General features: G+C 41.8%; 2 protein-coding genes across 2 annotated transcripts; one reads left to right on the forward strand and one right to left on the reverse strand.

The window, feature by feature from the left end:
- Nucleotides 1–15863: 15863 nt before the first annotated feature.
- CUNH14orf39 (chromosome unknown C14orf39 homolog) lies at nt 15864–43629 on the reverse strand. Its single transcript, XM_088538695.1, has 17 exons — nt 43572–43629; nt 43224–43280; nt 39948–40074; nt 35578–35667; nt 31818–32002; nt 31286–31328; nt 30351–30471; nt 29069–29163; nt 24046–24185; nt 23596–23675; nt 21535–21620; nt 21352–21416; nt 20302–20372; nt 19082–19239; nt 18508–18643; nt 17420–17477; nt 15864–16255 (listed from the first exon to the last, which is right to left on the reverse strand). Exons 1-17 carry the CDS (start codon nt 43618–43620, stop codon nt 16053–16055), a joined length of 1764 nt encoding a protein of 587 aa, XP_088394821.1. The 5' UTR covers nt 43621–43629; the 3' UTR covers nt 15864–16052.
- Nucleotides 43630–53417: 9788 nt separating this feature from the next.
- SIX6 (SIX homeobox 6) lies at nt 53418–54889 on the forward strand. The gene is made up of 2 exons (XM_088538703.1): nt 53418–54028; nt 54724–54889. Exons 1-2 carry the CDS (start codon nt 53457–53459, stop codon nt 54887–54889), a joined length of 738 nt encoding a protein of 245 aa, XP_088394829.1. The 5' UTR covers nt 53418–53456.
- The last annotated feature ends 17200 nt before the right edge of the window (nt 54890–72089 follow it).

Below are 72089 nucleotides of genomic sequence, written 5' to 3' on the forward strand. Positions count from 1 at the left end.
TTCCCACGTATTTCTTTTATGAGACTTTTTTTTTCTTAAATTAAATACCTGCATGTATCTCATTTTCAGAGTAAATATGAACGTCATTATACTTTGATTATTGTTTAATAGCACAGGAGATATAATGTTTGGAGGCAGCTCCAATTTTGATTCAAAATGCCAGGTCTCTTTCTGAATAGCTCCTTCAACTGGAGACCTTCCCCATCATCTCTTTCATAAAGAGAAAGAAGACAAATGGGAAGATAAACTAACTAGGAAAGAAAGAGATATTCCTTCCCTTGACCTAGAAGCCTGGCAGGACTCTTTTTCAATGCAGTGTATTATGTAGTGGTTTTCACTATTATGCATATATTTAGCAACTGCCGCTCACCAATCTGCAAAGGGAATAGGGTGGTAAAAGATGGAGTGCAAGGGAGGAAAGAAATGCAGGAAAGGTTTTGTCTCTGCTTTTATTCTGCAAAGACCTCCTGGGAATATAACCAAGAATATATCTCCATTGTAATGTGGGACTCTGGAGCTTTTAATAACTTTGGCATCTCTCCATTAATATGCTTCCTGGTGGCATTTCTTAACAAAAAGGACCTCTTAAAACTGCTGTCAAGACCAATCAAGAAGTGGGTCTAATTAGGAACAAAAGCAACAAGATGCACCACAGTGCAACGAGGAATGCAGGGCCTGCCAGGGAACATAAACCAGAACAGTCTTCATCCTCCAGCTAGAGAATCTCTGCTGAGAAAGTGTCCAGGAGCTGAATTTTGTGCATGCTTTGGGTATGTTATATTGCTGAGTCCCTTCTTTGCAGGGAGCATCTATACCAGCTTGCAGACGACTTGCACCCATAGACTTTGGCAGTGTGAGTGCTCGATGCCTGCTAGTGTTTAGGATACCTGCTTGAAGGACCTGCTAGGGGAAAGTACATATGAACGTTGGTGCATCGCTGCACATTCGGAGCACTCTTTGCTTCCTTGCTTTGGGGGATCATCCATTGCAAATAAATCCCTCCTGCGTCAGGCACGGTGCAAGCAGCACGGATGGAGAGGGTCTAGTGCCGAGTCACAGAAATGCTACTCTGCGCTTTCAGAGGCTGCTCAAGTGTCCTTAGACCTGGAGCCAGCCCCACCAAGCAAATGTGGCACAGAGAGCTGCTAAGTGACTTTGCAGACAGCTGTTTGGCTCGGGTTTAAGGCAGCCCCGGCCTTACTGGGCCCAAGCTGAGTGCAGAGAGCCTCTCAGCATGGTCACATGGGTACATGGACGTGTTGTCCAGTCCTGAACTGCCTCAGTGCATTTTTCCAGAGTAAATAACCCCTTCCAGGACTTTTGAGATGGTCCTAGAGAGCAGTGCCTGGGTTTCTCCGGCTCTGGCAGCAATAGCTCCTGTTGGCCCTCCTGGAGGTTCCTGGGCATGTCCATAGTGGACATTATATTTAATAGCTCTTCAAGATGGTGCTTTCAAAGCAGCAAAGAGAATCTGTTTACTCAGCTGCTAATTTAAAATGTGACAGGCAGGTCAAAACGATAGGAATTGGTGCTAATGGAGGGTGTGAAATGAGGTGTTCTCCTTCAGCCATCGTGTCACTGGGTCCATTTGCACAAAAGAAGACAGAGGGGCTTTGATCACAGAGGAGACCTGCTCTGTGTCTGCTATTGCAGACAACCCCCCATGCAGGAGAGCTGGAGCTGCCTTCTCTAGACACCAAGGGCCTGTTTCAGAGCCAGTGACCAAACAGGGTGCCAGGCCTCAGGCAAACGCTCTCAGAAACCGTGTCAAGGTGGCTCTGGCTAAAGTCAAGTCACTTCAAATGTCAGCTCTCATGGGTGCTCTTCACATCACTCAGCACCACACGTCTCAGTGATAGGTGTCTCAGCATCCATGAGCAGAACAAGCCCAGCGCTTGCAAGGCACCTCCTGTGGACTCGCTCCGTTCCTCCAGCTCTCATCCAGAGATGATCGAACAAGAGCCTTCAGCTGAGCCCATATCTCAGCATCTCCATGTATAATGACACAGCTTCTTCAGGGACACTTTCTGTTCATTTTGCAATGAAAGCCCAGCTCATTTTGTGAGGTGTTTAGTCTCTTCTAGAGGCTTTCAGAAGCAAGGTGTGTGACTCCAGTTATTTCTGTCCTCGGTGCTGCAGTAATCCCATCAAGAAGGATCCTTTTCTAAGTATCCATTGCACATGGGGAGAACTATATTTAATAGGCACTAAAGGGACTGAGAAGTCCTGAGCATCACCTGGAAGATGAAGCCACCAGAGCCCAAATGAGAACTAATCTTTCATCAAAAAAACATATACGTATATCCAAGTTTATTTTTCTTCATCAAAGTGATTATTGATTGGCTTAAGGCAAAGCTGATGCCTAACCATATGGGGATGTCTGTTATACGATTGGATTAGTGTTCGCATCCAACCGCACTCCTCCTCCATCGTGGGGATCAATAGGAGATGAGGGTGATAAAGAATGATTAGCCTTGTAGCTTCATTGTGTGGCGTAATTCTGCAGCCGTATAGAAGGAAAAGATTGAGAAACTAATCAGGAGATTTAGAAAAAAATTGTATCTGTTATCTCTAGAAAAGCCATTCCTTCATTTCCTAAGATGGGGGGATATTCAGCAGTAATCAGCAACACAGTAACAACAAATATACCTTCTTCTATAATCTAACACTTCTGTTTTAGAGGATGCCTCTACTGCTTAGAAGATACAGAATTTTAAATGTTTCAGCTGTGATTTTACTTTGGTTTAACTCTCTGTCAGTTTTATAAGCAATTTCTTTCTTGAAGCATGGCATGAATTATTTTCTCCTGTGAAAATACAAGTTCATGAGAACATTCTCAAGTTTTCCCTATAATTTTTCAAAAATATATTCTCTTTTCTTCATTCTGTTTTTAGACTATGGAGCAGAACTGTTTTTTTTTTCTGTTTTGAAATTAATGTGAAAAATAGATTTTAATATGAAAGATCCCCTAACCTTCCAATGTAAGAAAAGGCTTGGGTTACTAATCCCTATTACCAGGAGCAGATGCCGATTGTCCTATTAATCAAAGTGAATCATTAGGCATTAATTACACTTAGTAACAGAATAATTGCTTGGTTTACCTAAACTGTGGTAGGAATGTTTTTTCCTCCCTGAGCAGGATAAGCTTGTTTAAATTACGTCAGGTGCATACTCACAAAGCATGATGAAAGTAAATCAGGAGATGAATCCCTTCCTTCTGTTGCCTTCACCATAAAAGATCCTTTCAGGCCTTTTGAAACAACTGCCCTTAAAAAGATAAAATGTAGAATCCTATGTAATAAATCCACTCCGAGAAGCTCATCTTTGGCCTCGCAACCCAACAGAGATAGTAGAAAACACTTGTTGACATGAAAAGCTGCCGTCTCCCAGGCTGACTCGCATTTCCCTAGCTGGGAAGAGCAGCCCTCTTGCTAACCATGACCAGAGGACACTACTTCTTTCTTGAAGAGCAAATGTCTTGCAGACATCTCAGCACAAGCTCCATGTTGGGCTGCCCATACATACGTTTCTGCTAATACTGATTCCTGTGAGGATGCTGTCAAACAAGACGTGGAGAGGGCCATCATCACCGGGAATATTTGTATTGACACCGACAGGTTTATCAAACCCAGCTCATGCCACAGATCTTACTTTCCAGATTGCCATTTCAGAGTTTGTGTTTTGTACACTGCAAAGAGATATCACCTGCAAATACTTGAAATAAATGTTTCCATTGACCCCAGACATTTGCAAACCATTTTCCTTGTGAAAAAACTATCTTCCTCAACGTAGAAGAAAGGTACATTTCAAAATGCCACCACTTCTCATAAAAGCTTCTGTCTCCCATGTCGTGTTAGTCCCAAGCTCTGTGTTGCTGCCCTGGATGGTGTTTTCCAGCGCTGGGTTCCTGGGTGTTTGCACCATCCTGATGGCTCCGTGCAGGGAGTGCTGCAGCGCAGCAGCTTCAGCCACGTGGAGAGATGAGGTTTTCAGAGGAGACACAAAAAGATGTGTGCAGAGGCAGTTATAACATCAGTGCCCCATTGCAGTTGCAAGTTTGGCCTCTTTGGAGGAGCAGGAGAAGTTTCATACATGAAAAGAGGGAATGGAAAGAGAGGGAAGCAAAGTCCATGAGACTGGCTAAACACACCAGTTGAGAAGTTGGGAAGTGGCTCATGTGCCTGTTTTGGCCTGAAATCCAAGGCTGAGTCATGCTTATGTATTGCTAATATTATCATTTAGCTTTATTAGATTATACTGCATGTTCAGACAGAGACTATAACCTTCCTGTGCAAGGCACTCAGCTTGAGCCCACCAAGAGCTTCATCGTGCCCTCTTCAGATTGCAATATGAAGGGCCAAAAGACAAGAGGAATGCAGCGTAACAACTGAAGTGAAATCAAAGAAAAGTCAGATTTTTTTCCCCTCTGTTCACTCTAATAAAAATATTATCTCCTCTTAAAGACCTTGTTACTCTTAAAAATAATGATGATGATGATAAGGTCATTATTATTGCTAATTTTTACTCATTGAGAAAGAAGATACAGGTAAACCAGTGACTTGCCCGGAGATGGACAGGAAGCTTGAGGCAGAGCTGAGGGACAAGTCCATCTCCCTAGAGGGACCCTCAGCCTAGCAAAACAAATGTATTGGAGTTTGGCCATCGGTCTCAATAGAACAGCACAAGCTCCAGAAACAGGGATACTACCCTATGGTTGTTCTACTTGCATATTTATACGATGAGGCAAGGACAAGAACATGGGCTTTTTAGCACGTCCACATTAATTCAGCGTTTTTTTTTAATATCTGCACCAGTACCAGACCTTCTTGTATCTACATGTGCCTCGGGCAGCGAGAAGGTGACAGCAAGGTGTGTGTGTAACGGTGAATGTATTGCTGGGTTCGTGTGTTTGCACCCGTTCGGTCTGCGGAGAGAGCTCTTTGCCGAACACGGATGCTTGAGCAGGCAGGTCTGTTAGGCTCAGGAGCGTATGAGTGGTACTTAAACCAGGCTTGAAGTATTGCAAAAGGAGGGGAGCTGAAGCAACATGTGCTTTGCCCTTGCCCGACTTTCCAAGTCTTCATGGAAGTATTAGGGATGCAGCCAGTTAATCCGTTAACATGTGCCCCATTATTAAACAAACTCATATGATAAATATTGCCACTTTCAGAGAGCTCTGTCAATATATTCAGTTGTTAAAATCAGCTGTAATAAGGAGATAAGTGAATTCTGAGTCCAAAAAACTAACTCCATCTAATACAAAAGCACCTGCACTCGGTGACACATATCCCCTTCACAACGATGCTCTGAACGTCCTGGCATTTCTAACGCCGTACCCAAAACCCGGCCAAACGCGAGTCCTCATTTGATAGCGCGCAAGCAGCTGAGGTGCAGGAGTCGGTATTGGCCGAGCCGGCCAGCCTGGAGCAATACCTGGGTGAAGGGCAGCCCGCTTCGAGCCCGCCAGCCTGGAGCGATACCTGGGTGAAGGGCAGCCCGCTTCGAGCCTGCCAGCCTGGAGCGATACCTGGGTGAAGGGCAGCCCGCTTCGAGCCCGCCAGCCTGGAGCAATACCTGGGTGAAGGGCAGCCCGCTTCGAGCCTGCCAGCCTGGAGCGATACCTGGGTGAAGGGCAGCCCGCTTCGCGCGCTCACACAGACTGTTTTGGCCTGCTCAGGTCACAAACGCAGCCCGGAGAGCCCCAGCATTCCCGAGCAGTGAGTCACGCTGCGAGCAAACACAGCGCAAAGGAGCACAGGGAGGGCCTGCCAGGCCTGGCACTTCATACAAAGGGGAAGTTATATAAGCAGGGGCACAGAGAGGCTTTCAAAAGTCTGCACCAGGCTTCCCGAGCTCCCGTTCTTTGCTACTTTCCTTCTTCACAGTTCTTGATCCTGTTCCGCTACCCTGCTATTTTATCTCCACTTTCCTGCTCGTCCTTCCCTGCTTCAAACCTCTGTTTAAACACGCTGTCCTTTCGCTGTGTACGTGCACGTGCATTAACTAACTCACAGCACCCAGCCACCCTACACTGTCAGCGTCTCGAGGGTCTGCCAGTGGTGAGAATGTTGATCTGGGGACAGGTACATAGGTTCAGTTGTCCATGTTTATATTCTCTCACAGTGTAATAATGTACGGGTAGAAAATTGAGGATCAAGGGGCTGAAATAGAGCACAAAACCTGCCGTTTTGTGTGTTCCCCCTGGCTTCAGTCTCTCTGTTGCTGGAGAAGGCACAGGGGCAGCATAAGGCCCCATGTTTTTTTGTAGGCTACGGTGCACATCTGTGTCATGCCGTGTACAGTGTAATACAAACAGAATTGTCAAGGATTAAGGGTTTGTTTCTGCTCTGAACTAAAATAAATGGCAAAATCCCCATTGACTTGGGTGATACGGAATCAGGCCTTAAATGACCCATCATTGACATTTGTAAGAATCTTCCCCAATGTAAGAGGTCTTGGATGCAATTTGCAGAGCCATATGGATGGCCTTTCTTTCACCTCCCACAACAGCTGCCAGAAGCTCTAGTTCTGCCCCTAGTAATGACAATAAAAACAACCCCAATAGAGCTGGTGTTTACTATAAGAAAAATTAGGCCAGGTTCCTAGGCCGTTTACTTGATATAATGCTGCGGACAGCAGTATTCTGACTTACGTATGGGCTGTAGACAAACTATTGTGATATAAAGAATCATGCTAAATGCTCTTATATACATTTATGCTATGGATCTACCTTACTGTGCCTGAATCCAGCTCTGAAAGCACTGGAGTGTGCAGGCACTGACTAATCCTCATGTAATCTTACATATAGTCTGTAGATAACAAGGACAGAGTGTGTCATATCTGCAGCACTAATTGTCAGTCTGTCTTGGATGCAAAAGGTTTTCTCCATGACATTTTTCATCTTGCTATTTGTCTCTCTTTCCCCCATCAGATTTATTCTTTCATCATCTTTCTAGACTGACATACACTTGAAAGGACATTCGACACTTTGAAAGCTGCTGTTTTTCAGGTTTTATAAATTTCTCCCAGCTTAAGTTCTTGATGACAACTCTGCTCAGAGCACAACTTGTCAGTAACATTGATCTAGTGGAAATGGCCCAGTTTGAATTCGGTGCATGACGCATTTCCAAGACATCCTAACAAAATCTGGCCAGGAAAAGGAATTTTGTCTTAATTGCAACTATCACAATTTTCAAACTGCAAATATTTCTTCGAAGGCGTTTTCTTTTTTCCCCTTACAAATGCTATGGAACTAGCAGAGAAAATTATTTATTCTTTTAAAAAATCATTTAGTTACTGCTTTCTTTCTAGTGAGTACACCAAGCTCGATGGAGCAGACTGGCTGGTATTGAGAGGTCCTGTTCAACCTTAGTTGTCACTGGCATCCCTGGAAATCCCCTAATGTAAATCAGAATTGCTACGTAGACCTTCTAGCTGTAGATATAGAGAAATCCACGTGCATTTGCCTTTACTGCTTAAGGGAGAATAGGAAGGATTGATCCCAAATTAATCCTTTGACTCTCCTGTCATAACACCAGCGATATTTTCCCAGCTAGGAATATTTACACCAAGTTTATCCAGTTCTCATATACACTGAATAAGAAAGGCAACCTACTTTTATTTAGGAGTGGTTGACTGAATAAAACTTGGCTTTGGTCCAATATTACAGAGTTCCTGAAGTCTCAGCAATATTATCAAGATATTTAGCAGTGCTTTGTATTTCCTTTGCCAATACTGTCAACTCTGGTTATACTGTGCATGTCCACATAGCTACATTGCAATTACAGTGTAATGCAGTTATGTTTGGGGACCTAATTACCATTTAGCCACATGAGTGGAGAGTTAATTATATTATTTCAGTATTTAAATTTTGCCTTTCTCTGTGTATTTCTTTTAAATCCTGGTTACAATTAAACTATATTCGTGCTAAAAGTCTCAAAGATACAGCTAACCTTCTAGTTAGAAGGATTAGTGTTTCACTTGAAGGAATCAGAGGTACAGTTAAGGGTTAACTGAATGGATCACTGTTATAAAAGTAGGATAGTTTTAGTCACTGAACTGTAATATGCAACAAAACCAGCTCATAGAGGCTCACATTTGTTATCCATTACTGTTCATAAATGACATAAACAACCCACTATTAATTGAAGAGGATTTTTTAAACCTCCAGCTCTTTCAGTTTGTGAGAATTGATAGATTTGCCAAGAAGCGATATGCTAACATTTAATATCTAACATCTTTGTGCAATAAGGTTACCATTAAAAAAAAAATGCTGATCGTTGGTTGGTGAAGTTGGGTAAGATATTTAACATTTCCAAAATGAATGCTTACAGCTAAGTACATACATACATATATACGTACTTCAGCACCAAAATTCAAGGTGTATTTCTTAGAACTGAGTATTAGCTTACTTTGTTAGGTGTCTAAAAATTGATTTTGACGTTTAAAATTAGGAAACTCTGCTGACATTTTTAGCAACACTCTTTCTACTTTGGCTTTGTCTTTTGTAAAATGGAAATACCTTCTTCTGCTCAGGAACTAGTAATAGTTCCTCAGGCAAAAGTAATAACTATTTCCAAATCTCTCAAATAAAGTTTTCAAAACAATTGCTGACAAATACCTTTCCAACTTCCTTGCTTTATTGCTGCGAACGATTGTTTTCTGAAACTCTTTTGCACAACTTAACAAGTCCTAAGAATGTAACCCAGCCTGAATTGTGAGTACATGACAACCGATTGCTGAGCTCCCAAAGCAGGAGAGAGACATTTGCTGATCTAACTTCATTTTGTAATTTGCAAAGACAATATATAAGCACTGACCATCAACTGTCAGTCCTGATATGATGGTAATAACAGATAACTTAACTATTTCTGAAGCTCTGGAAGAAATCACTAACCCAGCAGCACTCCCTTGTCAAAAGCATCACCATAACTGACAATGTAAGCCACAAAAGACAGAAAACAGAAATCCAAATCATTATTTTACTTTATGCCAATAGTTGCAAATGATAAAAGGGCCCTGCCCAGCCTTTGACATCCTACTTTATTCCAGTAGTGTCAGCTCCAATAAAACTCAACAGAGGGGACTGCAGCGTAGATGTAGAATCCACCGCAGCATCTTTGTGGGTTTTTTTCCATTTTTGGTATAAAATGTTCTGTATTAAAATATTGACACTGCACTATGTGAACTTGCTGCTATAAAGCTGCAAAGCGGAGCGTGGTGCTGCCAGCCTTGCACCGCTGTGAGAGAGGGATTTACAGACTGAAAAAGGCTTATGCCCCAACCCTTGGCACTTGCTTTGCATCATGGAGATGACACTCTCTTAAGTGCCAAAATAACATGAAAGCAATTTTGGCAACAGAGGATTTCTTCTGTTTTGGAACAGCTTCTCCAAAATCGCACAGGGACAGGAGCAGAGGATAAATGCAGGAACCTACAACATCCCACCAAACCCTTGTTATTATAATGGCAGGGGCAGTCCAGTAACTTAATGTGAATAAACAAATGTTTTTAGCTGTGAAGGCTGCTGATCTGTATCTGATCATTCCATTGCAATGTTTCTGATTTCTCAAAAAAGACACTTTTATGACCCCTTGATGCTAGCACAAAAAGGTCTTGCCTACCATTAACCTTCTCAAACCTTTTATGTGAATGTGTAACCCTTGGGAACATTACTACTGACAGCCATGCAGATAAATGTCCTTTATAGACTGAACAGAAGACCTAATTCCTGCTTGCTGGAGATTTCCTGCAGGAGTTTCAAAAATCCAGTCCCAAACCCAGTTCCTCATTATGTTGTTTAGGGTTGTGCAATGCTCAATGACTGCAATAGTGTGGCCACATAATCACCTATGGCAGCTCCATAATCTCAGTGTAACACAAGACATGTTATTCAAACGTCCTGTTTATGTGCACCAAGAATGGCCCAGCTTTACTTAAAAGAGCAGCGTGAACAATTAATCTCCCATGTCTATTAAATCATTGGCATTTTTAACCAATTACTTTAAAAAATTCACATGCTAATTTTAATACAGCTATGGATGATGACCCCACATTTTTATCATGTATGACACCAGGCATTTGGTCATTAAAATTTCAATCACTACTGCTCTAATTTGCAGTTGGCGAACTAGAATTACAGGTTTACACAGCAACAACAGCAAAACTTCACAAAATGAAGAGCCACTTTCAAAGCCTTTAGTTATTTGAAGTTAGGTTGAAATAGCAAATCTCTCCAACACAGTTTTTGCAATCAGAATGTTTCCCCTGCGCTAGCAAAAAAAAAAAAAACAAAAAAAAAATCTGCTTATTTTGTGAAACCTGGTAGAGCACAATCCAAAGTAAATTGTGGGAGTATATGTGAAATAATCACCTGTTTCTTAGCATCACTTTCTTTTGAGTGCTTTGTAATAAATGACCAACCTGGATTTAAAAGCACCTCTGAAGTTGAGGGTTGAAGTTTTCAGCGTAATCAATACATTCCTTTTATCAAAACCCTACAGTTCTTTGGCCGCTGATGATGGTGCATGTGAATTCACAGTGGTATAGGAATTGATCTTGCCCTGCACAGAATGACAAATATAACTTTCAGGTGAAATTCTCATTTTCTGGAGCTGGAATAAGCATAAGAAGCCACATTCTACCTCTACCCTCTTACAAAAGAGCAGCAGTGGCAAGCAATGGGGTCTGCAATAAGCATAGGTGGATAGGGCCTTGGCTTAACATTTCCATGTCTAAGATGGCATTTGTAGTAAACTGGAATATTTTTGAGAGCCTCTTCCAGCTGTGAGGGAGAAATAGGCAGCTGCATATGATGACTCCTTCAGTATAAGTATCAATGAGAAACACGACCGGTCAAGTGTTTGCGATTCCCAAGGCAAAAACCACCCTGAAGCAAGGACTGTATCAGGCGACATTTGTCAGCCCGCACGGCACAATCTGAAATCGTGGCGCACATTAGCCCTGCTTTGGGTAACAGCCAGAATGCTCCAAAGGCTGGGAACATCCCTGAAATGGAAATATTACTTAACAGCGATTTTGTAGAAAACTGTAAAAAACATTTTTTAAACCACTTCTGCTGCCCATAGCTGCTGGCCACGAGCAGCTGAGCACAGCACCAGGCATCCCATGGAAACGGGGCAACCGGCCAGAGGTGCCTTGGGAAAGCGCGGAAGCAGCCGGAGCCCCCGTTCGCTCGAGGCAGCCCCGCTCCAGCAGAAGGGAGCGGGGAAGAAGCGCAAGCTCCAACCTGAGATTCCATAGGGATTGTCAACCACCAGGCTTCCCACAAGTAGGAAGCTTGGATTCAAGAAACAACGTGCCAAGAGGCAATTTTCTCAGCAAGATGTTAGCATCAGAACACAAATCTGCTTCCCTACCAGCCAGAACTTTTGTGGCTTAGCCCTAGGCTTCTTGCCCTGATTCTCTGTAAACCTTTTCTCAAAAGTTTATAGGATATAGTATGAAATAGTTTTGTGGACTGTGAAACATGGAAAATTATCTTACTAAAATATTTGATGTGGGCTCTACTAAAGGATCATATCAATCAAATTACTTGCCTGTTGTAAATGTTTAAACATTTTTAACACTGCATCCCATCTTTTGATATTTTATATCCTTTGACTAGCATCGGTAATTGGAAATCAGCAGCATCCGCGATCTGAAATTGTTTCAAGACTGCATATTATTATTAGTGCATACAGCTGATTACCGAAAAGAAGAAAATGTGGGACACAGCAAGGTGGGAGGAAGAACTTACCTTCTCAAAGGTAATGTGTTACAAGTGCTAAAAAGAGCATCATCTTCGCATCAAATCAAGCAAGGTAGAGGATTCAAGAAACAACGTGCCAAGAGGCAATTTTCTCAGCAAGATGTTAGCATCAGAACACAAAGTGATGTGTCTGGAAGCAGAACTGCTGAGCTGCAAACAACCTGGGTGTGAGTCAGAGGATATTAGGACAGTGCCTGTCCACCAGGAATACAGACTTGATTGCATGTGACTTGTGTCAACTCTGGAGACATCAAGAGCTGAACATAAAAGCAAGGCAACAGGGGTATTTCTAAATGAGCCATTCAGCCTCTAAGGCAACGAATCTGGCAACAACTCACGTTCCAAGAGAAAAAGTAAATATTCCAGGTTCGTGATCCATGGTTACAGTTTTCACTCTTTTTTTTTTCTTCAGGAAGATGATCACCAAAACCTCACATTTTAAATTATTAAAAATCAGAATCATCTCCTTTTAGTTCAGCCCATAACTGTGAAACCAGAATCCACTCGCCTGTTCGGGCTCATTAGTGTCTTTGGATCCTAATGACCCACTCAGCTGCAGTAAATGAAAAACTAATCCTTGTTTTATGCCATTGGCTGAAAAGGATTAACCAACTCTTGCTACCCATGCAATCAGCCTCGCGCTGGGGAGATTACTCCCTCTAATACTGTAAGTCTACACATTCCAATCTGTTACAATAAGTAGCACTTAAAGCTTATTTCCTTGAAATGCTTAAGCGTATTAATGCTGTAGGATAAGACTGTTTTCTTATGATGCAATGGTTCTTCTACCATTGCCCCAAAGTTTGCATTTACCCATATAGATTTAGGCTGCCACTTTGCTTTCAACGTGAAGTTTTAATTATGTTCACAATCTTGACATAAGAAGTGAAACAGAGACCCAAGGACCCAAAATTGCCGGGCAACCATGTGCAGAATTTCCATGGATTGTACACAGAAATTTTTCTAGCTGTGTGGAAAAACTGCAACTCAGACTGCAAACACTTGCAGCTGAAACCACAGTTTTAATTAACTGTTGGATTTTTAAAGTGCCACTTTTTTTTTTATCCTACAGTTAATGAGTAGCTAAAAATAGATCCCCTGCTTGTATTCAGTGCTCTCTACTCACCACGGTGCAGTAACTCAGTTTCATAACAGTTGCATCATGGCACTTCTTCCAACCCAGGATTTTACATATATTTTACATTATTTACATGTAACATATATTCGCATATATGTTTTACATATAAAATCAGTGACCAGTCATGTGAGATGAGCATACCTGGTGACCTTATATGGACATTTTTTTTCACATCACTGAAAAACGAATACGGGAGAGAGTCGATTTTAACACTACTGTAAGTGCTGAGCATTTTTTTTTACTGATGTAAAACTGAGGAGCTCTTGTGTTTATATCACACAAAGCATTATTTCTAACAGCAGAATGAAAATTCTCCTACAGAATGATAAGATGTGCATGTATTTGATATTGATAGACATAGTCAGGAAGCTACAGAAAATGAATGAATTGTTCAAAATGAGGCAACTTAATTTTTAATTGAAAAAAATAGTATCATGTAAATGGATGTCTCCTATGAACAGTAAAGCAAATATGGATTTTTTTTCTATTATTTCTGATCAGAAAAATGATGTTCCTGTATAGGTATTGCTTCTCTGGGACAAAGATACCTGAGCCATCAGTGTCTACCTCCTTGTAGCAGCAGCTTACTAGTGTTTAAAAATGCTATTCAACATATTCAAAACCAGTTTTATCCAAATATCATGATTTTCCCTACCATTCTCATGCACTAATACCTGTAACCTCTTTTCTCCTGCTACCTCATCACTGAGTTATGAATCTGACCTCTGTTTTACTAGGTTCAACACAGGGACAGAACAAGAAGCCAACCCCCACCCGCAAGGGTTTACAGTTTGAGTATAAAGCACAACCACATTAGCACTTTGGGGACAGCTGCACTGCTTTTAAGAGATTACAGCTCCCCAGCTGCCCCTCGCTGTCCCTGGTCTCTAGCTGAGTTGCAGTGTGCACGTGCTACCTGTTTCTGATCTAGTCATGTCCAGAGTCACCCGAGTTACCTTTCTACACTTTGAGCCATGATGCAAATCAAGACTTTCCACTGCGGAAAAAATCTGTTTATCACCACCACATCATGGGGGCCACAATGTCAAACAAGTGGTAATGAAAAAACAGGGCTTTCTTCTCAAACAGCCCAGCTAAGCTGGCAAGAGGAATTCTGCTTGTACTCTTGGACAGGGGATGGACGTAGTCAAGTGTGCATGTAAAGGACAGAACAAAATAAATTTGGTTGCTGTGAGGGATCTTGCTCTCAGCAATCCAACAACGTAACAGCCTTTTTAATAGGCATTATAAGAAAGAAACCATTTTAAGGCAGAATTTAGCAGATACTATCAAAGTAGCTCAGTGAGTGTTTATAAGCAGCTTCTAGCCATATGTCACAGCATGAACATCTCTCAAATCTCAGCAAATTATCCCACACACTGGATAGTTGCCTCTTCTACAGTAGTTTTCTCTTTGTTGGTATTCATCAAGCTATCAAATTTGCGTATGTAATTATCCAGCAAGATCCTAGGCTACAGTTTCTTCCACTCCAGCCTGCAGCCTTGGACACAGGTGAGAGGAAGGACGACACAGTTCATCACAGGACAGGAAATGAAGGTTCGGTTACAGAATAACCAAGCTAACAAAATGACACTTTCTAGACTCCTAACACTACCCCCAAAACTTGTCATCTCTCAAAATTTCCCACATCTTAAGTGTTCGGTTGTCCAGGTCTGCATTAAGTTAGAAAAGCTGTTTAAAATAGATGAATAGATAAATAGGTGAAGTCCACTACTTTTTATTTGCTGGATTTCAGCAGAACTTTAGTTAGATTTCCTGAATCCTTCCTCATCTTCCTTCAAAAATATTCAACCTTCACCATTCTCTAAGCACAAGAACTTGTTCCTAAGCCATTTAGAGGGGTGGCAAATAAGGAGAAGCTCTGGCATGGATAAATGAGCTCCTGGTTATTTAGGGCTTTGCAGGTCAGCAAGGGAAAGGGGACTCCCCTTAGGATTCTGTTGACAGCTCGTTGGCAGACTGTGCAGACTAAAGCAGTAGGGTGTTTTTCAGCAGCATGTTCCTCTCACTCCACGTGCCCTCTGTCTAGTTTAGATACTTACAGTGTATTTTGTGAAGCTTGGTGGACGAGGCAGTGTCCCCTTTATTTGCTCTGCTTACCTTCCAGCATCTCACTTGCCTGCTGTCAAGGGCAATTCCTCTTCACTGTGACTGAGAAACAGGCTCCCTTATGAAATTCAAAAGGGCTTCCAAAATTTAATAATCTGTGTTTCACATGTAACAGAAAAGTTTAACACAGAAATGATCTGGGATCCTTTAAAGGTCATAATTCTGAAACTGCTGATTCTAGAGAAGATGGTTTTGAAAAATTCACAGTGTACAGATGGCTCAGAAGAGAGAACATTCCTTGTTGAGTAACTGTGGTGTCGTCTTCACAGCCAGCCTCTCCAGAAGGAAAGCCCTTTGTGGTGAACTGATGGATACACCTGTACTGATTACATTTTGATTTCAGAGACTCTCTATTTTTGCATCATTTTTTTCAAAAGATACTAGAAAAAGTGGAAGGATCTTACCATGCTTTCAGTGTTTCAAGTTAAAAAAAAAAAAAAAAAAAAAAAAGTTGAAATGCCAAGTATTGTAACTACATTATTTTACTTTAGATAATAACCGAATCTTACATAAAATTAGAAAACATGTTTCTTTCAAAAACTTGACAAATATTCTGTGTGAAACAGATAATTTAACATATTTACGAACACCATATTTAACTCTTCAGCTTTGACCGCTGTAGTAAGGTTATTTTATTAACACTTTCCATATGAGCTATTTATTTTATATCGAAGACTGAAAGTACTCATTTAGAAGTTTAAATGCTTTCTCACAGATATTCAATTAACTCTACATGCTATTGTAAAATGATATTTCTGCTGTTTGTAAGTGCCAGTTTAGGGAGAGCATATCATAACACTTTATGAAAACAACATATTTAGAAAATAAATACGAAAAATAACAGCTGCATCTCAAAGCATGTGTGCTTGATGAACATATGCTCTTGCAGCAACTGCAATAATGTATTCTTACAAGAAATGAAAAGAGAAGATAAAATGCTTTGTACTTTAACTTAAACTGAAAACATTTGTCAAGGCTAAGTAGCAAAAGAATTTAAAAGGAAGTCAAAGGTATTCAAAAGAATGTAAATGGCTTTGTATTTTGTAAGGAAGAATGGAAACCTTTCAAAGAAGGAGACTGTGATGATCTCTGATCCTGTCCAAATGCAAATGTAAAACTAAAGTCATCTTTTCCGTCTCCAAATGCATGAGAAGACGATTCCGAAGCGAAGGGAAAGGCAAAAGCATCTTCGTTTTCTGGTTTTCCAAATAAGCTTCCTACATGGAATACACATTAAACTATTAGATTTAATTTTACTGAAAGAATACTGCATTGAACATAATATGTTTTTGTAATAATATTGTATTCCCTACGTCTTGTCAAGCCTACAGTTGTGTGTTTATTTGTGCATTATAAATGGTGCTTCAAGGAGGGCATTACTAGGAAATTATGTAGAAAGAAGAGTCAATAAATTATTTAGAACAACAGACCACTTGTTGGTGATACACTGGGCGAAATATTTTGCTATTAGAAGCAGAGATCTTTTTTGCTGAGAGGAGAAATAATTCACACAAAGGTATCAATTTACAATGTGATAACAACTGAAATATTTTGAGAAACAAAGGTATAGACAGAAAAGCCTTTTATATTTGACACCACAAACCCTACATACTTTTCTCTGGAATAGTTATGTAGGCCTACAACCTTTTATTTGTATTTATCTACTTCAAGAAAATAGCTTTGCACCTGTAGCACCTCAAAATACTACTTTTCGATAAAGGTAGGATTTCACACAGAATGTGTGAATATGCATGGCTCATGTAGAATGAGTGGAAGATGTGGTTTATTAGGTCTGCTTCTCCTCTCTCTCACTTGTGCTATTTTTACACTGTGTACTTTCACTGTTTACATCACTGAAAGTCCGTTTACCCTCCAGATTTCTCTAACAAAGCGGGAACTCTATTTTCATTTTAGTTGAGAGAAAAAAAAAAATCAAAACCAAAAACCAGATGTACTCTTCCAACTCTCAACTGGTAGCCTTAAGTGGTATTTACCAAGTACTACAGCTTTTTATATTACTAGATAGGCTTTTATGAATGAGAAAGCTTATAAAACTTGTATATTATCAAATTTTCTCCTCTCTTGCAGCTCCTCCCAGAATTTCCTTCAAGCATACCTAACACAATCTCCATTTCTTTCACTCCCACACCTCTTTTTTTCATGATACCTACTACATTTGAAGTGCTAAAGACAGGCTAGTCAAAATACAAATGCACACAATAGATCACCGAATGACAAGGTCACAAATCAGTAAATAATAATTGAATGTCCTTTTAGATAAGCAAGGCTGCCTTGTTAAGCAGAATCATTAGCTTGTCAGTCATATAGGCACAAATAGAAAACAGCTGGTATACATCAATGCTTTTCACTTTCAAACTTACCAATATCTTTTTGTGGGGATATAGGGTTTGAGTTTCCTGCAGAATGACTTTCACCTGCCTGAAATATAACAGTTGTTTTATTTAACAAATGTAACATGAACTATAAGCCCTAATGCTGATATGCAGTAAGTTCAAGATGCTTTCCCAGGGAATATTTACAAACTCTCCCTTAAGATTTTTACTTCAGTTTTTAAAGTTGCAAGGCAAACTTTTCTAAGGAGAAAAGGTTAGCATTGTACTTGCTTACAACTGCAAACAGACTCCCTTTGAGCTTCAAAAAGAATCAGTCTAAACGCTGGCCAAAATCTGGTCTGATATTCTGATGTTTTTTAAACTAAGAGAAATTAAAATAATTTTATTCTGTGAGAACAGTAAGAGAACTGACTCCTTCATAAGTAGAACTCGGCAATACCCAAAGGAGTAGTGGTACAGCCACTCTTCAGAGCGTTCTTAGGCTAGATTTGTATTTGATACAAAACTATCTACCTATTAGGCCAGACAAAATAAAAATGGCTCTGTAGCACTGCACTTTGGCAATCTGCAAAGGAAAAGGAAAACCTGGATTTGACTCCCTGTACCAACTAGCTAAATAAATCCTCCATTTAAATAAGGCTGTTAACCCTTATTTGCTTTTCAAAATTCCCAATAGATGTTCCTCTGTTTTTTTTTTTTCCTTTACATTATGCTTTCTATGGGAAAAAGCAACATTCTTAAGTGACTGCTCCCCTTCAGCAACACAGCAACAGTCAGCCTTGGCACGAGAGTTGTTAATGCTGCTACGGTACCTTAAGTTTTACATTCCAGTGCTAAGCTAGAAATGTTTATGGGAATCTTGTTTATCTGCACAAGAACCAATCCATACCATTGCCCATGTAGAAAAGATCCATACTTAACTGGAAGTCATCTTAATAAGATTACCATGTATGGAGATAAGCATTTTAAGTAGGTATCAAATGTAAAATTAAACAAGCTAGTAAATAAAATCATAAAAATATAACCAGTCTGAAAAACCTCATGCACTGCCAAGGCTGTTTTCTTAGAACACTTTGCTTTATGTAAATTCAGTGCTGTTAAGTACTCATTTTTACCTCGTCAGATGAATTTTCTGCTCCAAAGACAGAAGATTCAAACAAATTAAAGCCAAGTGACTTCTGGGAAAAGTTTAGAAGAGAAAAGAAAGCAGGAGATTTTGGTGTTGCTTCTTCACAACCTAAATTATGAATGCTGCAAGGAAGAAATGACATTAATAATTTAAGAAAGTATTGTAGGCAGCTTTTTTTTCTTTCTGTTTTGTCACTTTTCTGAATTCCTACAGCTTCCATCAATATTTGCTTCTTGCAACACAGAATAGGTTATATTACTTTGTAAAGAAGTAAAGTGTTCTTATCAATTCTCTTCCTTTCCCCTTCATACTCCAAGAAAATAGTTTAAGGATAGAAAGTGGTATAAAAATACTACTACAGAAGGAGTCCCCTTCTTTCAAAGCAGAACTGATAGTCTGAACAAAATCTAATAAATTGTCTAATATAATTCAGAAAAAAATCTGAGTAGGTTCAGAGGAGTTTTCCAGAGACGTTTTCCTATTCAGAAATAAAGGAATTGCTAATACAAAACATCAATACAATCTTAGTCACAAATTCTAAATAAAAACTGAAATCATACAAGTCGAATGGAGGTGTTTTAGGGAACTGCGTTTTCTTCTCCTTTGAGTCAGGTGTTCTTACAAACACAGGTGTTTCAGGTGCGCTTAGAAAATGCTCATCACTTTCTTCTGCTGTGTCAGGATTATCCTCACTTGACTTATAACATACATTTACATCCTATCAAAAAGAAACCATTAGTCTATTTACCTATAAATACATTAATTATATGCTTTAAGGTTGATTAGGTATTTTTATTTTCATGAAAAAAAGGAATTTAATACATGACCCCAGTTCCATATTCACTATAGTTACAACTGTAATCTTAGTTCAGTTAATTTAAAATGGACTTCTGACTGAAACTACACATGAAATTTTTTATTACAGAAATAAAGAAACTTGTGACTGAAAACACTGATTCTGAAAACAAGATCTCATTCTAAGTTATGATTAGTTATAATGCTTTAAGTCACACCGGAACTCTTTTGATATTCTCTACTGAAATAAAGGAACACCACCATAAGAATATATTTCAGTTGATTGAGGTATTTCCTCTCATAGGAAATGTTAAATGGGAATTTACACTTGAGTTCTGTGGAGGATTTTCCATCAGACTCAAAGGTCTGCTTTGTCCTGCTTTAAGGACATTCCCCTCCAGCAGCTGTCTGCAGGCATGAGTCTGTAATGAGCCAACCAGAAGATGAATATCTCAAATTTGAAATGTATGTATATATACATATAATATATAGATATTGTATATGCAAGGTGTACACATAAATGGCTTGAATATACTGGTGCTGTGAGCTAGGACTCACACTCAGACACAGTTAATAAAAGCAGTGGATATTGTGCCATACAGATTCTGTAATAAGAGCAAGGCTCATTTACTTCAGTTTTGGGAGAGAAGAGACTTCAATGTGCAAACACAAGAATTCACAAGAATTTTAACTAACATTAATTAAATTAATGTCCGCCTATTCTATACAAATCATATTATGTGTATAAAAATGGCTGTCCCAAAACTTCCAATAGTCAAGGGAAAATAAAAAGCCACAGAACAGTGACATGACCAGGAGCAAAGAGCAAAAGGATGGACTGGTTTCTCATCTGTTGAGTGTCTTACAATGAACCACATTGCAAGTTCCTGGGACTTGTGTCTTACCAATAGATTCAAATACATCAAGATACATTAATTGTTCTAAATAAAATAATTATTTAAGGCATAAGAAATATTTCACTTACTTCAGGCATATATGAAGTGTCCTTTAACCCATCTTCTGCTTCTTTATCATCACATTTGGCCTCTTGGTTTGCTGTGAAAAGAACTGAGCAGTGCTTGTATCGTAACAGCATTTTAAATGGATAAATAAAAATTATGTTGTGAAAAAAAATCTTGAAAAAGACTCACTAGCTTGGCATTGTTATTGACAAGGAAGTGTTCTGACTGTGGTTTTCCTAACAACCTACTACATGGCCATTTTCATAATAGTTTCCTCTCATTCTGCCACTTACTCACTATCATTAAACTAATGCTCAGGCTGCTTCGTATTGTTTGCTATGTTCTTCTAATCTAGTTATTGCTCTCAGAGAGTGCTAATAACAGTCAACAGAAACCATGCGGAAACAATATAAAAAAAGCACATCCATGAGAGACTGATGAAGTGTATCTCAAAGAACTGGATAAAAGCCAAAATGGGAAATGAGAATGTTATCAGGCTTTCTTCTCTAATTTTCAGACTGTGATTTTTGATACAGACCTAAACTGGCAGTATAAACAGAAAAATATATTTAATTGAAGCTCAGTGCCTTGTGATTTCAAAATTATAGGGGCATTTATAACCATTCTGTTTTGTTTCTCTTTCAAAAGTTAATCCTCATTTTTAATAATCTTATTTTAATATTTCTAGATTCCTAAGATAGTGCAAAGAACAGGTTAATAATAAATTTTCTCATGCCTTTTCTGGGCAGATTTTCTTACTGGATTTGACTTTATCCTTGCAATTTCAGACTAGAGTGTGATTTCATGATGGATGCGAGGAGGCTCCTTTCATTAACACTGGCCAAAGCAGAGCGACTTAACCATCAGTGGGCTACTGCACAGTTCAATCTCCATTTAAATTAGGACTTTGCCTGCCTGCTATACCCACAAGTTTAAATTAACTTATCTTTTATGTAGAAAAGCAATGTAAACGGTAGCTCACCTAATGCCAACGTTAAAATCCTTTATTTTTCTCTTTTCCAATTATTTGAGCTGGCACAAAGTAACAGCTCAAAATGATAGTGGTACTTTACCTACTACTGTATCTTCACTTTCAAACTGTTGATTGGGAGTCATCTGCTTTGGAGGGATTAGCGGCCTACATAAAAATAACACAAAAAAAAACACAAAAATAACACTACTGTTTGTCTGAACATCCATTATTTCCATAATCTTTAATCTCAATAATAACAATTACTTTATTAAACAAAAGTTACCTGAATTGCATTTGGTTTTGTAAGGTTGGTATAGATGAAACTTCAGCACTTTGTGGATTGTTAGTCCCTGCACTGCCAATAACCAACTAGAACACAGAAAAAAAATCAACTGACTTCAATGATGTCTGATTTCTCCTTAAACAGTTCAAATCCATTCTTTTAAACTCTGTTTAAAGTACATGCAAACATTTTTGCCCACTCTCAGCATTACATCTAGTTAAACTTTTTTATAGTGTGATACCCAAACTACTTGCTCTATTTTTGATAAAATCGCATTTGTAGCATTAAAGACTAGAGATGAATAATTAACTTTTTAGTCTTACAAACAATATTACAAAATAGACAACCCTTAGTCATGTTTTTACCAGTGCAACTAGGTTGTTCCTGCCTGACAACATAAAAAGGGCAGGAGCCAGGCCTGTCTCTATCAACAGAGGCCAAAGTGGGTATGCATGGAAGTAAACATGTCTCCATGCGGAATGCAGGACAGCAGGAGACATGGAAACACTCCCCTCCTCACAGATTTTCAGCAGAGCAGAAGCCCCAGCTCTCATACATAGCACACATTTGCACCTTAAAAGCACACAGTGCACCTCGGCTTCAAAAAACGAATTATTTCACAGGTAGCTGTTTTTAATTTTTTATAATCTGTAAAACACATCACAAAACAGAATTGAACTTGGGGTGGGGGAAACAAGGACTGAGTGTGTAGCATCTATCTGCCACTCAAAATCTGCTGCTCGCAGCACTTCTGAACCATAGTAACCTCCTTCCTCTACTACGTTTTTTTTCCTCAGACTCCATCCTCTTTTCCTTGCTGCTACCACTCTTTCTTAAAGTTCCCTTAACCTTGACTTACTGCTTCCCACTATTCTCCTGAGTACAATTCTAGATCCCATCCCACCCTCTCATTCTCATCTTGGATTACCCTGGCAACAGTCCTTCCTTCATCCTCACCATGTTCATCTCCTTCAGCCTCTCACCAATCGTAACTGTCTGAGATTTCCTCTGGTCTTGCTCCACTCAGTCTGGCCCCTGCCCTTCGTGTTGTCTTGCCTTATAAAGGCTTTTTCTTCTATCAGAGGTTTTATCCCAAATCATTTAGTGATTCACCCACTTCATCTTTCAGTTCCTTGAAACTTGTAAGAAAATCCCAACCAGTTCTCCTAATTCTTAAAATTTGGGTTGAAATTGATCCAGTGGGATGTCCCTTACAATTAGCTTTTTTGTATGAAAATTTCTCCAACTTTTGTGCAGCAAATCCTGTTACAAACAAGATACATACTTTATCTCCTATGGCACAATCCTCGTGATTATGCCTCTTGTACTTTAAAAATTTATTGGTCATATGAAGGTTCTTGCAGTTAATGAGATTTTATTAATGGTTCTTACACCTACGCAAGTTGTACCTCCAGTTTGCTTTTGGATCGTCTTACTGTGTTTCTGTATTTAAGGTATTAAAGAACACTTGAACTTTTCAAAAAAGTGCCAGAGGAACAAGGTGGTTTCTTTATGGATGCGAAAAGGAAAATGCAGCTGTGGACTCCTCAAGTGTACTCAGCTCCTGGATTTTTTTTCTGAGTGATCTTTAGAATGGAGACGCTGACCATAAAAAAGTCCTGTATGGCATCCTGCACATGTAGTCCTTCATTATGTAGCACATGACTGACAATTACTCGTTAATGAAATATTATGGTGTTCTTTCAGAATTCCTCCCTCAAAGAAACCTGAATACAATCAAATAAACCTACACAGGTTATTCTAAAATAACTTTAAAAAAACATATATACAAAATGATTTGGATAGACTCTCCACCTGGTCTTTGGGAGGGAACCAATGCCAGAATACTTAATAAGGCTGTCAGTCTCACTTCGTAACATCATGAATCATTTTGTAATAAGATACACATTTTCAGTTGAACTGGAAATGACACTGAAGGAGGCAATATTTAGTATCCTGGTTCCAGTGTTAACGAGTTTTATGAAGATATAATAGCAGTGGGTATTTTAAACAGGTATATAAAGCATATCTCATGTTTTTATCAAGGAGAGAACTGTATACCTGTGCCTGATCTTCTGCTTGGCTGCAGGAGCTGCTAGTGACCGCTGAGTGTTCCATGGATTCTTCTTTTTCTTCTCTACCTAAAGAAGTATTTAACATTATTACTACTATTTACTTAATCTTATTACTACTACAAAGTATCCAAAGCATGGCACTGCTAAATTTGTGAACAAAGCTTATAAATTTCCCTCTTAATGGATAATTAGAAGAAATGTATTGCAGAATATGAAAGTATCAAGCACTTTACTAAAATAACATTCCTTACAAATGCTGCTACAAGTAGGTTTCAGATCTGTCTGACTCTACATATTGGATATACCTGATATGCCACTTTCCTCACTGCACAGACGAGAGAGGAGTCAGACACAGAAGATTTATCACTGTTTCCACTCATTTACTTCATAGATGAGTCAAAATCCTCACAAAAACATAACTAGAAATGCACTGTACCTGTTTCTAACCGTTGCATAGAAAATCTAATAGTCTGTACAGACTGGACTGATCTACGAGGAATGCAAGGGAGATGTAATGGTTTATACAGCTGATGTTTCTCATTTAACAAAGGTGGATGGTCACTCTCTTCAAATATCCTAAAAAAAAAGTTAACAACTGAAAAAAAAGGAAATCATAAAATACAACTGCTTCAAGTAAATAGAGCTTGAAAGGAAGATCCATGCTTCCAGGGAGCTTTCCACCTCTTTCAGCTCCAGCAAACCCTAAACAATTAAGTTTTCTTTAAAGAACAAAAGACAGACAAAAATTATAATTCAAAGTGGAAGTTACGAAGTATTAATGAGCTGATCATAAGAACACGGCCAGCTTGATTTTTTTTCAGTATCAAGGAAAAGTATTAGTAGCTGGGGTTCTATACTTTCATAAAAGTACCGTAACCATTATTATAGTTCTAAAATGACACTTCCACATTTAGAAACACTTTTTCTCTACCTGAGGGTTTCTGAAATATTCATACATACACAAGAGAAAACGACACTAAGTCTTTTCACTTGTGGGTTAATAATCTGTGTAGGCTAAATAGCCTTTTATAGCACAGAAACAGAAGTCAGCAGGACAATGTAAAATAAAGTGACTATCTGGCTCAAGAATGTTTAGCATTTTTTTCAAATAATGAGTTTTATTTTATTCTCTTTGTGGCATTCCTGCTTGGTGTCTCTGTGCTTCTAACTATAATGTCTGGTTTATGATTAACTAAGAAGTACTAGTCAGACAGCTGACGATTGGAACTTTTTTTTGTTGTTTTTATTGAAGCTTTTCTTAAATAAAAAGTAACATAAAATGCAGGATGCACTTTATAGGACACTACGGAGCAAAATTAGCAAGACTACTAGTGAAACAACACTAAACTAGAATTCTGGAATAAGATACTGACCTAATAACACATTAAACTAACATACATAACTAACATGGGCAGTCTTCATCTCATGAAATCACAAATGTGCCTCAAACTAATAACTCTGATGAAAAGGGCTATCCTCACTTGTAAGGTTACATTCATGCCTTGTGCTGTGCTGGACTCACAGAGCTAAAAACTGTATAAACCATATACCAGCCAATATAGCAATTAAGTAAAACAGGAAAAAAAAAAGATTTTTTTTCTGAATTTCTTTCAGAATAATCATTACAGATGTTGCCTGTGTCAAGAATGAGTACTACAGGAGATGTTTATATGAACGGCATCTCTTCAAGAGCAGAGCTTAAAAACAAGAAGGGATAGAACCAAAGGGGAGCATGAAACCTTGGCTAAATCTTCTTACTCACCTTTTGCTCAGACTGGCTTATTTGGCCAGTTTACACAGTCACCATTCAACAGTGAGTTGACCAAGGCTGCTGATGATGGTTACAAGTTAGACTGCCAGAAAGCAAGTTTTTACAGTCCTTAGGCTGCCAAATGGTGTTTTTTTAAAAGTTCCTGGCATTACTTTCTATGGGCTTTTGTGAAGTCTAGCAGGCATCTCACCACATTTCTAAACATCTGCCTTCCACTAAATGAAGGGCTTTTTTTTTTTTTACAATATTTATCTAGACAAAAAAGTGTATCAATGGCAGTTACAAACAGCGTTCAAGCTCTTAAGGTGGGCTTTTTCTTGTTTTTTTTTTAGTTTTAGTAATAAAACTGACTCCGAAAGCCTGCAGTTAAATATAATACTTACACAATACATCTGCCTCCTTCTTTCCTCCAAAACATTACTGAAAAAAACCCACAGGCATCTTCTCTGACATAATTAATAACCATTGAAAGAAAGAAATCAAACTGCAGATTGAAGATCAAGATAGTCCAAATTGCAGCAACAGCAAGAAAGATCATTTGTCTTTTATCTACTTCACTGTTAGATATATGAGTAGATAAAAAATCTTGATCCATATTGTGAAATAGATAATAATTTTACTTTTTTACTGAGCTGTAAATTAGAGGGGAAAACGGATAATCTTAAGAGAAAATAACATTGCATTTGTTTAGCAGTAATTTGATCCGTATATAATGAAGTCCAAAGATGAATATGGCTTTATCTTTACTATTGTATTGAGTGTATTTTGATTACATCTATAAACAAATGTGATTATGTCTATAACGAATGACACTGACATATGTCTATGACAAATCACACCGACTACTGTGGCATTTACCAGGACTTTTTACTGAAGCTGTGTTCAGTGCTCCAGTCCCAAGCAGGTCCTTGAAGAAGCAGGATTTTTAATGACTAGCAACTAATATTAAAGTAACTAATAATTACCTATGAGGTTATGCTCAGCACAGTTGACTCATCATACATGCTTACACTTACAAGTACAGAAACTGCTTTATAAATATTTTTCCAAGATACATATCGTGAAGTTTTTTTTATCTTTGGTCAGTAAAGATAATCACTCGTAATACAAAGACACTGAAAGAATGGCAATCACCCTCTACTGAATATGCTTTACAAGAGATATTAGCAAAAAAAGTCTCATTTGGAGCACAAAATATTTTCAATATTCAGAGGTAGAATTAAAATATATAATCAAATTGACAAAACAACTGTACAGACTAAAAAAATTAAATCTCTCACAAGTACTTCAGGAAAACAAAGGGAACGAACATGACGTATGCCAAAGCATTTAAGATTTCAGCCTTTGTATGTAAGAAATATGATCTCTAATTAAGAAACAAAAACTACATTTTCAAATACATGCGCTGCTATGTAGCATTCCTAATAGGTGATTAATGAGAGCCCTTGATTTGGAAATTTTAACTATGATAATTGTTCTGTGTAACTGGTGTACAATGAAAGCCCACTAATTAGAAGGAAAAAAAACCCAGCTTGTATGGGAAGAAGAGGAATCTGTGTTTTGTGGTCAGCCTAATCAACAACTAGCTGGACAGCAATAACTGATTCAACCTAAAATCTTTCAAGGTTTTTAAAAGAACAGTTACCACGTCATTCTCCTGCCCAGATGAAAATGTATATATCAGCAGTTAATAACTTCCAACTTGGTCTCTTGTCTTCTAGCTCAGTAAAACATTTCATGGAGTTTAATTTGTACGCTGTTCTGCTCAGTGCTTTCAGTGCTTTGCTTAGTTCTTTTCCTAGATGCTGCTGATTTCTCTTCATGCTGTTCTGCTTCAATTCAGAGATTTACAGTATAATTCGTTTTTTCTTTCTCTCTTTTGTTGCAGAAAGCATGTCTCATTTCTTCACAAAGCTGTCTTTGCTCAGTAGTCATCTTGTAGGGGTTGAGAAACAGTTCACAAGAGCCTACTGCCTTTGGTACCTATATTTTGCTGTTAAATATATATACATTGCCTTGACTCTGAAAAGGTTTTAGTGCCTGTAACTACATAATATGCTTTCCAAGAAGTATTAGCAAAGATGTCTCATTTAGATCATAAGATAGTTTAGGCTTTCAGGGGTAGAATTAAAACATATCATTTTAGTACACATTCTGCTTTCGTCGTGATCATGTTCACAGATTTGTAACTTGTTGTTAACATCAGTAGCTATCTAATCAAATTCTATGCTTTCTAGTAAAGTCAATTTTAGGAAATGGCAATCTTGATTTCTTGAGTGCTAAGTTCTTAATACACTAATGCCAAATGGGGATTTTTTTAAACAATGTTTATATTTGTCACAAGTCTTTATATTGTAAATATTTTTGACATGAATAAGCATAAATAATTTACTCTAGGCAAAACATACTAATTAATGATCAGATTATGGTCTGATACAGTAGCTCATATGCCATATTAGGTAAAGGCATGCATGGAGGTTAAAAAGAAATGTGAGTTAGTGTAAAATGTTTGCAGCATTTTATAACCATGATGCAAGCCCTGGAATGGTTGTTTCAGTAGACTCCGAACAGACTTCCTCTGACTTTTGCAATATTTCTTTGATCAGCATTCTCCTTTCTTCAGACTGAATGTACTTGGTTCCTTTGAAAATTTCACAGGATTGTTTCCAAGCTTTTCTACTTAGACTTACCTCTAAGTGGATTTCTTGCCTACCTGTATTTCTGAGGTCTTGCCAATTAAGAAAAGCACATATATGCAAGTAGAACTGCTTTAAGGTTATAAACCATAAGAAATTAATCACTTGAACAATTCACATGGCCAGAAGGAGGACATTTACATATGTCCATGTGGAAAGGATATTAAGAATATTTATCACAACAATTTTCTACACATATAGTTCACTAAATGGCTAATTTAAAACCCTAAAAAGCTTCTGTTTCAAGCACAACCCAATGTAACGTCACTTAAACCAAGTCTTTTGGACATATTTTCAGTTTCAAATGCAATCTGGTCTAACAGCAATAGCTTTAAGGGTGATGTTTCAATATTCACAAGGATTTCAGATGAGTGCAAGACAATCCTGATGGTGATTTTCAATCACTTATAAACGAGCTCAAATTAAAGTGAGTCCCAGTTGTAAATGACCACTAATTTACTAAGCCATTATTCCTGTCCATGAAGCTTTACTCCTGCCTGTTTTTAAATTTCTTAAGTGGTTCAGAAATGAACAAAAATGACATTTGGAAGTCTGACTGTTTTTCCACCAGATACTTGTTTAGCAGGCTTAATGTATTTTATTTCTGACTTTTCAATCACTACAGCTAGAATCCAAACCTATAAAGCTATCCACATAATTCTCTAAGTAGTAGCTATGAGGAATAAAAACTTGTGGAAAATATTTTTGGACAGTATGTTTCCAAATACATTTAGTTTCCAAGAATCAAAATTCACTACAATTTTTTCACTAAACCCCAAGAAATAGGAAACTTTTAAAATTACATAAATCTATCACCTGTCCAGGCTTGGAGAAGCCTGCCAGTCATTACCATAGCAACAATCAATTATAACAGCAACAATCATAACAATAGGGTTAGGATTAGGGTTAGGGTTTAGGGTTTAGGGTTAGTGTAAATGCTGAGTTCATTTTCTGGATGAAAGCAAGGAAAATAACTCATTTCTTAAATGTACCTTTCTTGAAACTCCTTTGGCTTCTCTAGACTTTTTTTATTTGTTCTTTCCATTATTTCTGAATTATTTTGATCTTCTGAATTCCCTTCAAAGGTCTGAAAAGATAAAAGAAAAAATAAAGAAGAGAAATATCGCAAGTACTTGTAAAATTACGGCTACGTGCTGCAAATGTTTTCTAAAATTGATGAATCAGTGCATAGTACCACTGTTTTTGTAGCCATGACAATCTAAAGAAATAAACAGAACGGGGTTTGAAAGGCAATCTTCTTTTGTTGGACCAGTGGTAACAACTGGAATAAACAGAGACATTTTTGTGCATAGGCACTACAGAGCTATTGGAACAAGGAGCTTTTTATATGGTCTCCTTAACAGATACAAATTACCTGACCTCATCCCACTTTTTACTGTATGTTTATATAGCCTTTATAACACATTGGGAACTTAAGTCTCTAACTACAGCTGTCAACAACCACTATGAATTATAAATAAAAGCAGGGTGCTTCTGTCAGCAGTGGGCTGGGTGCAGTGGATATCTCTCTCTGACACAGCTCTAAGTGGAATATTGGATCATCTGGTCCAGAAAGGCACAAGTGGCCAGATGTGATACTATGAAAACTTAGCAATCCTATAGGAAACTGGTATTCAGGGCTAGGAGAGACTTGTGACGGCAGCACAGGAGTGGGTCAAAGTGCTGTGCTGATAAAGTCCTTTTTTTGCAAGTTTATCATTTTGGAATCAGGGCTTCTTCTAGTCATTGGAACTGTACTAAGGTCCTGCCTTAAATCAGCAGGTTTTATTTCTGAGGCTTACTTACCCTCACATTTATTTGACACACACACAAAAAAAGAGGAATTTTAGCAATTTATGTGACTCTGACAGAAAACCACATTTACTTAAACATACTAACAGAACCTTATAAAAACTAGCATAATCTGCAAGGGCAACACTCAAGCCCTGGGGCTTGCTGAGGAATGGCACTGCTATGTTTTGAAGAACATTGTCTGGCCTTCTTGAGCTAGTACAGAAGCCACCGTGGCACAGTGCCTTGAGGGAAATGATGGTGTAAACTGAGGTCAATATGAAGCAAGCTTTAAGAGCTCTTACATTTACAGACTCTTCTTCCCTAGAAAACGTATGCAATGCTACAGAAACATAATTACTAATTCTGGAATCATCCTGTTTGTTTGAAAAAAAACACTACATTTTTATGTTTCGGAAAATATAATGTAATATATCTACATTTATAAAAAATACGCATATAAAAAATAGAATATACACTTACCCTTTTTAAATAATTAATTTTCCTTTCTAATTCTTCTGTTTCTTTTTCCAATTCCGCTGATTCTTGTATAGCAACTGCAGCATGCTTTAACATTTCTTGTGTTTTTTGCCTCAGAGAAGCACTTGCATTTTAAGGAATATATATGGTACAAAAAATGTAATCATATCACAGAATAAAGATATTAAACCATAACCTCTCTCCAAGTATTTTAAATTAAAAGCTTTTCCTTTACAAGTGTGAATTGTATATGTAGGAAACGGAGGCTGAAGTTCCTACTGAGACAATCACTGACCCTGGATTTACTCATAGAGTAAAAATCCTATGGAAACAAAATGTGGTGGATGACACCTCCCTTTTTTTTTCCAGTAATTTGTCAGAGAAATAGAACTTCATGGAGTATGGCAGAAAGGTCACCCATGAGCTTGGGGAATCAGGAAGACATGGGCCATCTCAATGCAAGTCACGGGATTCATTTGAAGTTCTCATCCTAGGAAAGCTATAGGACCAGGAATTCCCTCCTCGCTCCAGTGACAGCAACGTTACAAAGGTCCCGATGGCAACATTAATTTTTTCAGAGTAGGTACATTAAGAAATTCCTTGCAGCCCTATCCCATAAGCACAAGTACTAGATATACAGAAAACTCTGACAAATTTACACTCTGTAGACAAGCATTCTAACTTTGCTTAGTATTCTTTTCCTTAATGGAGTATTTTGACTAAAATGTCAGAAAATGAGATTTTTCTTTACTCAAAATGCTCCCATAAATTTTAACAGAAGTGTATTACTTGGTCTTACCTTTTCTCATAGGAAAATGCCTACACTGCCACTCTAGACCTAAACCTGCAAATAATTACTATACTTTTTTAATAGGAAGATGTAAAAGGTAGATATAAACTTTTCCCCTGTAAACTTCATAAATACTACACAAGGATACATCTGTATAGCCCAATCATTAAGCGACTTAAAATGCATAGGTTCTGCAAAAATAAATTATTAAATTGAATTGAATTTAAAATTTCACTTTAGAATATTTAAAAAATTCACTTTACAATATTTATTCACCAGCCTACTTTTCTTCACAAATATAAAGTAAGTTAATGGATTGGAGGCCCTTATCTTTGGAGTAGCCATACATAATAGAAATAGCAGCACAGAGAGTAAGATTATTAAAAAGAGCATGAAAATAAATACCTGAAAAATATATTAAAATAGAATTTTGAAAGTCTAGACCTAATGTAAATTTTATTATTAAGGATTTTTTTACCCCAAGAAACCTAATGGAAAACCTCTCCCCCTTCCATTCATTGGTACGAAGAACAAATATTGGCACACATGTTCTAAATTTCTAAATGAGAAATTGAGATAAATTAATTAGTGTTTGTATAGTACTTTTCATGTGCAGTGCACTACCGATTTTTACACCAGGATCTACTGTTAAAGCCTTGATAATAGTTATGCCAAAATACCAATATCCAAGTAAGCATCTTCCTGCAATTTATATTGCTCAGACTGTTGTAAAATTCTGTTTTGGATTTCTTCAAGCTCTTTCTTTTTTCTGTAATATTCCCGTGCAAGTGGAGTTTCTGAATATTTTTCACGATGTTGCTTCAAAATCTCTTTGTACTGGATTATGTAATCCTGATACATTTTCCTATAAAAATACACATATGTATTTTTTCAGCTATTATTCCAAGGAAAAACAGTATTAATTTATGGAATCAACTCAGTTACATTGTCAGATTATGTCGAGTATATCACTATTTGGCCCTATTTTTTCTCTTCCAGCTATTTTCAACAAAGATTATGCCATGCATACCAAAAAACACAGTTCCAATGTAAAAACAGCAGTCAGACTTCATTGTTCGGAAGATTATACCACACTTAAAGGCAGCTTTGCAGATGTAGAATGTTTTTCTCTCTGAGTAATTATCATGAAACTCACAGCAGCTCAAATTCCCTGGCACAACTCCACTGATTTCAGCAAAGCTGAATCAAACATACATGAAAAGAGAACTTGGCCTCACATCCTATATTTAGAGGAGCCTGATGCATCACTTAGCTAAGAGCTGCCTCCAAGGAAATGCTGAGCAATCTGTATTTGATTCAGGGAAGCCTTAAACGCATACATTAGTCACATTAAAACAATAAGGCTATTCATGTTTAAGGTTAAACAAACGTCAAATGTTTAGTTGGCAAAGAGCCAGAATACTCAGTTCCTTTTAAGATTGCCTTCTAAATTAATCTTGCATTAATAAAATTTCACTGACATGATGTGAGTAAATAGCTACAAATGAATAAAGTAGCTAGTATCAACTAAGGGGTTCCATTCAATAAATCTTCACTACGTGTCAAAAGTTTAAACTGGCTATTGTAGAAGTCACTATAAAAACAAAGAAATACAATAACAAGTAACTGGTTGCAATTCATCATATAAAGCTGAAAATTGATCAATAATACGTTTACAAAGATGAGAAAGAAACACTGTAGCACATCATCCTGTGTTAAATCAATGAAAGCAACTGCCATGGAAAAGACTTTCCTTGCTCTGATTCATCATTCAGGCAAAGAACCTACAGGATAGATTGCTAATGACAAATCAAATATTCAACTGTCTCATTGTGATGAGTTTTTTATGTTCACCAATAATGCTGCTAAATATGACTTCCATTGTAGGCAACTTCCAGGGCAAAAGAAGTATCTTTTTGGGAAAAGTGAGTAATTAACAATGCAATCAGGGAAGTGGTTCTGGTTTCTTACTGTCACACACAGGCGATGTGAGGATAGGCGTGGAGGGAATCTGTATTTCACACAGACATTAGGTTAACTATTAATGCTTTTAAAAACTATGGTTAATAACAAGCAGTGTCAGTCAGGTATCTGTAATTCTTTCTGCCTTGGAAATTAAAAGTTTAACAACTGCTTTGAATGAAATGATGCAATTTTTCAAAACCCTTATTCTTGAAATAAAATAAATTTGATCATATGCAAAATATATTACAGAAACTATATGTTGATAGTTTATGCAGACAGTATTATATTAATAAAGACATATCACAGCTACAGACATCTAACATATGTTGTTACAGCAGGCTGATCATTTAACCGAGAAAGAAATACTACACAAATTTGCTTGACATTAGAATATGCCATTATAAAATCATACATTTGAAGTAGAATAAAATAAAATGCTCTAAGGAATAGAGCACCAAAAAAAAAGGTTTATCATCATAGGAGATAAAATGGAAGATCTCAGTTTTCAAATAAAACCACACTCCAGACATGACTTTCTCTTAAATTGACCAAAGATCAACACACCTGCTTAGGAGAATGAAATTGTAAATCCCTACTGTTACGATTCAAGGTAGTGAAGCTAAGGAATTGACACATCTCAAATGCTTGGCGTTGAACAGAGCCTTAATATACATGCACTTCAACACGCGAGTCCTGGAAATCGTAGAAGTGATTGCTGTACCAGATTTTCCAGGTATGGCACATGGAGAATGTTGAGCTCAACTTAATCAAGGCTACAAACAATAACAGCATTAAAGGAATTGTTGCTGTTGTTAGTATTTCTCCTAAATAATTCACATTCTCCAGTCAACATACCTAAAAAGAGGCTATTAAGCATTCAGTAATATATTAAATTCATTAGTAGAAATCTTAATTTAATACCAATAGGAAAAGGACAACATACCTCAAAACCCTGAATACTATATGAATACCTACTTATTTCTTTATTCTTCTTCATTTCAGTTATTTTCAGGATTAACTTTCAGTCTTAGAAGTTCTTATATGTACTCGAAACCAATAATAATAAAGAAATGTGCAACATTTCTAAAATCTCCATAATAAGAGTCTAATTCAATGCAAATTAAAAGTATCTTTCCATCTAAAGCAATATGTGCTGAATGTCCGCAAATGCGAGGCTAACAGAACATTCAGCATATTAGGTTTAGATGTACTTATTTTTCTTCCTGATTTGTTTATTTAGAATTTGCTGAATGCACGTCTTAATGATTTGAAAAAAAAAAAATCCAGTGTTTCAATGCAGAGGGAGTACATTTGAAATAACTATCTGAAGATCACTTTTATGAATAATGAATAATAAATAAAATAAATTTATGTTATGATTTATAGTCATAATGTCTTATAATTAAGCTCGGGAAAACAAATTAAATCAAACACTTTCATGGTGGAATTGAAACTAGTCAGCTAAAGAAGCAATTTAAAAGTAATGCTTCTCTGGCTTGTCAGTTTAAATTAGTGAAAGTCAAAACGGCTTTATCATATAGTAACAGAAAGGCAATTTAGCCTTATTTTCACCAAATACAGAGCTCTGAACAAGAAAAAGGCAGATAAACTACTAACGGAGATAATTTAAGGCTATTGGGCACCTAATGCTATTTCATCAATCTTTAAAAATCGTCAAAAGAACACTTAAAAAAAAACCCTAAGGTTACCTAAATTCGTACCTCTCGGTATTCAGAAACTTAGAGAGATCTGCCCTGCTGTCAGCATAGGGCTAACCAATCTTTGCTCCTCGCACAGATTGGTATAGGAGAGCAGCCCCTCTAAAATGAAAATCAATTTCTAAATCTATTCTAATAATATCTGAATATTCACAAATAAAGATAACCACAAAAAGACCTGGGTGTATCTAATTATTTCCTCATTTAGTGCATACACAAATTTTAAACCTTAGGTTCAATCAAATGATGCTTCTGAACAAGCATAAAGCCTGGGTATTTTCCAAAAATCTATTTTAACCTGAATATTACTCTGAAACTACTGATTTCCAGTGTACCTGAAGATATGGCATCACAACAAAAACATATTATTTACAGGTGAAATTTACTTGATTACTTGTTTATATTGCTTCATATTGCTGACACTTCATATTGCTACCAAAATTTAAACTTTCACTGCCTTTATTTCACAGGACTTTTCTTGAAACTACAGCAAGTTGAGCAGTGTTCAGGAAAATACCTGTAGGTATTTGGGAAGCACTGGAGTTTGTAGAAGACTTATTTTATCCTATCTCATTAGTAACTACAAAACAACAAATGACCTCCCAATAATGTAAACTGAATATTATTTTAATTAATCGCCTTATTACCCTGAAAAGTTTAGAAAAGCAATAGCTCCAACAGAGATCGCATTATATTTGCTGATCAGTTTATACTGTCGACTATTGCTTGAAACCTCATCTCATATAATCACACACACCTCTCATTTTCTGTAGCTTCTTCTTCATCTTTGAGTTCTTTTTTCAGATATTCTTCGTATTCAGTAAGAAATATGTAAGTGGGTTTCCAACTATGGAGGAAAAAAAAAAAGATAGAAATGCTCCTTTCTAATAAAAAGGCATTTAAAAATAAAGACATCAACAAAGAAGATACTTCAGCTAGACAATTAGGAAAGTTATTCATTTGATGTTTTGAAAATCAAACATAAATGTTCTTAGTACAGAAAGTTTTTGCATGTAGGCATTTATTTTCTCAACATTTAAAAGCTGCAAATTCAAGAACAGCTATATAATGGCCAAAAATTACAATGTATTTTTTGAAAAAGAAAAATGTGTGTGTGTGATGCTGGATGTCTTCTGCATAAATGTTCAGCTCTTCACAAAAATAAATAAAGAAATAAACAACCGACACATAACAAAGAAGCTAGTGATATTTGCAAATTTGCTAATATCTAAAAAATGCAGTTCCCCCATTCCAGGAATCTGCCTCCTGTCAAGAGGTGTTGAGTGGCTTGTGCCTGCTCCACTCATAACTAGGTTCCTCTAGAGTAAACTGACTGGTCCATATAATGTAATAATGCTCAGCCTGGGTCTTCTTATGGTCTCAGGTGGTCCCTCTACAGCCTTGAAAAATAATTATTAATTTGTTGTTATTTTTTCCTTTCCATGTGCTTCAGGTAATGTGAGAGCTATGAGGCAGCCCATCAAAGTGATGTTCTTGCAGCAGGATGCTGTGGATTGTACTGAAATCACAGCAAGTTCAGGGGACCCCTGAAGGACTTAGCACCTCGGAACTAAACAAATCTACTGCCTCCACAACCAGGAATGCTGGATGCCTCTTCCTTGGATGCATGCCAGGTATGCAGAGATGCCTCTTTCTTGGATGTGTGAAATCTAGAAGACAGGCAAATACATTCCTGATTTAAATGAAATGCAGATGTGATAGCTGGAGGAAGAATATAATGGATCTTAAAGAAAACGTCCTGTCTGAAAAAAAAAGGATACTGTAAGGAGCATGAGACAGTAAGGCAGGAATATCTCCTTCCTTTCTAGGTGAGGTAGCTGTTACAAGAAAAAAAAATGTTTTCATAGAAAGTTGTAACAGAATAAATTGATAAAAAACAAATTCAGACATCCCTGGTGTATGCAACCTTTGGATAGGGAGTAGTATCTCATTGAGACTTATAGGTACCTACGTGTTTTGAGGTAACAGAAACAACAGAACAAAAACTTGAGTCTATTGAGCTGAATGGGTATGTCTGCCTCTGACAAACATTTCCCAAATTATGGGAAAATATGCTCTGCAGTGACAGGCTGTCAGTAGCCAACCTGTAAGATGGAAGCTGAGGTACAGATGATGGCTGCTCCTTGTGCATTACATAAAAAGGCTGGAAAGAGTAGTACACAAATCCTGTTTCCTTTTAAAAGAAAGAAAGAAAAAAAAATAAAATCAAATAAAAAGAAGCATGTTTCTTCCACAGAAATTTCTATTAAAAAAAAGTCTCACACCCTCTCTCTCAAGTCAGGGCTTAAATGACCTACAAATCTGACATCTGTCCAGAATATGTGTTTCCCTAAACCAACGCAAACATCTGAAATGAACTCTGCATGAGCACAAGTATTTGCCTAAGAAAATGCACACAGAAAACCCAGCTTTAGGAACATTTACACAGATCCTACCAAAGCTACAGACTGATGAGACAGAAAGAAGGGAGAATCCCTTCTGAAGCACAGCTTTAGCTGGAGATCGAGCAAATCTGGAACAGCACAGAGCTGGGGCAAAAACAGAGGTCCATTTAAAGGAATGAAAATCAACAATGAGAGGACAAAGGGAAATACAGAACAAGGTTGCAACTGAACAAAGCAAATGATTCTGTAGTGGACAGGTGAAAGCTCCTGAGAATGTACGACATGCTTTGCATTGCATATTCATGAGTAGGGCAAGCAAAGGGCACTTTTGGATGCAAGGATGCCCTTTTGTTCCTAACTGAAGTGTTTGCAGCATGCAATCACACAGAGTACAAACGTGCACTTGGACAATCACTCCAAAGGCGGAATAAAACAGAGGCTTCAGAAACAGCTAATTTAATGTAATCTCCACCAAGGAAATAAATGAAGAACAAAGACCTGACATTTAATTTACTGAACAGAAGTCCAACAACCTTGAACAGAACATGATACACTCCAGGTGCTGAGACAAGGCAAGAACATATAATGAACACTTAGAGTAGCATTAAAGTTTGCCAGCAAAAAAGCTGATTGAGAAAGTGTAGGATCTATTTAGGAAATTTAGTATTATTGGTACAAATTGTTTTACACTATCGATGATTAAAAGTATAACTGGAAAATGTTTTTTCTCCACACTTGCTGCAAATTCATCAGAAAGATACCAGAAAAAAATAATATATAAGTACTAGTATATACTACTAGCATATAAGTATTGTGATTTTCATCCACTCTGAAAATTCAAAGTGTTTCTTCAGAGGGGAAAAAAACAAAAAGTAAAGAAATTATGCAGTTTATATTAATCAAAATATAAAGCATTTTGTGTGTTGCATTTTGTATGTATGTGCATCTATACCGCAGATGTGCTAAAGACACAGTACAAGGAGTTTTTTAAGTAAAGCACAGGTGTGGTTGCAGATCTGCTACTAACTTGCTAAATGCACCAATGTTTCACAGAGGTTCTTGGCAACTGCCAAATTTATTCGGCCTTCTTTTCACCTAATAAAGTATCTTTGTCCACACTGATCTGACAGCAATAAAAATACCCTGTAGTTTAACTACTGGGACAAGACAGCAGTTTCTGTCACGAATTAACAGCATTCTGAGCTTTTTTTTTAATCACATCATTCTTAAATTTAAAAACTAGAACAACGAAATTGGAACCCTTTCAAGAGCAGTATTTTACTGCACCATGTCCCTTAGTTTTACCTTTAATTTTATATGAATTAAACAACAGTTGAATTGCAACTTCAAAAGATACCTGAGAAAATAGTATGAATACTTTTAGTAGATTATCAAAATCTCCACTTTGTATGGCATTGGAGGCAAGTATTTAGTATAAAAAAAAGGATTTTCTTATCAAGCTCAAATCTTTTCCTAACTCTTTTTAAAGCTGCTGATCAGTATAGAATAACAGCTGATTCAACCAGCTAGACCTCCACCCACCCACTCACTCATGATCCATTCCATCCTCCTTTCTTTTTTACTTTTGCAAATAGTTGAAAATAAACATAAAAATGACCCTGAATATCTTCACTTCTCTTTTCATTTTTAGAAACACTCACATTTTCCATTCACATCCTAAAATTAAAGAGGATTTTACAACCTAAAAAAATGTCAAATACAAACTGCGTACATTTTTGAAGCATTTATCTTTATATATAATTGCAGAAAAAAAAAGATAGGATTGGTTAATGGAGCATTACTTAAGCTACAGAGGAGCTACAAAGACTGTAAAAAAAAAAAAAAAGATAAACACTGCAGTGAAAAACATAGTATTATATAATCCGGACCAAACTTTCTGTATTGCTGAATACAAATTTTTACTGATTTGATATCTTGGTAAAGCACACCTAAGATTTTCATTTTATAAAACAAGACTATTCATGCCATAATGGAGAAATTATTTGTAATCAAATACTTGCTTGAAGAACTTCCAAATATTAAGACCTCAACCTGCTCCGCATTTAAAACTTCCCCTAATAATCTGATAGAATTTTTTCTACGAAGAAAACTATTGACTGCAGCCTGAGGGGTTCATCAGAACAGTATTTGTAGAAGAACAATTTTAAAGCAGTAAAAAATACACCAGAGTCTGATGTAAAAGTATGTTGATAACTACATATACAAGCAGTTATGAACCATACTTAAGAGAGAATATGTATTTGCGCGTAATTTGCGCGCAAAAGATACTTCAGATTCAGATACAAAATGGAACATTATTGACACTGGCAGTTATTATCTTGGTAACAAGGGGAGTATTCTTAATATTGTTCAAATCTCATAAAGCTTAGGTAGAAAAAATAAGAAAATTATGTGTCTATTAACCGATTGCCAGAATACACCAGCACACTGAAAAGATGGCAACTGTGATCTCTGAAAATTATTACTCATTCTAATAAAGTACTAGAATAGAAAGTAGCCTCTGTTTCTGTAATGTACTTTATCAAGGAATAGATTCGCAGCTTAAAAACATTAGGAAAAAAATAAAGGTAAGAGATTTCTTTACAATCTCTCCTGTCTGCTCACACACATACATGTTTTTACACTATTTTTTCACTCTTTAAGTCTTTCATTGACTTTCTTAACTATTTATAATTAAAAGTTTAGCTTACAGTATACTTACTCATTATAGCTGTCCTTACTATTCTCATTTTGCTTGCACAACTGAGTAAGTTCATCATTGCTGCTTTTTATCTTCTCCTGCAACATAGCAATTTCATTCTTTTTTTCCAAAATTTTTACTGTGTATGCTGAAATTTAGAAAAAAAAAAACATATATATATATATTTTTTTCAAGCATGTCTTACCCACACAAACAAAATTTAATATTCTGGATGCATACAGCAGCAGGATTTAGAAGAACAGTATTTTCACTAATATAAGTATTACCAACAATTATAATGTTAATGTGTGAAGTTTGACAGTGGCAGCATTTTTGTACACACATATGCAAGATCTGATTTTACACGCTTTGTTAGAAAAGAAACCACTTTTTTAAAACTGTTTGTTCCATACCTCACCCAGTGAATGACAAAGAAAACATTAGCTTATGTTGTTTCTGTATCCCAATTTATATAGAACTGAATGACTATTTGTGGTGGAAATAAAAGCAATCTGACTAACAGTTAGAGCTGACCTCTCGTTTTTCCAGATAAAGACATGTCTCCAAGGCACTAGAAGCTGTACACAGGGAAACTTGAGCATGTTATTTTGCTTTACTAGTGCTTAAAACTGGGGGTACTGACCAGAATATAAAAGTTGCCTGAGCTAAAGGTTTCTTTTGAACATTTGTCTGGGTTTACCTAATTCCAGAACTGCAAAAAAGTTCTGAATGGCAAAGCTGATTACAAGAAGGGTGAAACAAAACATCACTAGCAACACATTATCAAACAACTTCTAGAAACACTAGCAGAAAAAAAATCAAAATAAAAAGAAAAAAAAAGTATTTACTGTAATTTGAGATGTGCAATGCATCATAAATTCATGTGCTGAGTGGGAGATAAGAGTTAATTTATAAGAAACACTCATTACAATGACAAATCTTCAAGCACAGATATCTGGGAGGCAGAAATTCTCATTCTGCCTTTCTAACAATAGAAAGATAACAAATAAGCTGTTACTAAAATTCAAAATGGTCAATTATTTTTCACAGCTAACAGCTGTTAGAGCTGTTGTGTGTGCACACAAAGCAATGTGGGACGTACAACTGTGTGCACATTTACTTTATGTGCTGTTTATTTATTTTACTGTAACACAGGGGTTTGCATTTGTTAGTGCCCAATCAGCCCTTGGAATCACTGTTGCCCCGACGCACTGCGTGCAATTGTGGGGGCCCCGGAGGCCCCTGGCAGAAGTCTCAATCACAGAGTTCCTGCTTTAACTGGGAATCTTAGTTACATGGGATGTATCCTGGGTTGTGTGAATTACTGCTTGAGAACTCCAGGGCATCCTGAAGTTTGGTCCTAGTTTTGCAGCATTTGCTACTAGGCACATTCAATCCCAGCAGGATTTACACCAGGAAAGAATTAATGTCAGAGAGAAACATCAATTAGAGGAATTCAAAAAAAAAAAAAAAAAAAAAAAAAACCTCAACATATTTTGAGTAATCTTGAGTAATTCTGATTATCTTCAATATCTTAATACCTTGAATATCTTGAATAATTTACTTAATAAGAGGCATCCTGGACAACTGACATACGCTTCATTTCTGTGAACGAAGTGTATTCAGATGTAGGCTCCATTTTGAGATTCACCAAGATCAAGGGAATACATTTTGGGGTACAAGTTTTATATACAACCATTAAACTCCAAGATGTTTTAACATAAGTTATCTAATATATATGCAAAGCTATGCAGTTAAAGTTTTCTACAGATGAACACTTCTGAGACAAATTGAGTTGTTTTATTTATGCTTTTATATACATCTTGGTTTGTAAAGACATTGTGGATGAGATCCATCTCGTCAGCTTTACAGTGAAGACATCTGAATCAAAACTAGACACCCAGGGCTCCCACCACACTCAGTGGAGAGAAACAGGGGTTTTTTTTAAGTACATTTTATCTGACCTAAACTCCCTCTTCAGGATGACATGAATCACACCCTAAAAGTGCCTATTTGCCTCCACTGATTATAAAGGGAGTCAAGCAAAAAAAAAAACCCTGACAAATCCCACATATTAAAATTTAGATGCTGAACACTACCACTGCTCCCCTGTCAAGGAATAGTAAAAGACTGACTGAGATCAATGGAAATATTTCTGGTAGACTTGTGAAGGATTTAACCCAAACTTCAAAAAGATTCGGCGTCAATTTTGGGTTCATGTAAGTATGGATATTTCTAATCTGACCCTGCAAATAGTTATACCAAGTTACTACGCAGCCTTTGCATTGTCCCTAAAACCAGGTGCAATTACAGTAAGCTTGCATAAATGTTAAGAAAAATCCAACTCTACATTTCAATTATATGATCAAATAGCTAAAACAGAATTCCAAGTATACCAGATTAGTGTTAGTTTTTTTATATACATTTAAGATATTTCAATTTAACATTGGCAGTCCTCTTACCATATAAATACATGCTTGCACATACCTGCCAAGGAACATTGCCCTCAAAAGGAACACTAATCACACCAGAACTATTCCCTCTTATTTTTTCTAAAGGTTACAAGCTTCGATTTCTACTTTAAAATCTACCAGTGATGAGCAGAGATGTCTGAAGAATCTTCTCTACCGCAACCACGTTCGTAACAGAGTGATACCACAAAACATCATGATTAAAAAGATCTAAGCCTGCAATGTTATGCTGTTTGCTAGTTTCATGGAAAAAAAAAAAAAAGAATGTGATGTGGAACAACACATTCTTGTTTTGTTTACTGTTTTTAAATATCAAGAAAATGTACAACCTCTTGGATTGCAGAAAAATTAACAAAAATAAAAATAAATAAAGGAAGCTTGAATAGGCAATTTCAATTGAGAGAACTTTTATTATTACAGAAAGAGAGAAGAAACTGTGAGGCAGAAGTCCAAAACCGAGAAGAATAAAAAACATGAAGAAAGAAAGGGAGGCAAGTGGCAGATGTAATGAGCAAGCACAGCTGAATCAAAGAACTGCTAGTGACTGTGAGGAGCTACAGAGTAAGGGCAGGAAATGGCGCAGCATGAAACTGGCTGCCCATGAGACAGCTGAACACCACGAGCTAAAAGTGGAAATCAAAAACAAAGTCTATGAGGGAGAATGAGTGAGTATTGATGGCAAAAGATGAGGTAGGGTGAACGCAGGACACAGGACAGCCTTCATTATTCAACTTGCTTCCGTCTCTGGAACTCAAAACATGCATCAGGTCTAATGAATTAAAAGCAGTGTGTTCAACGTGTGATAAAACAACAAATCACTACTTACAGTTTATCTCTTCCTTCACACATTCCTTAGCATAAGAGGTTTGTTCCAGATGGAAAACTGAGAAGAAAATAAACATTTTTCTCATACATAGCTATAAAGAAAGGTGAAACAAACATATGCTGTGCAATATTTATAACACAAACAGTAATTAAGACTTTAATAAGCTAAAATCACCCTTTCAGACATGTAGTTTTGCTATTAAGTAGTAGTTAGTCCCTCTCTCCATAAACTCATAGCTAGTAAATCATCATATAGGTCAAAAAAAGCTTTATTTTTGTTACAAATTTTCTCATTTTAAGTTAATGTAGCTGTTTAATTGTTCAAAAATACACAATAAGTAGGACCTACCAAACTCGAGCAGCAGTTTGTCCAAGTTGCTTAAGACTCTGTCACTCATTGTGTAAACTACAGAAAGAAAAATGCAATTCAAGGTTTTACAGAGAAAGTCAAAGGCTTTGCCTTTCAAGTCAAAATTACAAGAAAATATCATGCATTTTAAGATAGAAGGAGGTATTTGAATTCATTACCTAAACCATTTTAGTGGAACCAAACTTTTCACTGAGAATGGCAATGGACTCTCTGAAAGTCAAAGCCACAGTAAGAAAAGGAGGTGCATCATCTAAGTAGAGGTTGCTGGAACAGTTCTATCTTTGAGAGGCATAATGCCCTCTGAAGCCTTGAAGAATACAATAAAAGACGCTTGTGCACAAAATATGTAGCCTCTTCAGCAGCTGGTTTATTAATCCTATCAACAGCAACGCTGACAATGGGAGAGCTACTGCCCATTCTGTGCACGCCTGTAGAAACTGCAAAGCGCACATAGATCAGAAGCATCTACGTGGGTTTAAGAACAGAATTCACGCGCAGTGTAAACTAGGAAGGACCATTACAATTAATTTTTACTCCTGATTTATAGTGCTGCTATGTACAGAAATTCAATTATGGTTTTTTTTAAACCGTATGGGGGGCTTTCAGTGTTTTAATGGGACAGTGCTGAACAGAGGCAGTTACCTTGGCTATATTTTGAAGTCACACATAAGCAAAGCTACTTGAAATTTAACTGTCCCACTGTGGCTTCACCATGCCCCTAATACTGTGTAAAAAGTAAAGCTGCAACAAAGTGGTGATGCAGATGAGATCCTAATCCAGAAAAAAAGTGGAAAAGAAATCCATGGCACTAATAAAACAATGTCACTAATTAAAGTCATCTTAAGACTGCATTTCATTCTACACTGGATGGTGAAAAGAGGGGAAAAGGCTTTTAAAATGCTGGATATTTCACAGAAATTAATCTACCTAACACTTAAGTGATAACAAAAATATCTAACATAAGAGACTGTGTTATAAAAGGCTGTGATGAAAACTGTGCAAAACTGATAATAGTTCTCCTAAAAATATATTCAAAAGCCTAGAATTTTGGTTCAAAAAAAAAACTTAAAAACTTTCTGAAAACACTAAGAAAATATTCCTGAATCCACATGTCAGTGCAGAATATTTTTGCTTTTATACACTGCAAAAGCAAATAAAGTGATTCTTTAGGATGAAAATAATAACAACATTGTTTAGTATGCAGCATGAAAAATGAAATAATCCCAACAGGGGGAATTATGTGTATTTGACCCTAAAATGTATTTAATTAGACATTGTATATAAGTATCCTAAGGAAGCTTAGGTAGCACAGGAAACTTGTATCATTAGTAAGCCAGGGGTCAAACAGCAAGCACCATGTGGAGAACACTAAAGATTTGTTCCTTCTCTAGAAGCAGTTTAGCCATGTTGATGTTAGTTGGTTCATAGACAGTTCACATAAGAAAAATTTTAAGAAATTGGAGCAGGAACAGAAGGCAGACAGGTAAATGGAAAAAAAAAAAAAGGCAAACATAACGTTACCTTACACAGGTATACACACGTCAGAATATTTCATGTTCATTGATTCATAAATCACAACAAGGTAACAAAGTACACTAAGAATAGAGTGGGAATGTAAATGTAAAACTGCTTATTATTAAGATGCTACCTATTACTCTATCAACTTGTCATTGATACAACTATTATTATCATTTGAATACTTTTGTAAAAGAAAGGAACAGAATTAGAGGTTTTTTTTTCCTGTAACTTCATCATATAATACAATTTACTTAAAGTTGTCAAAAATATCAGTGCTTCTGAAAGCATACATATGGACATGCCATACCACTAAAAGAAGTAACGTAACTGTAAATGACAAATGTTACTCTGTCTGAAGACTGCATCAAGTCCTTAATCAAGTGGATATGGGTGACACTAGTAGAAAGGGCTGAGAGGTTCAACCGCACCGGCAATCTATATGTTAGTAGATTTTAAAACAGTGGTTAACACTTGAAGCAAAAACCATCTGAACTGCTGGACAGCTGACAACTTCCAGGATGTGACTGTTTGAAAGCCTCATTGTCAGCATCAAACATCACCACGAAAACCATCAGCCCGAGCCTGGATGGCAAATTCAGAGAATGTTCTCAGAGATGGTAGGGTTCTTTCCATGAACGTGACAGAGTAGGAAAAAATAGCTGTATCGACTTCAAAAAAAAAAAGGAATTTAAGAATATGCTGTGATGCTTATTTTCCTGAGGAATCATAAATCAAAAACTATCAGTGGTATAGCATATTTCACAGCTCTTTGTATATTAAATTGATAGCTTTGACAACAACGAATCTTTCCATATTTCAAAGAGTGAGAAATATGCCATATACAGCAGTTAAGTAAAATAGTGTTAAACAGAATATATGCTGACGTATCTCCCTGTCTGCTACTGTCAATGCTATTCACAATACTACTGCAAATAAAATATGAATATTGCATTTTTGTATTACATTAGTAAGCATAATTATACAGAATTCCATCATGCCATATATTGTAAGGTTGTAAAGACAGCAGAAACCACAAATGGATTGCCTGACAGAGTCTCTAGCCATTACCACTACACTAATGTCATTTCTCATAGCAGACTTACTGCAGTGTGACTTTATATCCTGACAACAGCCATTGCCAGGTTCTTCATTAACGAGGTAAAACACCAATAATCTATAAGAGAGGCTTCTTCCATCAAATCATAGATTGTGTCCTGAAACGTGTCAGCATCCTTTATAAACATCTTCCTGAAGTAGCCGGTGATGTATTTTTTTGCTGGTATGACTTTTTACTCTTTAAAAATCTCCTATGACAACTAATGACATCCTGCTGTGTGAAACAGTACTAATTTCTCTTGGTTTTACCTAAATCTTTTTAGTGCTACAATTGTTATGATTGTGCTCTCATAGGACCATGATCTTTCTCAGGACCTTTATATAGAATCGTTTTCAAGACCCAGTAATGAGACTTGAACACTGTATTCAAGGTAAGGTTTCTTATTAAAAACCTGCTGCTGTTTTCACTGTTTGTAACACCACCAAAGCCCTTTCCCAACTGGTGACAATCCTACGTAGTAAGAATCTGAGTTGGTAATTATGTGCAGCACATAGTAGTAGTGCCATAGTAGTGCTCTTCATTTATAAATTCCCTATTTTTAATGTTTACAATGTATGCCACCATAAAATCAGAAACGCTTCTTTGGTTGACACACTTCCCTCTTTTTTTTTTTTTCCCAAACACCTACCAAGCAGAAGGATGTTACTGCAGAAGACTCGCTGAATTCCTGGAACCCCCCAAAAATTAATAAATTAAAATGTTAAAAGGCTATTTTTGATAAAATATCGGGGTGGAGGCAGAAATACGGACACCGAGCAGGACACCACAGGGGTGACGGGTGCGCCCTACAAAATGGCCCCGCTGGGGCAGCGGCAGGAAGCCCCCGGCGCGACAGAGGGGTGGCGGCGTCGCAACCCTCGCCCCGCTGCGGGCTCGGCGCTGCCGAGAGCCACCAGGCTTGGGGAGGTGACCGGCCCCTGACGACCCTGCGGCGTTGGAGAAGGAGAAGAGAACGCCGGGGCACAACATGGCCCCCGGCTGCCTCCTCCTCCGCCTCAGGGCGGCCGCCACCCGCCGCGCACCTACCCCCGGCGAAGCGGGAAAATGGCCGGGCGGCGGCGGGCGCCGCTTCCCCCGGCGGCAGCCGAAACGCCCCGCGCGCCTCAGCGGCGCCGGCCGGCGGGCAAGGGCCGGCGCTGGCCGGGGCGCGGAGCGAGCCAAAAGCGAGGAGGATGCTCCATCTACCGGGGAGACGGCGCCGCCGCCGCCGGCTGCCTCCCCGCGGGGAGCGGGAAACGAGCGAGGGAGGCTCCGTGCCCTGGGGCCCGCCATGGTGCTCGCAGGAGCCCCTGAATAGTGGAAAATAGCGGGGTTTTACTAGGGAGCTTCTGCCACCCTTGCTAGGGAGGGCCCATCTGCCCCCCGTGCTGCCCTGGAAACTTCCAGACACAGAGGCATCGTGACAGGAAAGTACATGATTTCCACCATGTCTGTTACCTGCCGGTACGATGATGTCCATTACCTATCGGTTCCACCATGTCTCCTCATGTTTCTACTCATCGTCCCCTTGGTGGCCATTCCCACCTCTTGGCCTCCCCACGCTTCACGCTGTTTAATCAGCAGTGCTTGGATAAGTTGGGTGACCCTTCAGTTGGTCCTTAGGGACATGAGCTGGCCTGGATGGCTGTTGTTTGTTTTAACAGGCTTGAGGTAGAGCCAGTAGGGATCTTCCCAGTCAATTCCAACTGTTAGGAGCCCCACAGGGCCCAGGAGCATTTTTAACCCTCCAATTTATCACAGGGAAAGGAGAGCTGCCCCAAGGCGATCGCTGGAGAAAGGGGAGCTTTGTGTCCCACTGGGTCCTCCTTGCTTGTTTTGCCTTGTTTTGTGATAACATGCCTCCAAATTAAATAAATACACATATAAAAAACTATTTTATTTCCCCAGCCTTCAAGCAGGACAGAGTCTTCCATGATGTCACCTCAGTTTGAGGAATGTGTCGCTTTCCTCTGACAAGAGGGACAGTCAATGCCAGGCTTTTAAAGGGCTCCATGACCAGCTACCTCCATCCTGGTAAAACACCAGGATCTCCAGCTTCCTCGACAGAAAATCCTAAAATCAAGGTGCTCCACAGCCTTCTGCTTCCTCACCTCCACTGCTCTTGTGTCTTTGCTTCCTGTCTCCTTTGGCAAGATCCCCTTCCAGCTGATGGAAAGGGGGAGAAAAAACAGGGATATTGGAGCAGGGAGAAGGGGCCAAAGCTCAGCTAACACTGGCAGCGGCTTGAGATGGTGTCTAGGGCCTCTGTGCCAAGTCTCCCCAAGAAAAGAGCAAGGAAGAGCCATATTCTTCTTCCTAAGTCTCTAGTGATTTTCCTCCTGGATTTCCTCCAGCCGCGGGAGCTCTAAATCCCAAAAAAGCCTAGTTATTTTAGGAAGGGAAGGAGCGGGTTGGACCAGGAGGCAAAAGTCTTGGCCCTTACAGCCCTGCAAGGTTCAGAGAGCCTCTAGCAACATTTAAAAAGAAAGAAAGAAAGAAAGAAAGAAAGAAAGAAAGAAAGAAAGAAAGAAAGAAAGAAAGAAAGAAAGAAAGAAAGAAAGAAAGAAAGAAAGAAAGAAAGAAAGAAAGAAAGAAAGAAAGAAAGAAAGAAAGAAAGAAAGAAAGAAAGAAAGAAAGAAAGAAAGAAGAAAGGAAGAAAGGAAGAAAGGAAGGAAGAAAGAAAGAAAGAAAGAAGACAAATCCTGTGTTTTTGTGTGTGTGTGTGTGTGTGTTTGTTTTGTTTTTTAAGACAGCCTCCCTGTGCTCACCTTGGGGGGGTAATATTTAAAGGGTCTTTCTATATTTCCTTATACTCAAAACAAATTCTCCCAATGACTGCAGCTCTCAGCCTGCTTCCAAAGGGAGGGAGCAGCAAGAATGCCTTCTTTTCAAGGAAGCAGTAATATTAATAATATTAATAATAATAATAATATGCTTCCTAAGCGGGAAAAGAAAGTATAAAAGAGGGGCTTACATGGGGAGCTGGGGAAGCATCAAAATGGGCAAAAAAAGGCAGATTAATTTGCAGTACTTAGCTTTTGTTTCTTGCCCTTTGTGTGACTTTTTTAGAGAAAGCCTTGATAGAAATCAGACTTTTTTAAGGAAAGAGGCATTTTACCTGATTTTTATTGAGTTTTTGTTTTATAACATGAGTTATAAAATAATTTTTTTAAAAAAATGTGTTTTGTGTGTTTACCGTCAGGAATAGGTACTAGCCAAGCAAATCCGGATGTATGAGGGACTACATAGCCCCTGTGAGCTACACTCTCAAGAAAATTAAGAAGAAATCTTGTCCAGTGGTAGCCCCGGCCTCAACGAAGGCCTCGTATGAGGACAGTCTTTTCTTCCCCGTCTGTAAATCTTTCTTCTAACACGAAATACATCAGCCCATGTCAATACGCTCACACTACAGGAAACCGGGATCATAAGCAGAAGGGTAAAGAGTTAAAAAGTGCCTGGTCTGAGAGTGGAAATGGGTTATCCGGGGAACATCTTTCTAGATAGACAGTGTTTTAGGGACATTTCGGTGCTTTCGGCAGGTATCAGTAATTTAAGTGAAGAGCCAACCTGTACTCAATTCCTGTTAAGTAGATTACAGCCCTTTTTAGGAATAAAAGGAATGATAGCGGGTGCTATTTCAACAAAGATAACCCTCGACAAAATAAATAAATAAATAGATAGATAAATATAAGGAAACACACAAAACACACGCCGAGGCTGTAAATCCTTCGTTGGTCTGAAGATGGGAATTTTTAAGGCTACCTGATGCTGCAGGGCTTCTTAACCCTCGTGGGTTTTCTTCGAGTGCGTTTTTCAGCGTTGCCGTAGCCCTGGGATGACACGAAAAGCTGAGGCAACGGTTTTGTGCGAGGTTCAACGCTAGAAATCCCCGCCGTTTCTCTCTCAAGCTGTGGCCACCGCTAGTCAACTCGGGATGAGCCTCAACTTCTTACCCCAAAATCCCGGTCTTCCGAATTCCCGGCGCAGGGAAACGGTCCCGGCGGCCCCGTGCGGTTCCGCGGCCGCAGACGCGGGAATTTTTTTAAAAACAACCTTTTTCTATATGCGGCCCCGGACACTCTCTTCGTGCAGAGCATCCCTCCTCCTCCCATTGCCCCGGCCGAGCTGGGGAAAGGGGCAGAAATCCAGGCTTGGGGCCAGGAGCTGCCCGGAACTTTTCATTGCTTAATTAGGGCTTTAGGACACACTCGAGGGGCGTCCTCTCCACAGGCCAAAGAGCGCCTCGTGTCAGGGGGACCATCGGGACCATATAGCTTGATAGTAGTATTTTATTTCCATTTTTTTTGAATGGACTGTTTAGTTTCTCCTCCAGCGGGGTAATCTCGGCACTCAGGGATTCGCGCTACCTACAGCAGAGCTCAGAGCTGCTTCCTAAATTGAGGATGTTGTTACGGCTGGTTAATAATGCCAAGGGTAGTGCCCCTATCATACGAAATAATTAAAAAAAAAAAAAAAGAGGGGGGCAGAAATGGAGGGGAGGCGCCGCATCGCCCACCTCTTATCGCTCAGATATCGGGCTCCCCGCAGCCGGAAAGTCGCTGTTTTGGCCCCACATTCCCTTCCTGAAGGATGACAGCCCAGAGGGAGAGAGGGAGGCTTGGAAAGGGTCAGGAAGAGCCCGTGGCACCGCTGGTGCCACTTCCCAAATACCCTCTCCGGCTTTTACAGCTGCGGGAGGCAGCTGGTTTAAGAGGGACTCCGGGGCATTTCGGAGTCTTTGCCTCTGCTCCTCTCCCTCTAGCAGGGCTGTCGTGTCCCCCCCGCCGGACCCGTCCCTGGCGACCTGGGGGACAGTCCCCTGCTCCCTGTGCCTGCTGAGGACGCGTTTCTTTAGCCTCCAGACTTGGCTCTCACTGCTGAGACTCGCTCTGCCCAGGGCCATTAGGCTCCCGCCCCGATTCATGTGCATGCTTAAAAATAAAATAAAATAGAAATAAATTGGGACTTGCGATGCTAACAAGCGCAATGGTAGCACGAACGAACTGCCCGTTTCCACCCCCCGCTTTCTGCACCCTGTGCGGGGAGCCCCGGGGCAGGAGGCTCAAACGCACCCGGCTCCGCACACGTCGCCACCTCCCCAGCCCCTCGCTAGGGAAGCCCGGTGCTCACATCGAGGAGGGCTCATCTCTCTATAATTTGTTTATTTATTTCTTTGTTTATTCATTTTTCCTGTCCATCGGAAGTCTTTGGGATTCCGCTCCCAGCCGCTCCAACGGAGAGGGCTTGGGCGGGAAGGAGATCTCTCCCTCCGTGCCTGAATGTCAGCAACACTTACAGATGGTTTCTTAATTTTGTGTGGTTTTCCTCCTCCTTTCCCTTCCTCGGATTGACATGACAAACCTGGATCTGCAAGGTGAAACCGAAGTGCATCCCGCATTTTTTTATTTTAAGTTTCTCTTAAGTGCCTCTGAACTCATGAGTTTTGTCTGTGCTTTTATGTCTCCCCAGCTCTGTCGGGTTTTATGAAAATGAGCAGTATTGAAAGCTTTTCCATCCCGCTAGCTGTGAGCCTCACATAAATGATGTAAATGGCTCGGAGGGTTTTTTTTCAAGTGAACTGTGTAGATCTGTGAAAATAATATCAGGGTTTTCCGTCAGAATGAGCTTAGCATGGTACTGAGGCGTACCATAATCTGACCCGACACCTCCGACCATCTGCGCTATCTATCTGCCTTCTGATTTACCAAATCTTCACAAGCAAAAGACAAATTGTACTTGATACTAAAGAAAAGACGGCGAGCCCTAGTCCAGCTCTTTTTTTTTTCGGAGAAATGATTGGAGAAAATGTAAATTTAGTTAATTTCGGTCAACTGGCAAAGGAGCTTCAAAAAAAAAAGAGAGAGAGAGAAAGAAAGAAAAAAAAATAAAGAAACCAATAAAAAATGGGGAGGGGAAGAGAACAAGCTATCAAATTAAGGAGGCATTTCTGTGACAAGTGCTCCAGAAAAAAATGCATTGGAAAGAGCAGAGGAGAGAACATATTGAGCTTAAATCAAAATATATGTTGCCTTTCCAAGCATGGCCCCTAATGTTCCCGGGAAGAAATTGTCATTGAACGTCTCCGTGGCCGCTTGATTTGTTTCCCTCTCCAGAAAACAAATCGTTTCCTAACAGCTCCGAAAGTGGTTTCCCTCCTGCCCCGGGAGCCCTGGACCTTTCCCCGTTCCACTTGTCCTCGGGGCCCGAGGGGAAAGAATAAATAATAAAAATAAAAATAAAATAAATAATAATTAATAAATACTAAATAGTAAGAAGTGGGGAGTTGGGGGATGCTGATTACTGCTAAGCGATCAATATTTCAAAAGATTCCTGAAATCGGCTTCAAGTTGCTGTCCTGACCTACAAATGACTTCTCACTCCCCGCGACGATTCTCAGCGTCTATTCAGGGCCAGTCAGCCGAAAACAATAACGTCTTAAATGTTGATATATATATATATATACACACACACACGCGCGCGTGTATACACACATACGTACATCCTCTCTCACACACACACGTATATAGAAACACATATAGATATTTCTCTGTTCATATACATATATGCATATGTGTATGTATGTATATATGAAGCTTTAGTCGGACAGAGAAGGGCACCGAGCCCTTTACAGTTTATTGCTCCCATCAGAGATGGGAAGTCACCTATACGCGAGAAGGGGGGAATTGCTCCTGTCGCCCCCCAGCTGCATCCCGGTGCCGCGGCCCCGCGTTCCCTGCTCGCCCCTTTCCCCCCCGAGTTCCCGGGCGGCCCTTTGGCCGCTCCGGGGCCGCGGCGGGTGCCGAGCGGCCCCGGGGGGCGGCGCGGGGGGGGCGGCGGGCGCTGTCGAGGCCGGGGAGGTGCTGAAGGCGCCGCGCTGCCTCCCGCCCTGACGGGCAGCGGGTGACAGTGAGTGACAGCGCCGGCCATGGAAACGCGGCAGCCAATCTGCCTGGCGCCGCGCGACGCGGCTCCGCTGCAGCCCTCTGTTTCCCTCCCGGTTTCTTTCCCTCTTTCCCTCCCTTCCGTGCCCTCCCTCCCGCCCCCCGCTTCTCCCCCCCCCCGCCCGCTCCATCCTCCTCCTCCTCTTCCCGCCCGCCGCCCGCAGTCGCCGGAGCCGCCGCGCGCTGCCCGTCGCCTGCGTGTCCCTCCCGCGGCAGCTCCGCGGGCGCGGGCGGAGGCAGAAGCGGCCGCCGGGGCCGCTGCCCGCTCGGGCCGGGCTGTGCGCGGGCGCGGAGCGCGGAGCCGCCTCCATGTTCCAGCTGCCCATCCTCAACTTCAGCCCGCAGCAGGTGGCGGGGGTCTGCGAGACCCTGGAGGAGAGCGGCGATGTCGAGCGCCTCGGTCGCTTCCTCTGGTCGCTGCCCGTGGCCCCCGCGGCGTGCGAGGCCCTCAACAAGAACGAGTCGGTGCTGCGGGCCCGCGCCATCGTGGCCTTCCACTCGGGCAGCTACCGGGAGCTCTACCACATCCTGGAGAACCACAAGTTCACCAAGGAGTCCCACGGCAAACTGCAGGCGCTGTGGCTGGAGGCGCATTACCAGGAGGCCGAGAAGCTGCGGGGCCGGCCCCTGGGGCCGGTGGACAAGTACCGCGTGAGGAAGAAGTTCCCGCTGCCCCGCACCATCTGGGACGGCGAGCAGAAGACACATTGCTTCAAGGAGCGCACGAGGCACTTGCTGCGGGAGTGGTACCTGCAGGACCCTTACCCCAACCCCAGCAAAAAGCGGGAACTGGCTCAGGCCACGGGACTAACCCCCACGCAAGTGGGCAACTGGTTCAAAAACCGCAGGCAAAGGGACAGGGCGGCAGCCGCTAAGAACAGGTAGGTGCTGCCCGCCCCGTCGGCGCTGCGGGGCAAGGGGGAAGGAGCCACCCCCGGGAGATGCAGCCGGTCAAGTGGAGTTAGGAGCTGGGGAAAAAAAAAAAAAAAAAGAAAAAGAAAAAAAAGGCGGGGGGGATTAAAAATACACCCGGCTTTTCTTTTACTGTAGGGGGTCCCGGCCCGGCTCCCTGCTCAGCTCGAGGGAGCGCACAGGGTAGAGACCGGCCCGGGCACCCGTGCCTGCAACGACCCTGGAAAGACATGGAGGGAAAGGGGCTCCATTTGGAGGCTAAGCAGGATAAATAATAATAATAATAATAAATTTAGTTTAAAAAAGTGCCCAGTCCTGCCTGGACACACAGACATCCACTGCACGTCCCCGGGGCTGGAGCCAGCTCCGGGCACTGCCGCCTGGCATTAGCTCTCCCGCGGGTCGCACACACGTTTGTGGGGATGTTTTTCTTTCTTTCCCTTTTATTTTATTTTTTTTTAATCTGCTTTGTTCTGTTTTCACGAGCAAACCCGCGGCCGCTGAGCGGCGGGCGAGCAGCGGGCGCCGCGGCCGAGCCGGGCCCGGGCTCTCGCGGGGGCAGCGGCCCGCGAGGAGGCCGAGCCCGGGGGACCCTCCCGTGTCCGTGGGGCGCGCGGGGGCGCGGGGGGGTCTCCGCGATGCTCAGTGTGCCGCTTCCTTGCAGGCTGCAGCAGCAGGTGCTAGCGCAGGGCTCGGGCCGCTCGCTGCAGGCGGAGGACGAGAGCGGCGGGGAGGTGCTGGGGGCGGCCGCCAGCCCCGCCAGCCTCTCCAGCAAAGCGGCCACCTCCGCTATCTCCATCACGTCCAGCGACAGTGAATGTGACATCTGAGCCGAGCGCCGCCGCCAGAGACGCGGGGCCACGCGGTGCTGCCAGCCCCGCGCCGCGGGGCTCCGAGCGCGGCCCGGACACGCGCCGACCCTGCCGGCCCGCGGAGACTGCGTTTAAAAAAGGAAAAAAAAAAGAAAGAAAAAAGAAAAAAAAAAAAAAAGAAGTGATAAAAATCGTTGTCGCCTTTACTTCTACCGGATTTGCGGAACTGACGTCTCGGAAAAAGAAAAAAAAATCACGCGAAACAAAAATCACACAAAACGAATGCCAAGTTGCAAAATGTCTGAGCGCCTTCCCTCATCCCACGGGGGTGTTTCCTGCCGAGAAGATGCCGTCCTTTTGGTTGGATTTTGCTTTACTTTAAAGGGTTTTATATACATATATATATATATAATGTTTATTTACTTATTTAAGGGATTGCTATGGTAGATTTTTTTTCTATTATTATTATTAATTATTTTTTTTCTTTTGCTTGTTCTCTGTGTGCACAGGTGACTTGTAGAGCATGTGCAGGACGAAACTGTATGAAGCAGCCTAAAAGCATAATAAAATATTTGGTGAACGACCCTCGGATCTGCTTTGCAATGGCAGTGCCGCCCGCCAGCTTGGGCAGAGCAGCTCTCCGAGGCCACGGGCTTCCCACGTTCGGCTTGGCAGGAACCGAAATATCCGCGGGATCGGGACCGGGGGGTTCGGGATAGGCGAGGAGGGGAACCGGGAGCAGCGGCGGGGGGCCGGGCCGCGGGCGGCGGGGCATGAAGGGGGCCCAGGGAAGGGAAGAAGCGAGGTAGCAGGGAAGGAAGGAGCCGTTGCATCTATTCCTGGGCTTCTCCTTGGAAATTCCAAGGCTGGGAATCCTTGGAAATTATCGGGGAGGCTCTGGGGGGAGGCAGGAGAAGAAAAGAGGGAGAGAATTGCACGGGCACAGCCCAGGCGGCGAGGCCAAGCGCGCTTCCTCCGCGACCTGCTGGATACCAAGGGATGATGGCTGGGAATTGGGAGCCCTCCATGCGCTCCTAAGGAAGGGCCGGCTCGGGGAGCAAAATAAGCCCAAACCTCGGCCCCCAGCGGCTGGACCCGCGACACGACCCTGCTCTGCAGCAGTTTCGCTGGAGGAGCCCAAACGCCAGCTCGAAGGAGCGTGCTAAGCTTTTATTTTTTTCCCCCAGCAGAAGGATTTTATATTATACAATTTGACATTGATCTTTAAATCGCCTGAGCTGTGCTTTTTTTGTCTGCTCGGTCTCGTTGCGTTTGCTTCGCTGTCCTCAGAGAGAGCTGCCTCTGCAGTAAGCTGATTTCTCGACTTCTTTTAGCAGGGCAAGGGCACGGGGAAGCCTCGCAGCCCCGGGAAGGGCTGCAAAGCCCCCGCTGCGGGAAATGTCCCGCTCCACAGCGCCGGGAGCCGCCGGGAAGGCGCGGGGATGGGCAAGGGGGCAAAGGGGCCGCGGCCCTTTCGGCTCCGTTAATCGACGAATTACGGCCAGCCTGGAAGGAAGTGTATTCCTTTTTTTTTTATGTTGTTTTTTTTTTCCTCGCGTTAAGTTTGCACTTGAAACCTAAAATACCAGCTCTACTGCTAAACCCGCATTTGCACATGCACTTTTTTTTTTTTTTTTTTCTTTCTCGCAGGGGGACGGGGCGGGAAGCTGGTATTTACCAGCTGCGTTTCAAGTCTGTTTAGGGATAACTACTTCTCCGGCACTTCTTGCAGTGTCGGAAACGGGCAAATTCGGGAGCGGAAAATGCCTGTTTTACTCGAGCAGGGTCAGCCGGAGAAGGGAGCGAAGCTTCTTTCCACCTCGGGGCTGCCCAACTCCCTTCGGGGGCACCCAAATCTCGCCTTTTCTCTATCGCCAGAGCTGCTGCCTTTCAAATCCCACTGGTTTCGACCCCGCAACCCCGTTCCGCGCCCCCGTTTTCCCGGGCACAGCGAAATTGGACGAATACGCGCAAATCCAAGACCGCCTAATTCCGTTCCTTTCCCAAGAAATGCCGCGGCGCATTGAAATGTCTCTATTGGGATTTCCACGGGCTTAGAAACTGCTGTTTATTCGTAGGGAATTAAGGCTTTCGGAAAGGACTTCTAAAGAGGTAGATAATTATTTGAACGCATACATTCAGCCTGTAGAAATAATAAGGAATTTCTTTCTAAGCAAGTAGCTTGGGCAGTCGGAGAAAGCGGGAATAACGTTGTTTATTTCGACAATCGTTTTAAATCGCGTTGTTCTAAGTCTCCAAAGGGAGCTATCTGGGCAGCTACCTGCATCTAACCAAAAAAAAAAAAAAAAGGGGGGGGGGAATAAAACAAAGGAAGAAAAAAGCTATTTGCTATTTCGAAATGGTGGAAACGGCTGCGAAGGGAAAGCAACGCAGAGACCAGAAAGACCCCGACAAGGGCTGGGGCCGAGGAGCATCGCAGCAGGGGATGCGCGTTGGGTGCCTCTGGCCATGCCAGTACGACCCTCGGAGGAAGAAAAATAGCTTTTTTTCTCTCATTTTTCCCCTTCCCTCTGCCTTTTTTTCTTTTTACATGTACTAAACCCTGTCGTTTTCATTTTTCCTCTGTCTTTTAAGTTTTTTTTTTTTTTTTAAAAAAAAGCTCAGCCCTAGCCATCGCTTGCCACAGACTTCGGCTGCTTTAATAATAATAATAATAATGGGAGTACCTTGTATTTACATTAAACAAAACGCTCGGAGAAAAAAAAAAGGGAGAAAGGTCGCTTAAAAAGTCTGCCTTGACCCCTCTCTCTCTGCCTTAACAAAGAAGGAAAAAATATTGTATCAAAAGTGAAGTGAATGGGGAGGGCGGAGGAGAGAAGCAGCTTTTCCTCTATTCAACAGGGGACGGGGTGGGGGGAGAAGAGATGTTTGAATATTTCCGTTTCTATTGAGAAGCGGGGCGGCCCCGCCAGGCCTGAATGGGCAAGTCTTGTAAGCGGCCTGGGAGGCTGTCAAACTGCTCAGAGTAATCAGTGCTAATGAAGGGGGCTCCTGCCCTCCCTGGCACAAAGGCTGCCTACGAGTGCTCGCCGGGCCTGAATAGCTAATAAGTTTGCAAAGCGGGAAGAGGAGCAAGCTGGCCGCAAATTGAGTTTGCGAGAGCAAAATAATAATAATAACAACCAAAAAAAAAAAAGCTTGCAGGTTGGGGCGAGCCGGGCCCTGGTGCAGCTGGGGACAAGGGGACAGAAGGCCCCACTCATGTGGGCGCGTTGTGTTGCTGAAGGAGGCGGCCAGTGTAGGATGTGGAAAGAGCCGTGGAGATTTCTAGGGTGTTGTGGGGGCCTCGGGAAGACACCAGGGCCTTGGCAGGCTCTGCCCCACAGCTCCCTGCACTGCCATCTCCCCTCTCCAGGTTGCAGCTGCACGCTGTCCCCCGGCTGCTCCCGCACAAGGGAGCAACTGTTCCCTGATTGCTCTGCCCACCGCCTTTTGCCCACCGCCTGACTGCAGCGTTTTCTTTGTGGAACAAGAACAACAAAAAAGAACGGGCGCCTGGAAACCTAGTGGATATTTTCCCCCAACTGCCTGGGCTGTAAGGGCTCCTTTATAAAGGGCCTTCCTTGGCATCTGTCCTGGGATCTGGCTTGCACCGGGGCTGGAGGGGAGCTGGGTTCACTAGCGAGTGTCCTTGTGTGACAAGATGATGGAGAATCTCGTGGCGGGGAGGCGGGGGAGAAGGAGCATGAGAGTGATTTGCGTTTTGGACCTTTCACGCATCCAATTAAAGGCTTGGGAGGATCAGAGACGATCTCAGATCCAGTTACCCCTGGCTCAGAGGAGTAATACCATGAGAGAGAGCATAATACTTCCCAGCAGAGGCTGTACGTGCCTCTCCATTACATCTTGCATCTCCTTCATATATTCTATATGTATATATACATCTAATATAGATATTAAATGCATATGTATGTATATATTCTTATTTCTTTCTTTTCCAGAAGAATATCCAATTGCATTTGCTGGAGGGGAAGGTAGAGGGGCAGGAAACCAAAAAGAAAGGGCCCTGTGGGCTGTAGAGGGACACTAGACTTTGACGTGTGTCTTGTGTCCTCACCTGCCTCCCGAGCAGCCTCTGAACCCGTGCAGGAACCTGAATCCTGGGCTGACCTTGCAGTGCCCCCCTGCTCCCCAGGGGTGTCCCTGGAGGGCAAAAGCTAGCTGGGAACCAAGGGAAGAATCATCTGAGATCCCCTGAGGGATACAGCATTTTGCACTTTATCCTTGGCATTGAGGGGGATGGACGAAGCCCTTTTATTTTTCTCCATTTTCTTTTCCAGAACTGGCTCTAAGACCTCCAGCCAAAGTCCAGGAAATGCCCCTCCTCCCCACCTTTCACCACCTGCTACATTCAAAGTCCCCCAAAACCCAGAAACTTCCCAGTGAGCCCATTTGAATCCCAACCAGATTCTGATATGTCACCCCCAGGCCTTGTCACCCCCTCTGTGACACAGACATACCTTCTCCTAAGGAAATATGGTGGGGGAAAGTTTACAACTTGAACCTTGTAAAGTAGAACAGGCCAGTGTACCTGTTCCTCCAGCTGCTCCAAGGGCCCTAAGCACTTTGTTAGACACCCTGATACTGGAGATGGGAGGAGGACCTTGTGCCATCCACACCTTCCTGGGCAGTCAGCCCCGGGCACTAGCCCTCAGCACTCGCTTGCACTGTTTTTGTCACAGAAAGCCTAAAATTGGTGCCCAGTTGCTCAGTGCTCCCTGCTCCAACCCTCCTCTTGCAGCCCACAAAGTAAAACCCAAGGGGTGGTAGACCGCAGTGGGACATGACATGTCCCTGCACTGTGGCCTGCTGGCACGGGTATAACTGATATAATAATTAACACTTAAACCACCAGTGTGTTCCCCATCAGAAGGGTTAGACAAGTCACTCAGGGATCTGAAGTTCTCCAGGGCTGCAGCATGCAGTGCTTCCTGCATGCAAAAGCCCTCAAAGCAATAGCAGAGTCACACCGAGACTCGGGAACCTGCAACTCCTGGCTCCTTGGCAAATCTCCTCACCCATTTCCATCTTTTAAAGCTGTTTTCTTGCAGTATATTTCATTTTATTGCCACACAGTGCTAATAAACACTCCTATTGCAATATTTTAGCTGCTCTCTATCATTTTCTTCCGCTTTTACTTCTGCTGGAAAGTTGCTATCCCCATAAGCCAAGAGGTGAATGGACTCGTTTCTCTGTTCCAAAAGCTCTTTGCTAAATGGAGTCCTGGGAATGAGGCTGAAAACCTTCCCTATGGAGGCATCATTGCAGTTCCTGGGACTTGATGGATCCCATTCTTCACCCTGGGGCCTTGCAGTGTTAGCCCTTATCTTTCACCCCTCCAAAGCCTTCATCACCCATTGACTTCTAAGTGTGTTGTCTCAAAACTAAGTGTCTGTAGGAGCGAGGCTTTTAACAGATGAAGTATAAAAAATTAAGGTGTGTAATGCAGCCTCAAAGTAAAGTGAATGAGCCGCTCTGTCTGAGGCTTGTTGTGTTAGAGACAAGTATTTGTTATATTACTTATTGATGTGGCTAATTGCCATCCAAGGCTTTGGCTGGGCAGGGAGCAGGCCTCATTCCTGGATGCGGAAACTTTGCGAGATAAATGAATTCTGAGAGGTGAGGAATTTGCCGTAGCAAATTGGTCCAAGCTGTCCTGCACTATTCCTAGAATCAGTGTCTCTGTTGGCAAAGGCATCCAAAGCTCTGCATCTCCTTGCAAGCAAGGACCACTGGAAGTGCTCAACTCTTTTGCCTGGGAATGCAAAAAATATGGGTAGAGATGCCTCATTTTAAAGTCCTGAATTTGAAGATGCTGACTTGAGGACTCAGGTTTGAGGCATGCTGGAAGTATGGAAAAAATCTTTTTTTTTTTTTTTTTTCGTTTTTAATTTCCTTTCTCTTTGAAAAATTAAATGCAAATATCTTCCCCCAATGTCACACCAGACCACCCCCCCAGGAAACCTTTGTTTTCCTGAATCCAAGAGAAAACTGTTTCTCCCATACCAACACATTCATATATATATAAACAGAGGGAGAAGCAGGAGGAGGAAACCAGGGGGAAGCTCTTAGTGTTTCTACTAAAATAAATGTCCATTACAGAAATAAATGTGCTCAAAGAAAGAAAACATTGCATCCACATTAGATATTTAATGGGTTATTTCTTTACATGCACAATATGCACCTTTTTATATCTCTTGTATTGGAGCATGAACATTAACCTTCTACAATTCACCTTGGTTTGCAAACTGCAAGAATCAATTCACCTAAGATGGATGCTCACATCTAGTTAGCTTTCTGCATTATCTCAGCTGGAGAGGTCACTAAAAATAGTTGTATAGCACTTTAAATTTTCAACAGGGAGACTTTATTATCGTTTAGATCCATCATCGTTACTTTACCCACCACGGCTCTTCCAGCTGAAATAATGTACAGAGCTGGTAGTGGCTAAGTGTTTTCAGAGTTCATGCTCTGATGAGCAGGACAGCTTGGACAATATCTGAACTGCTAGCAACAGCAAAGCGAGCACGCGGCATGGACAGTGTAACACTGTTCTAGTAAATCCCCGTTGCTTTAACTATTTCACCACAAATGCCTTGCCTTTTTTTTTTTTTTTCCAGGAGGGCTGAGCTGTCACCATGTGTAACCCTGATCCTGAAAACTGCTACTCCATGAGCAGCAACCCTTAGTCCTCCAAGCAGCCTTGCTGAAATCCATAGCAGTGTTTGTGCTAGGAAGCATTAGGGGCTTTGCAGGGCCATACCTGCCCGGGTGATGGAAGGGCCCCTGCTCTCAACAGTGCTGCAGCAGGATTTCCACTTGCCATTTGCATCACTTTTAATGATTCCTCATGCTTTGTAAAGAATAAGTCACCTAAGATTCTCCTGTCCTGCCAGGCATTGGTCCTTGCCATTTGCATCATACCTGTACGTATGCATGGTATAGATATAAGTTTTGCCTGTACCCATGTAATTTCCTGTTCACATTGAATCCAAACACTCTTGAGATTTGCCAGACATTTCCTGCTGACTTTAGGGGCTATTGGATTGAGCCCTTATAGAAGAACATGTTGACCTACCAAAATCTTCATGAACAAGAGAAGGATGCCCCTGGGGTGGTGTGTGATCACATTCTTGCTTCTCTTTCTGCCTTGGAGAGACCTCATGATCCAGCCCTAGAAAAAAGAGCTACCCAATCTTTTCACCCTGCAAACATTGGCTCTCTCAATAGGGCTGCAGGGACAGGAGTGATTCTATCCAACTGGGAACTCTGAATATCCCAGGTCTCATAGAAGCTGATTGACCTTTACTCAAGGAGATCTCAAATTAACAAAACTCCTAGTAAAAATCAGCAAATGAAGAGGCGTGTAAGCGGGGACATATATTGAGTGATGCTAAACATGGCTTTGGCACATTTGTAGAATGGATGCTTCAATATATATAAGCACTGGGAGGATTTTTCTCTCCTGAACATAGGAGCCAAAAGAGCTCCACATCTCTCAGCGTGAATTGTACCACTGAATTTCTTCAATTCTTTCTCTTGAATTCACTGCTATAAAACGTCTGGACTGAGCTGAACATGCCACTGGGCAGCAGATCCCACAGGTATTTCTTTCTCTCTCAAGAACGCAATCTTTCTGCCCCCTTTCTGCTCTTCTCATGCTGCGTAATTTCCCATGAAATTTTGGTTGTTCATAGAGGTGGGTTGCAAAGGGGAGGCTTGGCTAGAACTGCTTCCCTCTGCCTCATACTCAACATCTGCCTAGCCTAACCTGGCTACCCTGAAACACCTGGATATCATGGAATTCAGGCTTTTCCGGGACAAGCCCATGGCCAAAACCCATTTGTCTTACATGCAGGACACAAAAATCAAAGTAATAGTGTTATCTCCTGCTGTAATGATCACTCATCTTTTAGAATCATATAAACCTCATAAACACTTGAATTTTAATTGTTTTTTTCATTAATTATGAGAAATGAAATCACTGCCTTCTCTATGAATCTTTGCTTGAGGCAAAATATACAAGGGAACTCCAAGGCCACACACAGAAGGGACCCAGCAATGACTAACACACGTTGCCCGTGGCATACGTAACCTGCACCCGACAGACTCTACGGAGGCATTTTAATGCATTTTAATTCTGTGGGCTCTGTTTGGAAATGTTCTGCTTTTCCATGCTATATCGCAGAAGAGCATTTCCTCATTGAACTGCTGGAAGGGTCATGGATTTTGAACAAAGATTGCTTGTAAAGACCTTACAAAGACTGGTGTGACGTCTGCATGGAGAGCTACCAAAGATGTTGTGTGTCTTGGTGTTGAGAAGGCCAAGAAGGCAGTGAGAAGCCCTTCTTCAGTAGCATCAGCAGGTCCCTCCTGCACCATCTCCACAGCAAAACCACGTTAATTTTGACTGAGGAGAGAAAATGGTGCTCAAGCCCATCAAAACCAGCCAGGGGAGGTCAACCCTTTGCCTTTTGGGAAGGGGGAGCAGCCTTGTCCCCCACTAGATTAAGGTTAACAAGATCTGTGCTTGTGGGACCTGAGGCCTCTAATTGCTTGTTGGTTTATTTTTTTTTCTTTTCTTTTATATTTTTTTTCTTTTTCTTTTTAATTCCTGTAATCCTGGATGACTTGGCACAGATGCTTCGAGATTATTACCAGGCCCAAAGGGAAATGCTGCATCTGATGGCCAGGAAGGCACCATGCCGAGGTGGCCTCCCTTCCTCCCCACTGCTCCGAGACTCTGTGGCCAAGCTGGAAGGAGATGGAGGGCCAGCTGGAGCTGGGTTGAGTCCCTCACCAGGACATGGGGCTGCGGAGTCGCTTGGGCTGCCTTCACCCTCCTCCAGGCATGGAGCAATTGCGAGCACAGCTGTAATCCCAGCACCTCTGTGCTGGCTGGGATTTTCCGAAGCTCGCTGATGAGAAAGACAAAAACATATGACATTGCCAGAGAGGATTTATTTCCTTTCCTGCTCCCAAGCATGTGTGAAAGTCCCCTAGGTGTTGGCAGACACGCCAGCACCTGAAACTTCAGCGGGAGTTGGAATGAGGCTGCAAACACCATCGCACCGGGCAGCCGGTGCCTCCACAAGTGCCATGTGCCGAGGGGCTGGATGTGTCCGAGCCACTCTCCCACCAAGCCCCATGGAGAAGAGAGTGTCCAGCTTCCCCAGGAGAATGGAAGAGATAGTGTGTGACCAGCCAGAGTGCTGGTCACACAGGACAGGAAAGTTTATGGAGGGGACATAGCCTGGATCCCAAAGCAAATCCGTGTTCGCCTGTGTTTTACAGGCATAATTTGGCAAGTTGCTAACGCTGCAAATTCAAGCAGCCATTTAGGCTAAAATCTCTTTTCTCTTCTTAAATATTTATCAAATACCGTCCAAAGATATGTAATAACTGCAATATTCATATGCCAGGATGCAGGCTGAAAACACTTGGATCTGGTTAGGGAATACTGCCACTCCAGAGCTGCAGCCACTCTTGGGTGAGAGTCACCGTGCAAGCGAACAGCAGCAGGACAGATGTTGCGTCCCTCCTCATGGAGAAAGAGAGAAGTTTATGTGGCAATGCTAACACTAAAGGCTTGGAAATAAAAGCATGCAGCAAGGCTGTGTTAGCTCTGCTCGCCAAAGCCAGCTGCTTAGGGAGGCTTTGGATGTGGCTATTTAAAGACAATCTGGATTCCCCAGCATCCTCCATGAACTATGTGTCTTCCCAGTGGGAAAAGCTGGATTGCCCAGTGGGGCAGGGAGAAGGATGAGCGCAGCAAGTCCCTGCATGGCTTCCTGGTGACGGTGCCCGGCTGTCCCATGTGCTGGAGATGTCAGTGTCTGTGACCGGCCTGGAACCAAGCGCTTCCCGGGGCTGGGGCAGACGAGGTGGCCGCAGGGAGCAGAAGTGGCCGCAGGGTGGGCAGCAAGCGTGGCCGGAGCAGATGGCACTTGGGAGCGTGCATGCGTGGCCCTTATGAAAAATGAAGACGGAATAGAATGGAAGGGACAGATTAAGAATGAAAGTGTCTTTAAACCATTATTATTATTGTCATTATCATCAACAAACGCTCTCGTTTTCCACCCAGCCCCGCCTGGGCGGCAGCTCCGCGGCCGCGCGCGGAGCACGAGCTCCCCCGTGCGCAGCGCCCGGGAGGCGCCGCGGCCCCCGCGGCTCCCGCCGCCCGCGCGCCCGTCACCGCCGCGTCGCGCCGCCCGCCGCTCGCCCCGGCGTTTATCCCCAGGGAAGGTTACCCGGGGGTATAACCGGGCTGCTGGGCCCAGCGCTTCACACTGCCGCGGTGGCAGCCCGGTTATTGCGCCAGTGCAGAGCCCGCTGCAGCTCTGCGTCCGATTGATAATTTTATAGAATCATAGAATTATGATATACGGTTGGAAATGACCTTCAGGATCTTCCAGTCCAACCATAAGGTCATCGAGTTCAACCATTTCCTTTTGACCCGTTCCTCGTGCACGTGTGAGTATCTGCAGAAGGACACCAGCTCTCACACTTTTCCCTTTCCACTTTCTCCCAAATGGGTAAGAGCACAGACAGCTCTCTCTATTTTTTTTTCCTTAGGTTTGACTTGCAGTTGCTGCAGGTCAATGGTCCCTCTAAAGTCTGCCTCATATCAAAGAAGTCCAAACTCTCAACAGACCACAAAGTCGGGATTTTTTTTTCTTGTTTTTTTTTCCCACTCACACCTCAAAAAGACACTGTGCCCACCCACACTCACAGGGGCTTGTGGGGGGCTCACACTGCGGGGAGGAGATCCAGATCCCTGGCAAAAGTCACAGGCACAGAGCCCTTCCCAGTTCCCACGCAGCACTTGAGCTGCGGCTAATACCAAAATTATCAGTGGAGAGTCCCAAATCCTGGGGAAAGAGCTCGCTGGAGAAGCCCAGGTCTTTTGATGCCACCTTGTGGAAACCTCCCTGTCCTGCTGTCACCGGTGCCACCCTAGGAGCAGAGCTGTGGCTGAGGAAGGAGTGCTCATGACAGGGGGAAAACTGAGCAGGAATAGATGTGGCTGATGTTGTTAGGCTCAGCCAGGCCCAGAAACACCTTGGGAAGAAGAGAGGAGCACAGTCTGATCTGCTGGAGTGTGCAGCTCGCTGCGTTTTCATAGCAGCAGTGGTGAGAACTGTGAGGTTTGCACTGAATCAGTGGATATCCCTGGGAAAATCCAGATCGGAGATCAGCTCTCAGGCACACAGGCGCTCTGGCTTTTGCTGTTTGTGCTCTTTGCTCCTCTTGCTGCAAGCTCCGTGACAGGAAGATCAGCCACTTTCAAAAGGACCGAGTGACCTGGAACAAGCCTTGAGCTGACCTTAAACATTTGCATCCAAAACTGCAATGGAAATCCTTTTACCTTCAGCAGCCACTTAACCTCAGTGAGGCCAAAACTTTCCCCTGCATGGCTCAGAGTGGAAAAAATCCTACATATTTGCATGGCCGTGCAGAGCTGCAGCTCAGCAATGACCTGCTGCCCACATCCTGCCCCGTGTGGGAAAGGTAACCAGGTATCTCACCTGCAGGACTCAGGTCAGCAGGCACCTCTGAAGTGTTTTAATATACAAATAGCACTGGCATCCTCCTAAAATGAAATTATTGATGCTTTCTGATTGGGAAAGCTCACCTAGGAAGGAGGAACCACTGATACTTGTGCTTGCAGCGCTCTTCATAGCTTCAGGTGTATTCCTCCCACGTGAGCATCCTTGTCACCAGGCCACGAGTCCTGGAGTCACTGGAGAGTAGGAGGGGAACATCTGCCCTCCTGTTGGACCTGGACACCAGCAAAGTCAAGAATCACCAGGGCAACCAGCAAGAAGCAGCATAACCCTGCGGACGAAGGCGCTTGCCCAGAACGGGGCGTCCTCTGAGGCCATTCTTATTCCGGGGGTATTTTTTGGTGCGTGTTCCTATATTTAACTGCCTCTTCTCAAGCTCACAGTTTGTAATAAACATCATCACTGAATTCCGCTTGTCCTGTACCATTGGGAAAGCATTATAAAAGGTGTAGCATGTTCCCAAGTTTTCTTTTCCTTTAAAAACCTTTGGACTGAGCCCCAAGCTGCATTTTCATAGGAAATCCAGCTCCTGTGCCCAAGAGACCGCGTAGACAGGCGGTAATGTAACGTTCCTCCCGGAGCCTGACGGAAACGTGTCCGCCTTCATAAATTTAAACATCTGGCTCAACTGCAAAGTAGGTCAGAGCTCATCTGGCAAAGACGGCTTTGTCAGAGATCCAGGGAATTGTGTTTTCTCCTGCTTTCTGCAGTTTCAGAGTGGCAAAATAAGAGCAGTCGCTCCCTCCGTAGGCACTGAGAAGGGGTGGCTGGAACACACATGTGCAAATATTCCCTGACAGTGGCATTAAACAGAGCCCTGAGGTGGCCCAAATGCATCGCCCACCCTAGCCTGGCCCTGCACATTTGTGTTTGTCACCATGTCCCTGTGCTGGCACCAGCCTCCCCAAAACCACCCACACCTCTCCTAGCCTAAGGGAAGACTCGGGAGCACACACTCCTTCCTGTAGGTATCATAAGGCAAGTTTGGCCTCCCAGGCCTGGCAAAATCCCCGTTAATTAAAATATTTTCCCTGCAGTCAACAAATGAGTCTGCAGTGAAGCAGCTGCCTCAGTGGTGCAGGGGAGTTTTTTAGACCAATCCTGCTCTGTCCATGTTCCTGGGCTGTGTCCTGTGAGAGAGGGCAAGGAAGGCTTCAGGAATCAGCTCTAGAGAGACCAGAAATTCATGTTTCTGGGATCTGAATTAAATGGAGAACAACATCCTTTGGAGGAGGAAGAGCTAAAGGATGGCATTGCCCAAGGATAAGGGATGAGTGCTGCTCTAGCATGGACCCCGTGTCGTGATTGCTGTCATCTTGCAGGGTGACTCCATTCTACACATTGATGGCTTGTCCTGGGTTGCAGGTGATCCACAGGTCCTTCAAAGTGGCTGGTCTCAGCAGCTGTTGTTGGGTGCCGAAGATGTGTTGTTTAGTTGAGTGTATAAACGTAGCTGGAAGGATTTCTCCTCCTGCACCCTCAATTCTTCTTAGCCTTCATGTCTCCAGGGTAACCAAAGCAAACTCTTCTAGGCTCTTTCCACAGGACAGTTGCCCTAAATAACCCCAGATCTTTCCCTGAACTTCTCATAAATTGGTATGATCCAAAGTGCTTCACCTCTTCAAAATCGTGTGTCCACGTTAGCTGAATACTCACCTCTCTGCCCTTCCAAGAGACTCCCATCTTCTTGCCAGAGCTAACCACCTCATGCGGAGCCCAGATATCTTATGGAGGTCCATTGGATCAGGCCTGCCATGTCCAGAAAGCCGATTGTTTCATCAAAGAAGCAGATTAATGTTTGGCTGACACAGTTTTCTTTTGGGAAAAAGCATATTCTGTTTTCTTTTCCATTCTACATTTTTGAAAAACTAAAAGTTGTTCAAATTACTTTGACACTGAAGTCTGATCAAAAGGCGTAAGTTTTTTCCCTCTATTCAGGAAGATGTGGTACTTCCATTACTCTCCCTCTGGCTCTGCTAATTCAGCTCAATGTCTGTATTCCAAATCCTGTAGTTCCCCATCCAGAATCCACCCAGTTTCTATGCCTGAATCTCCTTAATTTCTTCTAGGGACTAAAATGTTTCACAAGCCATATTCCGTGTTCTGCAGCAGCATCCTTGCTGGTCACTGAATCAAAGTATTCCTTTGTTTTCAGGGCTGCTGCTTGCACGAAGCCCTGTGCAAAACCCCTCCAAGGACGTTATCACAGAGTCACAGAGAATCTCAGAATGGCTGAGGTTGGAAGAGGCCTCTAGAGCTCATCTAGTCCAACCCCTGCTCCAGCAGGGACACCCAGAGCACAGGGTGGCATCCAGGCAGGTTTGAAGATCTCCAGAGAAGGAGCCTCCAAAACCTCTCAGGGCAGCCTGTTCCAGGGCCCCATCAACCTCCCAGTAAAGTGTTTTGGTTCTTTTCAGAAAAATGCTTTTCATCTCATTTTTCCCCACTCTAAAAGATCCCAGCAGTTTTGGGTGTTGCGTAAACTAAGTTTTGCTGTCCAAAACTAATAACATTTTGATGCAAAATGGTCATCCGGCTCTGTTTTAAATCCCCCCTGGGCTCTGTAACGCCGCAGGTGTGGGGATGCCGTTGCGTCCTCTGGCACGCTGCAGCAGTTGGAAAGAAGAAAGAGCTTTTTCCTACCTGAACGCTCACTCCTGTTATTGAGTCGCTTTGAAGTGGTGCAATAAAAAGTCCCTATACAGAGGCACACAGCTCCCTGCCAGGACATTAAAGTCTCCAGTGCACTGAAAATGTAAAAGACTCTCCCTAGGCTCCTGAATGGTCCTAAAAAGTGAATGTTTTTTTTTCCACTAAGCGCCTACAGAGGAGAATACCTCCCTGTCCTGCCGGGAGATGCTCTCAGGAAGCTCCTGCACCAGGTTCCCATTCTTCATCTGGCAGCCCCCAGCCAGCAGTGCAGGAACACCCCGAGCACTGGGCAACAGGAATGCAGAAGAGCCCAAAAAGAAGGAAATCCATGAAAGTCTGTGCCTGTGTACTGAAATTAATAATTTGGCAAGGAAACACGTGGCAGGTTCATATGGCAAATGCAGTAATTCCTCAAGGTGCCCCTGTTTGCCACAGTCCCTCTGCATCCTGAAGCCAAACACAGGCCTGTGGTAGCCGCTGGACCCCCCCACATTCTTGCATCATGCGGTGGCTCCTTCCATCCACTCCATGCAGATGTGACTTAGCCAGAGCCCTGGAGAAAAGCTGGAGAAAAGCAGCACTGCTGAAGGAGCAGGGCAAGGAAAACCCTCCGAGCATCTCTGCAGAGCCCCAAATGTGCTGGGAGAGCCTTGAGCATGGAAGCCTTAAGCATGTCTGTCCTCAGATGAAGCAGACTGAAAATACTTACGTTTTAGCAGGTGGACGTGCTGAGTGGCAAAGCCTCATTTGCTGAGTATCCCAAGGCACAAGCAACCAGGTCCAGTGGAGGTACAAGAGATGCAAATGTCCAGGCTGCTCCACAGGTGGAGGGGATTTGGATGGGAATCAAACCGAGATGCACATGGTTCCAGCGAAGCCAGCCCACACTGCTATCTGAACGCCTAAAAGAGCTACTGGTGCTTCGCCACAAGGATATAAGAATACAGGAATATAAGGAAACTATGCTGCATCCCGGTCTACTACAAAGTCCAGGTCTCCTCCTCCCTGGGGCCAGCTCAGCGTCTCGGCACGATGGCCCCAGAGCTGCTCCCAGCCCGGCTAGGGCCTGACCTGGACCTCTGCGCAGCTACGGAGCAGGAGGCACCTCGGGAAAGCAGAAAAACAAGCAGGGAGGATAAACATCCGGATGAGGGCTAAGGAGGGAAACCAAAACACTGGGCTAAGCCAGGAATAATAAGGACCAAAAACAAACAGAAAAGAGCTAACGGGAGCAGCAGAGCTAAAAATAAAATGAAAGAACAACATGGGGGGGCGGAGGGACGCGGGAATTTCAGGGGCCCACCGAGACCCATGGTGCTCACCAGGCTCAGCTCCAGCTGGCTGCAGGGCTCAGACCCAGGCCAGAGAGGTGGTCCTGGGCTACCCACCACATAGCTGCCCACACCAGCGGCACACGAGACTAGCAGCAGAGCGGTGAATCCAGAGAAAATTTGGGGGTAACACTGGTTCCACAGAGACCTGCTTAACTGCAGGGATGTGCTTCCAGAAGGAAAAAAGAGATGTGCAGGGCTTGGTGTGCCCGAGACGCCATGACGACATGGGGACATTGCTGAGCTAATCAACCGGGCTTTGTCATGCTGGCTTAATTTCTTACTTCTTTATTGCGTTTTGGCAAATGCACCATTTCCACCGAGCAATTTTGCGCTGCTCCTTCCAAGCGGGACACCCGAGCAGCCCCAGCGTGTCCCCATCCCTGTGCCTGAGGCCATGACCCACAAGGAGCTGGAAGGGGGACAGAGGTGTCCCCCGGCAAAATGCAGCGGTGACAGCAGGTGGCACTGCAGCCCCGGCTACGGGCGCCTGCAGCGGCCCCGGCAACGCTGCTCTTACCCATCGGAGCCGCTTTCGCGCACTCGGACACTTGCACACACTCACACTCACACTCACATAGGGCCACTCACAGCGGGGACGAGCGGGAGCAGCTCCCCCGCTGGCCACCCGACCAGTCGATCCGATGCACCACTCAGCAGCTGGACGTCGGATATTATTGCTAATCCTAGATAAAATGGGGTGTTTGGAGAGGATTTGCCTGCTCCATCAGGGTCTGGCCAAAGAGAAGCCCTCTCCTCGCTCCTGCTGGATTTTCATCATGCAAGAGGCTGAAAGTGTCTGGTTCGTGCAAATGCAGAAAGCCCAGATGAGAACCGCAGTCCAAGACCTTAATGTAGCCCGGACAGAGGGAATGTAACCAGCAGCAGCCACAAACCAGAGCAATTTGGGAAGGAATGTGAGCTGATGCAAATCTGAACACAGAAACATATATATATATATATAACAAAACATTTCATGAGCTATCCTAATTCATGCAAGTGGAAGATACAGCTACTTCATAAATTCAGTTCCCATCATATAGCTGTGCTGTGAACTTAGCCTTTATTTTTAGCCTGCTTCCTTGAGGCTCTGAGTCCTCTGGAGAGAAGATGCTCAGCTGAACGCCAGCCTCCTGCTAAAGTCCCCTGACGGGGCTGAAGCCACTGGTCTTTTTGAGCAAATTTCAGAAAAATCAGGTCAAGCTGTGAGAAATGAGGATGCAAACAGAAGGGGAGAGAGCAAGTTGAGCACGTGAGCATCACAGACCAGAACTCGGGTCCTTCACTCTTGGCAGTTGGTGGAACTTAGGATTTCTGCAAGAATAAGAAAAAAAGGAAAGGAAAGGAAAGGAAAGGAAAGGAAAGGAAAGGAAGAAAGGAAAGGAAAGGAAAGGAAAGGAAAGGAAAGGAAGAAAGGAAAGGAAAGGAAAGGAAAGGAAAAGGAAAGGAAAGGAAAGACAAGAAAGGAAAGGAAAAAAAGGAAAGGAAAGGAAAGGAAAGGAAAGGAAAGGAAAGGAAAGGAAAGGAAAGGAAAGGAAAGAAAGGAAAGGAAAGGAAAGAAAGGAAAGGAAAGGAAAGGAAAGGAAAGGAAAGGAAAGGAAAGGAAAAAGGAGGAAGGAAAGGAAAGGAAAGGAAAGGAAGGAAAAA

The sequence above is a fragment of the Tinamus guttatus genome, unplaced genomic scaffold (genome assembly GCF_059628265.1).
Source record: "Tinamus guttatus ecotype Peru unplaced genomic scaffold, ASM5962826v1 Tinamus_guttatus_pri_ptg000048l, whole genome shotgun sequence".
Taxonomy (NCBI): Eukaryota; Metazoa; Chordata; class Aves; order Tinamiformes; family Tinamidae; genus Tinamus; species Tinamus guttatus.

Excerpts from the sequence above, each read along its gene's own strand:
- CUNH14orf39 (XM_088538695.1), bottom strand. The coding sequence starts at position 43,620 with ATGAGTGACAGAGTCTTAAGCAACTTGGACAAACTGCTGCTCGAGTTT. Across the intron at positions 23,676-24,045 it reads TATGCAACGGTTAGAAACAG|GTAGAGAAGAAAAAGAAGAA; the intron begins GTACAGTGCATT and ends ATACTTCTTTAG. Across the intron at positions 21,621-23,595 it reads AAGCAGAAGATCAGGCACAG|TTGGTTATTGGCAGTGCAGG; the intron begins GTATACAGTTCT and ends TCTGTGTTCTAG.
- SIX6 (XM_088538703.1), top strand. The coding sequence starts at position 53,457 with ATGTTCCAGCTGCCCATCCTCAACTTCAGCCCGCAGCAGGTGGCGGGG. Across the intron at positions 54,029-54,723 it reads GCGGCAGCCGCTAAGAACAG|GCTGCAGCAGCAGGTGCTAG; the intron begins GTAGGTGCTGCC and ends GCTTCCTTGCAG.